Source organism: Amblyraja radiata, chromosome 28, assembly GCF_010909765.2.
Source record: "Amblyraja radiata isolate CabotCenter1 chromosome 28, sAmbRad1.1.pri, whole genome shotgun sequence".
In the NCBI taxonomy this organism is placed as follows: domain Eukaryota; kingdom Metazoa; phylum Chordata; class Chondrichthyes; order Rajiformes; family Rajidae; genus Amblyraja; species Amblyraja radiata.
The window spans coordinates 17,014,049-17,086,137 of record NC_045983.1 but is presented as its reverse complement, the minus strand read 5'-3'; the positions used below and the strand labels follow the sequence as shown (position 1 = coordinate 17,086,137).

General features: G+C 41.2%; 1 protein-coding gene and 1 long non-coding RNA gene across 2 annotated transcripts; one reads left to right on the top strand and one right to left on the bottom strand.

The window, feature by feature from the left end:
• Nucleotides 1-17,645: 17,645 nt before the first annotated feature.
• Nucleotides 17,646-59,811, top strand: ube2g1 (ubiquitin conjugating enzyme E2 G1). Its single transcript, XM_033045939.1, has 6 exons — nucleotides 17,646-17,871; nucleotides 48,299-48,401; nucleotides 50,996-51,093; nucleotides 52,909-53,087; nucleotides 55,918-56,033; nucleotides 58,880-59,811. Exons 1-5 carry the CDS (start codon nucleotides 17,826-17,828, stop codon nucleotides 56,002-56,004), a joined length of 513 nt encoding a protein of 170 aa, XP_032901830.1. The 5' UTR covers nucleotides 17,646-17,825; the 3' UTR covers nucleotides 56,005-56,033; nucleotides 58,880-59,811.
• LOC116988911 lies at nucleotides 51,275-68,020 on the bottom strand. Its single transcript, XR_004416085.1, has 3 exons — nucleotides 67,984-68,020; nucleotides 55,107-55,109; nucleotides 51,275-51,285 (listed from the first exon to the last, which is right to left on the bottom strand). It is a non-coding gene; the product is annotated as an uncharacterized LOC116988911 (long non-coding RNA).
• Between the last annotated feature and the right edge of the window lie 4,069 nt (nucleotides 68,021-72,089).

The following is a 72,089-nucleotide window of genomic DNA, read 5'->3' as shown; positions in this document are numbered from 1 at the left end:
TGGTAACTCTTTGTCTTCAGCTGACAGAGAAAATCAGTCAATTTCAGGATACATTCCAGGTGTATACTTTCCAACACCCTGTACAACTACAACACATACTCCCTATTTTTAAGCTCCAGCCTCCTTGCAGTAAAGGCCAATATGCTGTTTGACACCCTAACTACTTTTTGAACCTGCCTGCTAACAATGGCCTGTCTCCTTTATCATTGTTACTTTTTTGCATATCTTTCATTCATTTGTTCTATATGTCTCTATATCACTGTCTATATATTTTGTTTCCCTTTCCCCTGACTCAGTCTGAAGAAGGGTCTCGACCAGAAACGTCACCTATTCCTTTTCGCCAGAGATGCTGTCTGACCCACTGAGTTACTCCAGCTTTTTGTGCCTATCTTCGTTTTAAACCAGTTCTGTAGTTCTAAACATTTGCTATTTATGCTCTAGAACACCTTGATCCCCTTGAACTTCACTCATATGAAATCTCTCTCCATTTAGATATTATTCCATCTTTGGTTCCTCTTAACAAAGTGTCTTCTTCTTGTGTATGGCATGTACAGCCTAAAGTTGTAGGACAACTTGTTATATTTGATCTTATTTGATTGTGCACACCAGGTTGATTGCATTCGTCGAAACAGGGCGGACCACGTGAAGGTTGCAATCTCCCACCCCAACAAAATGTCTGACCTCACACTTCTCCAAATTAAATTCTATTTGCCAGGTTTTTGCCCAAACACTCAGTCTATCTGCATCTCATTGCAGGATCACAATGTCTTCATCGCAATATGTCCTTCCATATATTTTTGTATCATCAGCAAACTTGCAAACCTTAGACACCAGATACTGGTTTACCAAAGACGACAAAGTGCTGGAGTAATTTAATGGGTCAGGCTGCATCTGTAGAGGCAATAGATAGGTGATATTTCTGGTTGGGACCCTTCTTCAGACTGACCGCAGTGGAGGGGGAAGAGAGATGGTGGTGGGACAAAGCCTGGCAAGGGATAGGTTGATACAGTTGTGGTAGGGAGGGCAATTGATAGGCAGAAGGTTGAACAAAGGCCAGAGATGAAAAGACAAACTGTGTGACATGAGATAAGTAGAGAAAAGGCATAAAATGTGAAACCAAAGGAATATAGGGGGAAGGGGAAAGGGAGAAGTGTCTTTATCCATTTTGTACACATCTTACATTTCAATCTCTCCTCCAGGTCATTAATGTGAATTATAAACAATTTAGGGCCAATAACGTATCCCTGGGCCTGAAATGACCACTTTTATTACAACACTTTGTTTTCTAGGTGACCACCAGTTTTCAACCTATGTTAATACACTTCCTCCGATTATTGAGTTCTTAATTTATGCATCATCCTTCTGTGTGGCACCTTGTCAAATTTATTTTTGAAAAAAAAAAGACTACGTTTGCATTTTCCCTTTTGTCAACATTCTTTGTCACACCCTCAAAAAATCCAAGCAATGTATGTCAAACCTGATTTACCTTTAATTAAAACATGTTGACTTAGTTTGATTATATTCAGCTTCCTTAAATGATTCATTATTTCTTCTTTTATTATCGACTCTCGTATTTTGCCAACAATAGATGTTGAACATCAACTGGCTTATAGTTCTCTGCCTTCTATCTTCCTCCCTTTTTGAACAACGTTAGCTGTTTTCTAATTTACTGGGTCTGAAGAAGGGTCTCGACCCAAAACGTCGCATATTTCTTCTCTCCATAGATGCTGCCTCACCCGCTGAGTTCCTCCAGCATTTTTGTCTACCTTCCTCTTGGAATTTAGTGAGTTTTGAAAAAATGTCAACCAATCTCTGCAGTAATTTCCTTTAAAAACCCTTTGGTGCACGCTGCCCAGTCCCACCTTTAGCGAGTTTATCGAACACTTTATCCCTTGTGATTGGGATTTTTACAAGTTCTTTCCTGTTATTAGCCCATCTGTTATCTTGCGAATATTTACAATTTCCTCCGCAGTGAAAACTGATTCAAAACATTGACTAAATATGTCTGCCATTTCTTTGTTTCTAATTCACCAGCTGCATTTTCTAGAGGTTCTGGGCCTACCATAGCCACCCTCTTCCTTTTGATATATTCATAGAAACATTTACTGTTTGTTTTGATAGCACACCCAAGTTTTCTCACAAGATCAATTTTATCCCTCGTGAGCTTTCTCATAGAAACATAGAAAATAGGTGCAGGAGTAGGCCATTCGGCCCTTCGAGCCTGCACCGCCATTCAATATGATCATGGCTGATCATCCAACTCAGTATCCTGTACCTGCCTTCTCTCCATACCTCCTGATACCTTTAGCCACAAGGGCCACATCTAACTCCGTCTTAAATATAGCCAATGAACTGGCCTCAATTACCTTCTGTGGCAGAGAATTCCAGAGATTCACCACTCTCTGTGTGAAAAATGATTTTCTCATCTCGGTCCTAAAAGATTTCCCCCTTATCCTTAAACTGTGACCCCTTGTTCTGGACTTCCCCAACATCGGGAACAATCTTCCTGCATCTAGCCTGTCCAACCTCTTAAGAATTTTGTAAGTTTCTATAAGATCCCCCCTCAATCTTCTAAATTCTAGCGAGTACAAGCCGAGTCTATCCAGTCTTTCGTCATATGAAAGTCCTGACATCCCAGGAATCAGTCTGGTGAACCTTCTCTGTACTCCCTCTATGGCAAGAATGTCTTTCCTCAGATTAGGAGACCAAAACTGTACGCAATACTCCAGCAGTGGAGTATGATGGATCTCGTCTCGCTGATGGATCTAAAAAACTTTCCAGTCCTTTATACGCCCTGTTTTTAACTTAACATTATCTTTGATGTCATATAAAGCAATCCCACGTTCTTATTCCCCTAATAATTCTCTTTGAAATGCCCATCAATTGATGGAATTTAAAATAGTCAACTAACCTATCAACCACAGATAGACACAAAATGCTGGAGTAACTCAACGGGTCAGGCTGCTGTCTGAACAAGGGTCCTGACCCGAAATGTCACGCATTCCTTTTCTCCAGAGATGCTGCATGACCCGTTGAGTTACTCCAGCATTTTGTATCTATCTTTGGTATAAGCCAGCATCTGTAGTTCTTTTTTTCCACATTTTAACCTATCAACCAGCTTGTATATGGGATATGCGTGGAAACTGGAACATCTGGAGGAAAACCACATGGTCACAGGGAGAATGTGCAAAGTTGACACAGCTCTGGAGGTCAAGATTAAATCTGTGACTCGAGCTGCGAGGTAACTGCATTACCTCCAGTGCCACTGTGCACCATTGAATAACTGACAAATCATTCCCTTGCTGCTGGGAAGTGCAAAGCCTCTGTTTAGTTGAAATAAAACAGCTCAGATTTCCAATGAGAACGGCTGAGCACAGGAACTTGAAATGTGAGCTGATATGTTATCTAAACCCGTTTAAGCCCTAGGTATTGGTAAAAATGATTACTTATCTGAGCACATATAGCTTCCTGATCTACCATCAGGAATTCGAAGGAGCATTTACAATCACTGATTTCCATACTCCATAAATGAAATCAATCTGACTTGATCAACTCAATTTGTATTTCAATATTCCAGCACCTAGCGAAGTAACTGCAAGCTTAGAATGCTGGAATCATGAAAGGAGAGAGTTTTTGTATCTACCAAAGGAAACCTTGAAACTCAGAGTATCAAGTACCAAGAATTACCCAAATCCCATCAGAGATGAAGCGATTTAGATGCTTGGGTTGGATTGGTAATGTAAGCAAGATATCAGAGGTTGCCATTAAAAATTGGATGAGGAAGGTTATAACAGGCAATGCTGGTAATTTTTACTAGTGTGTACTACTGCGGCAATCAATCAATTTGTAAGGAGATACACACAAAGTGCTGGAGTAACTCAGTGGGCCAGGCATCATCTCCAGAGAAAAAGGATGGGTGACATTTTGGGTTGGGTGCCTTCTTCAGACTATCTGAAGAAGGGTCTGAATCAATCTGAATCAAGTTGTAAGTCTTTACTACACCTTGAATAGAACACAAATCAGACCCACCACCCGCATTGCCTGGCACCTCTTGAATTAAAGATTAATCTCCTGGACTCCTTAAGGGTATTAAAAACATATTTTCATTTTGCTTGAATATTTTTGTTTACTGCTTGTTTAAGCACAGGGGATAGGAAAGTATATTCTGTTTGTTTGGTTGGGGGATGCCAGCAAGGAACCGTGTAATGAACCCTCAAAGTATGTCCTGCCACAGTTGACAACTATATTATATTTAGACTGGTGCCAGTGCTTATTTAGGCAAATAAAAAAATAAAAATAAAAACATACCACAATCTTCTTTATTAAAGACAGCCAACTCCCAATTAAGAGTGGTAGCTGATACAACCGAACCATGTATCAAAAGCCATACACTCAGCTCCTAATGGTAGATCAACTCTCATATACATTACAGTGATTCTCATAAAAAATTAAATCCATACTGAGTATCTACAATATACCCACGTAAATTGTATCAAGTATTTATCTATATGAAATTATATAATTAACTAATTATTTACAGATGGGTACATGTTTCCAAGTACATAGACACATTAATCAACTAAGTCACTTATAAAACCAATCAATCCATTGGTCTTCACTTGCACCTTCTCCAACCTCATCTACTATATCCGTTGTTCAAGATGTGGACCCTTATACATCGGTGAGATCAAACGCAGACTGGGCAATCATTTCACGGAACACCTTCGCTCAGCCCACGTGAACCAACCTGATCTCCCGGTTGCTGAACACTAATTCTCCTTCCCATTCCTACATAGACCTTTCTGTCTGCGGTCTCCTCCATTTTCAGAGTGAGGCTAAAAGCAAATTGGAGGAACAGCATCTCATATTTTGCTTGGGCAGCTTACAGCCCAGTGGTATGAATATTGATTTCTCTCACTTCAGGTAGCACCGGCATTCCCTCTCTCTCTATCCCTCCCCCACCCAAGTCACACTAGCTTCTCATTTTCACCCTACAAACAACCTGTTTCCTTTATCATCGTTACTTTTTTGTATATCTTTCATTCGTTGTTCTTTATCTCTCCACAACACCGTCTATATCTCTTGTTTCCTTTATCCCTAACCAGTCTGAAGAAGGGCCTCAACCCGAAACATCACCCATTCCTTCTCTCCAGAGATGCTGCCTGTCCTGTTGAGTTACTCCAGCTTTTTGTCTCTATCTTCGGTCTTCTTACCTTGTATGTTTCATCTGCAAAAATACCTTGTTTTCACGCCAGACACTGTCAACTCTGTGAAACATATTTTTCTGTAGCATGAATCCTCTGTTCTCAGATTAAGGCTCATGTGCTTCGTGATTCCGAAGTTACATCATAAAACCCATTCTTATAATTCAAATCCATACTCATCCTGCATATCATGTTTACCTTCACCATTTTTTGATTGTCGTTGACATGTCCCAATTGACCATGTAAACCGTCTAACTTCAGTTGCCTATCTTTACTATGGAGTTCCTGATATTTCCGTAATCACCGCATGGTTCCATTTTAACAAACCTCCATGTGCCAATAATCAGAGCACTCTCATCATCCCTCCCACAAGGAACCAACTCTCCTGATTTTGTGACTTTTGCCACCCCTTCAACCCACATTGAATCATAGTACAATGTTAATTGTCAGGTTGCTCTGATTCTATGAGTCCAATTCAACTGTGAGAAAAGCAGGGGAGGGGTTGTGATTGTTTAAGCATCATGAACCCTCCAATGCCAAATTGACCCAAAATGTTAATTATTTTATCTTCCATAGATGCTGCCTTACCTGCTCTGTGTGGTTCCAGAATGTTATATTTTTGTTTCATATTGCAAACACCAGCAAAATCATCAGTAGTTCTATTCGTCCCCACATCATTGCACATTAATTAGTCTAATGGCAGTGCCTACTCCTGGGTTTGCACAATCAATGGTTCAATGGTGCATTATTTGTCACATATGCTACCGCACAACAAAATTCTTCTTACATATATAACACATGCAGACGTTGCCATTTTTGGCGCCATTATTCAAAGTCCAAAATCCGGTTGGCCCACATGCTTGATGTACTGGAGCAGTTCCCCTGGATCAACATCCCTCTCACCGTCATGCACATTGACCAACACCCAATTCTGGTGTAAAATTAAGATTTCCTCCTCCTGATGTGCTTGAGGATATAGAACCGGTCTCGGTTTTCAGTTTTTGGCTAGCCTCCCAAACAAACACACAAATGTGGGTACTGTGCCCAACAATGTCACTGTACACGTCAGTCCAAAAATTACCCACATAAAAATTACCCACATATTAGATTCTGCAGGCCCATGCATGCTGTGTCAACTTTGTGGATCACCACACAGTTGAAATTCAGAACCTAGCCCACACTTCAGCCATCCCATGTAATTAGCTATAATCACTTTCATATTCCTCTACTTGACCTTGAACCACAGCACTTGAAATATCCCCAAGAATTACGAGAGCTTACATTGCTCTCAGTAATGCTGCTTACCAATGGAACCTCAGTGAACAACTGCTCACACATATTGAGAGAAATCAATCATAATCTTCATTTGTTGGACAATTTTCATAATGTAGTTCCTGACTTCCATTATCTCTTTGTGGCTCTGAATGCGACCTTGGAATGACCAAAGTGCTGAAAGACTCCTATCTATATAACTACGGAGGTGACTATAATGTTAATTTTTGGGGCTGTTCAATGTGCTTCAGAACTCCAGTCTTGGAGCACCCCTCCATGGCTATTTCCCTTCCCCCTTCCATCAGTCTATCCTGCCTTTTGGGCCTTGTGACCACCGTGAAGAAAGAAGGGGATACCGCCATTAATGCCCTCTGTCCAAACCCAACACATCTACCTAAACAAAATAGCCTCAAGGTGTCCATTTTATAATTTCTCTTGAATTTTATTTTATCTGGATAATGTAACAGAATGCTCTAGTCAACCACACCAAACCCCCCTGAAACACCTGATCAAAAAGTCTTCAAATTGCACCATCTACCCAGCTTTAGCCTGACCCTATGCTTGCCATCTGTTTTCTCTGGAGCCTGTCTGCCCTCATCTCCTTTGTAAGATCTTTGTAGGTGCTGGATTTAAAGGTCTTCAAGGTCATTACCATGTCTTCATTCCTGATCTTGTTCCCAATTTGTGCATGAATAGGCCAACCAATGTCTCGTATGTCTCTGGCCCTTCTCCCAGTAACAATATCGCCTTCCTTTTGCACACTAAGTTCTGTGACCTCCCTCGTTCACTGTCAGGAATATTTCTACTCATTTCAATTCAGTGCAGTAGCTGAGTGACTGTGTAGGCAAGCTCCGCTATGTATCAACTTTAGCCACTTGGAGAAACCTGCTCCTTAATATGTTCACATTTGATTACGACCGGCAATCAAATGTGAACATAATAAGAAGCAGATTTCTCCTTGCAGCAGCAATATAAAAGCAGAAATGGAAGTGGTAGGTCATTTCAGTAAGATCATGGCTGCTCTCTCAACTTTTTTTTAAAAACTTTTTTATTAATTTATTGAACATGTTAAAAATACAAACACAAATAAACTTATAAGCAATAAAAAAAATAAAATAAAACACAAGGGAAAACAAACAAATAAGTAACTCAAATAATACAAATAATATCGTTCATGTTCAAAAGTGTCAACTCAATGACACTTTCCTGTACTAGCCCCGTACTAGTACATGTATTATTTGATTCTCTCAATATTTAAAAAAAATCTCCCTCTTGAATACTTCCAGTGTCTGATTCTCCTTAAGCCTTCTTCACTTGAAGGGTCCAAACGTTATCTGCTTTCATCTCTGTCCTGAATGGAACATTCCTTCCTGATAGCCAATTTAGTCAATAGGTTCCTTGATGCTTAAAAGTTCAAATAACTGAGGTAGCCTTGCCAGCAAAATATTTTTTCTACTTAAGACATAATAAACATCAGTGGCTGGTACAACAATGTATCAAAAACCTCACCACGTGGTACTCCCCGTCCTTAAAGGTATAAACATTCATAGATAGTATAGTAACCTTGAATCATCTGGTAAAAGTATCACTGGAGTTGTGGGAGCTGAAAAGGATTAATATTTTGGAATATGGGAGAAAAGTAGAATATTTAACCCACTGTGCTGTTGAAAAGTGTGGGATTCTGATAGAATCAATGACTTAAATGAATGGGGAGAAAAAAGCATAGATAGAAAATGGTCTAAACATTAAATTCACATTCATATCATATTTTTCACATTCAACCTTAAACATGCAAAATTCACATTCATATCATCTCTGTATGCAAATTAACAATACAAAAATTACAACAGATAGATGTTTGTTGTTATCATGCAGCAAAGTTTAAAGCCTAAAATTCCAGAAAAATAACCAATTAGATGAACACTTTCAATTTCTCACCATTTAGCAAACATCCTGCTTTTCTGTTATGTTTTGCCCTCGTGGATGAATTTAGACTTCCAAATTATTTTCCTGCAGCATTCCTTGCCCTCATTCAGTTCACCCATTTCCGTTGAAGCCTCTTTATATTCTCCTCCCGATTTAAATCCCTCCTAGTTTAGTATCAGCTGCAAACTTTAAAATATAACATAAAATCTCCTCAGCCAAATTATTTATATAAATCGTTAATAGGTGGAGTGCAAACACTGACCACTACAATAACCCATTAGTCACCGCCTAACAAACAGAATTTATTTATTCCCACTTTTTGCTAACCAATTTTAAATCTATCAGTATCTTCAAGGTTTCAAGATCAGTTTATTGTCACATGTACCAATTAAGGTACAGTGAAACTTGAGTTACCATACAGCCATACTAAGTGAAAAGCAACAAGACACACAGCCACATAAAATAAAAGTTAACATAAACATCCACCACAGCGGCTCCCCACATTCCTCACGGTGATGAAAGGTAATAAAGTCCAATCTTCTCCCTCTTTATTCTCCCGCGGTCGGGGCTGTCGAACCATCCGCAGTTGGGGCGTTCAAACCTCCCGTAGCCGGCGAACCGAAGCACTCTCGTCGGGGTGATCGAAACTCCCTCGTCGGGACAGTTGAAACTCACCACGGCTTGGAGCTCCCGAATCAGTCTCGAACCAGGGTCTGCGGGCTCCACAATGTTGAAGTCCACAGGCCCACGGTTGGAGCTCTCCACAGTCGATCTCTGGCAAAGGGATAGCAAGCTCCATGATGGAAAGTCCGCACCACGCCCGCGGTTGAAGCGCTGGGTCGTTCTCCAGGAAAGGCCGCGCCACTCCACAATGTTAGGATGCAGTGGGGACGGAGATACCATACGGGAAAAAATCGCATCTCCGCCAAGGTAAGAGATTGAATAAAGTTTCCCAGCCCCCCCCCCCCCCACATAAAACAAACCAAGGAACATTAAAACATACTCTTTAACACAAATTTATAATAACAAAAACAGAAGAAAGGACAGACAGACAGTTGGCGAGGCAGCCACTTGCTGGCGCCACCCAGTATATTACTCCCAATTCCACATGTCCTAATCTTGTTCACCAACCTCCTGTGTGGAACTTTATCAAAATCCTTACTCTAATCAAAATATACCACCTCCACTGACTTCCCCCCCTATCTTTTCTACCAGACATATCCTCACACCACTCCAGCAGTTTAGTCAAACATGATTTTTCTTTCATAGGTTCTTTCTCCCTCCTTTCTTAAACAGTGGAGTCATATTTATTGCCTCCAATTCACAGGAACAGTTCCATAATTTACAAGAACCTTGGAAGATGATTACCAAGACATCCACTTTCTTTAAAACTACCTTTCAACACTGTGCAATCTAGATTGTCACGTCCCAGTAATTTAGTTGTTTTCAGGTTCACCAATTTTTCTATTATTATATTTTGACCAAAATTGACTTTCTTTATTTTCACATTTTCACCATACCCTGGAGTTGCCTATATATCTGATAGGATTGTGTGTTTTATTTCATGCAGACAGACGTAAAGTAATCATTTATACCTCTGAAATTTCGCTTTTTCTTACAATAGACTCTCCTGACACTGTCCATAAGAGGCCCACATTTGTTCTCATTAATCTTTTCCTATCTACACACCTATAAAAATTCTTGCTGTCTATTGTGTTTCTTTCCAGTCATATCTATCTTGTATTTCATTATCAATTTGTTTATCAATCTTTTGCTTATTACTTGCAATAATTTATTTGTATGTACCTTGTTGTATAGGGAACGTGGTAGGTACAGTGTAACATGAGGAAATGTAATATTATTAATTTTTGGTAAGAATAGAAAAACTAGTTCAGCCTAGAAATCTGATCACAGATATCATTTTTCTCAATAAAATTGATTATTTTCCAGAGTTGATTCCAACCCAGAGTTCTTGGGTCAAATTATGCCTCTCCCAGCTCTTCTGGTCTATCGCTGTGCTGATGATTTTTCTTTTGCTTTGTTAGCAGAACACGTGAATCCTCTACATGAATACAAATATATCCATTGTTGGGCACTCTCAACACACCTCGGTTTTAATGGAAGATAGACACAAAATGCTGGAGTAACTCAGTGGATCAGGCAGCATCTCTGGATAGAAAGAATGCGTGATAGCATTGTTATCTCATCAGTAACACAATTTACAGGGATTGTTCCGAACCATTCTCAACACAGTACAGAGATGTTGATTCAGGAATGTTCCCTTTAATATATCTACTTGTATGTGTAGGCCCTGCCAGGGAAAATTGAGTACAATAGCTTAAATTCTATGGATTTAAAAAATATATATATATGATTTTGAAGGGGTATGTAATGGTGAATGCTGAGAGGTTGCCTCCCTTGGCCAAATAATCCAGAACCTGGCTGCATTGTCTCAGATTAAGAGGCCAGACATTAAGGACTGAGGTCAGGGATATATTTTTTCCCTCAGAGTTGTGAAACTTTTGAATTCTATACCCAGGTGCTGTGTATACCTGATCATTGAATGTATCCAAGGATGTGATTAATATATTTTTTGTAATCAAAGAAATCATGGGGATTGGGTAGGAAAGTGGAATTGAGGGAGAAGGCCATGATCTTATTTAGTAACACAGAAAGCTTGAAGGGCTTTGCTGCCAATTTTTGATATGATGACTCATATTCTTGAATTCACTGGAAGCCTACTCCAGCTACTTTCTGTAATATAGATTGTAACTACCCTACCGATAGCTAGCCAGACACTTAAGTAGGTAAAGCATAGAAGGATATGGATCTAATGTGAGTAAACAGGATTCGTGTAGATGGGCAAAAATGTCAGTATTGTCATGGAGGGCTAAAGGGCCCCTGTCTGTGCTTTACAAATTCAATCCACAGCTGATAATCAGATAATACTGCACTGTATGCTGCCTGTGGTATTCCATAAGTGGTTGTAAGTACATATATAAATCCACTCTTGGATTATTCATTGTCCAGCTTTCTCTTCCCATCTATGATTAGCTGCAGTGTAAGAGTAATTAATCACTGAATGCAGTATTGCAGATCAGGAACTGCTTTACAGCAGCCCTTTGTCGTATTGCAGTGCCAAGCCAAGATGTGTTATTTGTTTAACAAATGGTAAATTAGAAATGACTTGCATTTATTTAGATTCTTCCACAGCCTTGGGGAATCTCAAAATATTCCACAGCTAATTAAATGTGTTTGAAACAAAATCACTGTTGTCATTTAGGGCAAGTGACAGCCAAATTGAGCACAGCACAATTGTACATGGTGCAACGGCCCAGAAATTCCTTAAGATAACTCTTTAAAAAATAGTGTGCAGTTAAAAAATTGTCTTGAGCTGGAGTAGAACACAACCATGAACATTCTGGGGGTCTTAATTAGAAAATATGTCTCTGGACTACCTTGGTAGAACATGTGTGCCTTAACACCTTTATTACCACTGTATAACTTCCCCCATTGACACCAATAGTCTTGCAATGTCCAAAATGTATATCCAGTGGGATTTTAATCTTGACTGGTCTGATTTCCTCTATGCTAAGTACAGTGACCAGTTGCAACCTCAAACACAAGATCCTCGGTGTTTTTATCATGGAGACCAAGGTCACTAAAGACCTAGTTCTCGATCACCCTCAGGACAATTTCAATTGTAACTACTAATATGTATACAAATGCTTCCCATTCCATTGATGAAGTACCAATCACTTCATTGCACAAATATCAAAAACATACCAGAGTGGAAATTTGCAAAATCCATCATAACACTCATACCTCTTTGGGTTGTCAATAATAGTTGGGAACAATCCAGGAGGAATGAACATAGCTCCACCTTCTCCAGTGAGACAAGCCCACCTGCCATGGTCACCTAACATCATTCCTCACATTTTCTGTTGCCATTCAAAAATCAAACTCATCTTGTTTGGCCTTAACAATATATGTTTGGCCTTAACAATTCATAGAGGAAACAAACTAATATTTCTTAATGCCCCTATTTTTTTCTCGTAGGTTGGTGAAAGCAAAGTTTTGAATAAAGAAAGCAAATTCAATGCTAGCATTTATATCAAGAGGGCTTGTATATAAAAATCAGGGATGTAATGCTGAGGCTCTATAAGGCACTGGTAAGGCCACATTTAGAATATTGTGAGCAATTTTGGGCACCATATCTGAGGAAAGATGTGCTGGGTCTGGAGAAGGTCCAGAGGAGGTTTACAAGAATGATCGCAGAAATGAGTAGGTTAACCTATGATGAGCGTTTTTTGGCACTGGGCCTGTCTGTACTGGCTGGAGTTTGGAAGAATGAAGAGGGACCTCAATGAAACATACAGAATAGTGAAAGGCCTGGATAGCGTGGATGTGGAGAGGATGTTTCCACTAGTGGGAGAGTCCTGACTAGAGGTCATAGCCTCAGAATTAAAGGACATTCTTTTAGGCAGGAGACGAGGAGAATTGTATATAGTCAGAGGGTAGTGAATCTGTGGAATTCTTTGCCACAGAAGACTGTGGAGGCCGTCAGTGGATATTTTTAAGGCAGATATAGATAGATTCTTGATTAGTATGGGTGTCAGAGGTTATGGGAAAAAGGCAGGAGAATGGGGTTAGGAGGGAGAGATAGATCAGCCATGATTGAATGGTGGAGTAGACGATGGGCCGAATGGCCTAATTCTACTCCTATCACTTATGATCTTATAATTCTCAAAGGCTTTAGGGTAATTCCAAAGACTTTGCAGCTTTTGTATATGCAACTATGTGGGACAATCCTGCATGATGCACTTGTCCATGTGTATATCAAATTGTGCTTGTGTGCAATCTTAGAACCTTGAATAAACCAGCTACATTTATTAAAGGTTCTCCAGATTTTCCATGTGTAATTCTGCATATTACTCCACTAGAAACTAGGACTCAGGCAGGGATATACATTATACTGGTGGCGAGGATCGAATGGAAAGGAATTAAAGCCACACAAGCGACAAAGTTAAATAGATCCAACAACCGAATGCTCATACTTGCTCAAAGGGCCAAATGGCCTCCTCCTGCATCTATTTTCCATGTTTTCTATGCAGGGTAAGCCTAAAAAATTGAAATCAATCACAGTAACTTCCATGTGCAAATGTGAAGCAACAGGACTCAAAGTCAGATTCAAGCACAGGAGAATGAAAGGATAGTGTATGCAGATCATCAACTATAGTCCTTGTAACCTGGTAAGCAATAATGGTGCACCTAAGAATGGCAGATCAGATCCAATCTGGTTACATAAGGAACTGTGTCATTACCAGACCTGCCACCATTTCAAGCAAATATGTTTTATTCAGTGGGGTTTTAGAGAGACTGCACCTCTAAGGATCAATGAGCGCCACAAATCTGGAACAGAAAACCAAGAGCATGCATGACCATTAGAAATCATATATTTGTGGGAAACATTAAATTTGGTGCCATCTTGAATAAGGCACTGAAGGTCAGTTTCATGTGCCGTTTAATAGAGGAGTAGCTTCAAATAAAATTCTTAAATAAACATACTTTAACATTTGTTTCCATATCAATGGAGATGACAAATGTTTAAGAATGTCGATTAGTGAATATTATCAATGTTAATGATCTTTTAGGGAAAATGTCAGGAGCTTAAAGAGTGTGTAAGAAGGAACTGCAGATGCTGGTTTAAACCGAAGATGGACACAAAAAGCTGGAGCTGTCCCGATGAGCAACAAATTGTTGGTTAAAGCTAATGAAAATCTGGTTTTGCACAGATTATAAGGTCAATCAAACCATAGATGAGAAACAATACTCATTGCCATCACAGACTATATTTGATAATTTGCCAAAAAAAAACAAGGCTGCTACCAAGGTAAATGTTCCATATATATTTGTATAATTACATTTAAACATGTGAATCCAACATTATCTAGCAATCAACATATATAAAGGGTTTTCTTCACACAGCAAGCTACCCGAAGGGGCAAAGTTATCATCCAGATTGCTTAAGGCCACCATAACCAAGATGTTAAAGGAAATTGGAGGAAAATCTCCCAATACTTGTAAAGTTATTCAGGAACCTTCATGAATATAACTTAATAAGAGTTAATTAATTTTTGTGCAGAAGTGGACCAGTGGGTGGATACAAGGATCAACAAATTAGTTCAGGAAAATAGTCCGTTGATTGTCAAGGCTAGAAAGCCTGAATTATAGTGTTTTGCCAGAGAGTTTTTGACTTGAAATCTATATTTTTCTTTCAAGATTACTTCCATCCTGTTGAGCATTACTAGTATTTTATTTATATTACCATTTAGACTATTACTTTCCATGCCCTGCTGGTCATACACCATGGAATAAAGTATTTTTAGAGGCTATACATTAAATAAACCTACACTCTAGGAGTGTACTACTCCTACACCATAAACTCGGATCTAGGAGTGCAGGTGCATGGTTCCTTGAAGGTCGAGTGGCAGGTAGATAAGGTGGTCAAAAAGATTTTTAGCACATTGGCCTTCATCAATCAGAGTATAGAAGTTGGGAGGTCATGTTGCAGTTGTACAAGACGTTGGTGAGACCGCATTTAGAATATTGTATTCAGTTCTGGGCACGTTATAGGACAGATATTGTCAAGCTTGAAAGGGTTCAGAGCAGATTTACAAGGATGTTGCCAGGACTAGAGGGTGTGAGCTATAGGCAGAGGTTGAGTAGGCTGGGTCTCTATTTCTTGGAGCGCAGGAGGATGAGGGGTGATCTTATAGAGGTGTACAAAATCATGAGAGCAATAGATCGGGTAGATGCACAGAGTCTCTTGCTCAGAGTAGGGGAATCTAGGACCAGGAGACATAGGTTGAAGGTGAAGGGGAAAAGATTTAATAGGATCTGAGGGGTACATTTTTCACAAAAAGGGTAGTCGGTGTATGCAACAGGCTGCCAGGTGAGGTAGTTGAGGCTTGGACAAAACAAACGTTTGAGAAACAGTTAGACAGGTATATGGATAGGACAGGTTTGGAGGGATATGGACCAAACGCAGGCAGGTAGGTCTAGTGTAGCTGGGACATGTTGGTCGGTGTGGGCAAGTTGGGCCGAAGGGCCTGTTTCCACACTGTTTCACTCTATGACTCAGTTTATTGTTAATTTTCCAGCAGAAATAATAAACATTATAGACAATAGACAACAGGTGCAGGAGTAGGCCATTTGGCCCTTCGAGCCAGCACCAGCATTCAATGTGATCATGGCTGATCATCCACAATCAGTACCCCGTTCCTGCCTTCTGCCCATATCAATAGACAATAGACAATAGGTGCAGGAGTAGGCTATTCAGCCCTTCGAGCCAGCACTGACATTCAATGTGATTATGGCTGATCATCCCCAACCAGTACCCCGTTCCTGCCTTCTCCCCATATCCCCTGACTCCGCTATCTTTAAGAGCCCTATCTAGCTCTCTCTTGAAAGTATCCAGGGAACCGGCCTCCACCATTCTCTGAGGCAGAGAAATCCACAGACTCACAACTCTCTGTGAGAAAAAGCGTTTTGTTGTCTCTGTTCTAAATGACTTACCCCTTATTCTTAAACCGTGGCCCCTGGTTCTGGACTCCCCCAACATCGGGAACATATTTCCTGCCTCTAGCGTGTCCAAACCCTTAATAATCTTATATGTTTCAATAAGATACCCTCTCATCCTTCTAAACTCCAGAGTTACAAGCCCAGCCGCTCCATTCTCTCAGCATTAGACAGTCCCGCCATTCCAGGAATTAACCTTGTAAATCTATGCTGCACTCCCTCAATAGCAAGAATGTCCTTCCTCAAATTAAGGGACCAAAACTGCACACAATACTCCAGGTGCGATCTCACTGGGGCTCTGTACAACTGCAGAAGGACCTCTTTGCTCCAACTCTTGTTACAAAGGCCAACATGCCATTTGCTTTCTTCACTGCCTGCTGTACCTGCATGCTTACTTTCATTGACTGATGAACAATGACCCCCCAGATCCCGTTGTACTTCCCCTTTTCCCAACTTGACACCGTTTAGATAGAAATCTGCCGTCCTGTTTTTGCTACCAAAGTGGATAACCTCACATTTATCCACATTAAACTGCATCTGCCATGCATCTGCTCACTCACCCAATCTGTCCTAGTCACCCTGCATTCTCATAGCATCCTCCTCACAGTTCACACTGCCACCCACCTTTGTGTCATCTGCAAATTTGCTGATGTTACTTTGAATCCCTTCATCTAAATCATTGATGTATATTGTAAATAGCTGCGGTCCCAGCACCGAGCCATGCGGTACCCCACTAGTCACTGCCTGCCATTCTGAAAGGGACCCGTTAATCCCTACTCTTTGTTTCGTGTCTGCCAACCAATTTTCTATCCATGTCAGCACTCTTCCCCCAATACTATGCACCCTAATTTTGCCCATTAATCTCCTATGTGGGAACTTATCAAATGCTTTCTGAAAGTCCAGGTACACTACATCCAAGGCCAACATGCCATTCGCTTCCATCAATGCCATTATTCACATTATGGGAGAGTCAATTTCAACTATTTTTTAACTTTTGGCCTAGATCGGTTCCTCCACGGGACAAGATGCCCACTTCAATCAACCTTCTCCAATCCTTATCCGATTTGAAAAGAAAAGATAACGCATGGGATTAAGAGAGTAAAAACCCAGTTCGGTTTCAGACCCAAAACGTCACCTGTCCATGTTCTCCCGAGATGCTGTCTGACCCACTGAGTTACTCCAGCACTCTGTAGCCTTTTGTGTATTTACTAGCATCGTCAGTTCTTTGTTTCCACATAAAATGGATACATCATTCCATCAGCCTGCTCATCCAAATGATTTCGCTGCTTTATATTGAAGATACAAAGTACATTTTCCAGTTTAATTTTGTACCTATAGTGGTATAGCGCCAGGTTTAACAACTAAGTGTGCTCCAATAAATATCAACCGCAACGATCTGGCACTTCATCAGCAGCGGTGCAAAAGTGAAACCTGGACAATTAATGTAGGAAACAAGTCGCGCTACCAATCTGCACGGCGCTATGCATTTCCTACCAAATTTGGGGAAGAGGGGGAGGAGATGCACGACATGTGACCGCGCACATTTGACGAAACCACTCCGGGGGAACACGTCCGCGAGCCCGTGACAACAGAACCACCCAATCGGGTGGCGGGGAGCCGCCGTTGCTGGGTGAAACAGACCAATCCTGAGGGGAGCAGGGCGGGCCGACCCGCCAATCGCGTCACGCGCCCGCCCACTCACCGGGGAGGAGACGGGCGGGCGGCGCGCATGCGCGTAGCGGGGCCGGAGGAACATAAAAGTTGTCGAGGCGAGAGCGGGAGCTGGTGCGCGTCGGCGCGGATCGCAGGCATCGCCTTTGTGCGCTTCACGGGCCTGCTAACATGACAGAGCCGCAGTCGGTCCTCCTACTCCGCAGGCAACTGGCAGGTAAGATGTTGGCGGCGCCCTTTCCCTGTGTACGCTCACGCTCCTCTTCTTAAGATTGTGGCGATGGTCGTTGCACAACATCGGCCATCGCGCCAACTACCCCCACCCCACCCCCACCCCCAGCCTGCAGCTGCAGTAAAGGCCTTGTGTGGAATCGCCGCCCGCCTCGGAGGCCCTGCCTGGGGAGATGTTGGTCCGCAACTTCTGTTGAAGCCAGAGGCCTGGTCCTTTGTGCGTTCGCCGGTTTTCCCTTCCGCGGCTGATCGTCTTCTGCGTCCAGCCCTCCCCCCCCCCCCCCCCCCCCCCCTCGCACCTTCCCCCTTCCTCCCCTCCCTCCCCCGGCACACATGGACCAGCTCTGCCGCCCGCTCATGCGCACGGCGCCAAGCGTGTCAGGTAGCAGCAAGACTGAGAGACTGCGCCTCGACTCTTGGCTTGTGTTAAAGGAACAGCGTTGCTTCCAATACCCAAAATGAATCGCACATGTACAGTAATGTATCAGGTATTTTGGCATTCAAGCCATATTGTGATCACTTGTTCTTGCGAAAGAGTGTACTTTTTGTACTTTTCTGAAGAAGGGTTTCGGCCCGAAACGTTGCCTATAGGGTGATTTCACGAAAGGTCACTGGAGCGTAGATCCGCACCCACGTGACCGAAAATTTTAACTGGGGGACAAGCGTCACTTCCGGTACATGTTAGTGAATGGGAAAACACGCACTTTCACACCCGTTAAAAACATCGAAAACGGCCCGGTTTTGAGCTGCAATTTACTGAGCCAGTCGGGGTGACCGTGAGGCACAGCGACCTAAATTTACAGTTTAAAAAAAAAGATAGAAACTAAGGTAAATACAAGAGGGAGCTGAAGGGGCAAAATAAGCGGAAGTTGATAGCGGACATTTTTCGTGGAGATTTAAAGATCCAAAATATCGGGAATTATCGCGTTTGCTCGCTGCATTTCATCAAAAGTGGCATTATTGGCTTTGTTATCTTTATTCATTTGTTAGATGAAAAGTATTAAAAGTTAGAAATCCTTCAGTAAAATTGCAAAATCGCCCATTGTTCTCGGGTGGGTTTTAACATGCAAAATGAACACGCTTCTGAAGCTACATTCATCATTTAAATATCCGTGAATCATAAATGCGTCTTGAAATAAATTTTACTTAGATGCAAGCTAAGGAATGGTATAATTGTCAGCTGTTCATTTGACAAAATCAGGACATTTTATTATTAGCCAAAAAATGTCCTGATTTTGTCAAATTAACAGCTGAGAATTATACCATTCCTTAGCTTGCATCTAAGTAAAATTTATTTCAAGACGCATTTATGATTCACGGATATTTAAATGGTGAATGTAGCTTCAGAAATATTTAACAAAGCTAAAAGTGGACATGCAAAAGAAAACCACCAGTTGGAAATCTGATGTAAAATGCTGGAACTATTTTATTTCTTTTTCCCTGACCTGCTCTGAGTGTTTCCAGTAGTTTCTGATTTTTGTTTCATTAGTTGAATTGTTGTGGTGACAGATTTGTTTGGTGTTTATGGAAGGGATATCTCCATTGAGAGAGTATGGGTGGGTAAGTGGGGGGGAGAGAATAATACGACCGCTTGATGTTTTCTATCCAGGATGAGTTGCATTAGACATAGACAAAGAAAATAGGTGCAGGAGAAGGCCGTTCGGCCCATTGAGCCAGCACCGCCGATCATGGCTGATCGTCCCCAATCAATAACCCGTGCCTGCCTTCTCCACATATCCCATGATTCCACTAGCCCCTAGAGCTCTATCTAACTCTTAAATCCATCCAGTGATTTGGCCTCCACTGCCCTCTGTGGCAGGGAGTTCCACAAATTCACAACTCTGGGTGAAAATTTTTTCTCACCTCAGTCTTAAATGGCCTCCCCTTTATTCTAAGACTGTGGCCCCTGGTTCTGGACTCGCCCAACATTGGGAAGGTTTTTCCTGCATCTAGCTTGCCCAGTCCTTTTATATGTCTCTATAAGATCCCCCCTCATCATTCTAACTCCATTCTGTTACTTTATATAGTGTTCTGGTGTAACATGTTAGTAGAGCATTGGCAGGTCTCCTTTATTAGTGTCATTAAAAAGATGACTTGGTTTAAAGTTTCAGATGTGTATGGTGGTTTAACATTTTGTCCAGCATTGTACTCTGGTCTTGGAGAGTTAGAAATCAAATGAGGGGAGGGTTTATTAGAAAATTGATAGGATTTTATTTAATAGAGGACATGGCTGAGATACTAGATCGCAATCAAAAACTGTTGGATGTGCTTCATAAAAACTTCATACAATAACAATATTCTGCCAGTGCCACAGTAAGAGAAGGCATTAATATTTTTGGACAAGATACAAGCAAGCATTATTTTAAATTTCTTACAATGTGCACTGCCTTTGTTATGAGAAGCTAATATGGATGTTGATGAAGCTCGTGTTAAAGAAGCAAAAGGAATTACAAAATGCAATTGTTGTAGTCTGATTTGTGTGGTGTGCACAGTTGTCAAACCAACCAAGACTTCCCAATGCTTCCATTTATGTTCTCCTTGAAGCAAAACTAAGCTGTTAAGCAGTTTTGCTGCAATGACAAAAGGACCAGCAGGTTAAGACTCTTAAGACTGGGATGAAGAACTTGAGGAATTCTCTACCTCAAAGTGCTGTGGAGGTCAAGTTGCTGAATATCTACGCAAGAAGGAATAGGTAAATTAGGAGATGTGAAAGATGTGAGGGGATGTAGAATAGTGAAAGGTTGTATGCTTAAATGGCCCAATCATGCATTTTTTCTGAAAGCCTATGGGCTACGGGATGTCAAAAGAGCTGGGGTAATAATCCTGAAAGAGAGAAAAACTTAATGAATATTGCGAGTTTGTTTAAAACCTCTCTAAACCAAGCCTAATGAGGCACAACTGTCATGTGGCAAAAAGGAATTGTTTTTTAAATGAAAAATAGGACATTGATAACAAGTATATACCAAAGTAGAAGAAATTTCCCCCAAGGAATTGTATTGGGGAACCTAATGGTTTGGTTGGAAGATTGTATCCATGTTTATTAATAATGTACTTGGGTGGCATTGTATGTAATATAGTAGTGAACCAATAAAAACATTAGAAGTAGGTGTTGGTTAACCTACCTGCTGCAAATCTGATTGACTCTGATTCAATCTTCGCCTCAACACCACTTTCTTTCTCTTTCCATACTGCAATGGTCTAGTACCATATGTCTGAATGGATTAAGTGACCCCACACTCAGATCTCGGGGTTGGAGAATTGCCCTTGGATGTGAAATTTGTCTTTAATGGGTACCCCAAGTTCAGGAAATCTCAACTAGGGGAAGCAGTCTGTCACCATATAACATTTTTCTATCTGCTGTATTGAAAAGTTACTTAACCAGTCATAATCTCTTTGCTGGCTCCATGCTGTGCGCTAATATATTTTCCTTTTGTAGATGTGCATTTGGCAACAGTACACATAGCCCCTTAATCTTGGTTATTAATAGATCAGAAGTCATCCAGTTTTGGAATCTCGCTAGTTTGCTAAACCAAAAGTTGCCCATTTATCATCACCCTGTTTTAGCTACCCATTTCAGCACATGCCAATAAATTAATCATAACCCTGAGTGTTCTTGCCTTGTATTTCAAAGGAGCATTAATGAATTCAATGTTTCAGCAAAATTTGCCAGATGGCCTTGTATCCAAATGTGTTTGGTTGCAAGGAAGACTGGAAACTGCAGGTACATAAATTAAAGATTGTGGATTTGTTTAAATAAAAATAACAAAGAGCTAATATTGAAAAGGGCAGCAGGTCACCTGTAGATTGAGGTTTGGTTTGTCTTTCTGTTTTGCAAGAACAATGGAGATTATGCATTGACGTGGAATGGGCAAAGTATGGCTGATTGCTTATTTATCCAATAGTGATGAACTAAAACAGTTAAAGCTTCAATTCATGCTCACAATTTAACTTGCTTGGTTAAAAGACTGAGATGTTTAAGGTCATGGGGATTTCTGCTGGAGGCAGTGGTGGGAGAAGTGGTGAAGAGTGTATAACAGTAACAGCAAAAAAAATACACCAGGACTTGTCAAAGATTGTCAAAAAAACATAGCCTAGGGGGCCAATAGAAAAGAGAGAACTTTCCCCCTAAAAAGTAGCTTTGTAATGGTAAATTTATACTATGAAAAACGTGGTGAAATTGACATCTAATTGAATTGGGCTCCAAGGGTTTAGTACTCACTAGACTAAGTGGGACCCGTTGGGTCCCAGCATCACACGGGAGGGCTGGTTACCAACGCAATATTTCACCTCTCCACCAATTCCAATACTGCTCGCCACTGGGGGGGGGGGGCCCTGTCTGTTGCGCTAGTATGGGTGTTGCGGGCTGAAGGTACTGGTTTCCAGAGGGCTAGTATAGACATTGTGGGCCGTATGGATGCTTGGGCGAGGCAAACAATTGGGCTTCAGACACCCGACAACCAAAATTCATTTTGTGAACACAAATTGTTTAAAAAAAAGAAGGCGAGGCAAATAATTGGGCTGCAGACACCCGACAACCAAAATTCATTTTGTGAACACAAACTTTAAAAAAAGGGCTGCAGCCGCATCGAGGGGACTCACCGTGGAGTAGACGTGCATTCAGTGTTATTCGCAGCTCATAGAGCCATGACCCTCTCGCTTCCTTGTCTGGCAGAGACTGAGTGAAGCACGACACTTCCTTGTTTTATAGTCCCTCCCCCTGCCGCCAGCGGGGGCGGCAGAGAGAATGGGGAATTTTGTAAAAACATTAATATCTCTCATTTTTCATCGACGGAAAAAATCCTCCGCACTCATACGGCGGAGGGGGGCTCTGAGTGAGGTGGCCAAAAATGACGGACGTAGGTGGTGGCGTTCTCTCGGAAATCGCAGCACAGTCGGCCAAAAGCGGTCAAGATCAGAGATTTAGTAATATAGATTTTGTTCCAGGCTGGTCAAAGGTGAAACTTTCAGCCCAGTAGTGACCTTGATTTTCATCCACTGCAAGGATACTACATTAACATTTTTGGTACAAGAGGAATTTTGCCGGTTAATTTGTTGTCTGCTAGAAGTTTTGTGAATCATAAATTATGACCAGTCAAATTTCCTGTCGCTGCTGTAGGTAGTCCAGAGCAGATCTGGCATAATATGAATTGTGAGATCAGCTTGAATGGCCATGAGACCTTTTTTGTTAATGTGTTGAGGTCAGTCCATGATTATTTAATCATACAGGCTGTCCCTAGGTTCAAATGTCTGACTTATTGACACCCCTGCATACGAACATAATATTACATTCATAATTCTGGTGTGTGCATACAGTGTCCTCCATAATATTTGGAACAAAGACCCATCATTTAGTTATTTGCCTCTGTACACCATAATTTGAGATTGGCAATAGAAGAAAAAAAATCCCGTGTGGTAAAAGTGCGCATTGTCAGATTTTAATAAAGGCCATTTTTATACATTTTGGTTTCACCATGTAGAAATTACAGCAGTGTTTATACATAGTCTCTCACCCCCCCCCCCATTTCAGCATAATGTTTGGGACACATGGCTTCACAGGTGTTTGTAATTGCTCAGGTATGTTTAATTACCTCCTTAATGCAGGTATCAGCACCTGGTCTTTCCTCTAGTCTTTCCATCACCTTTGGAAACTTTTATTGCTGTTTATCAACATGAGGACCAAAGTTGTGCCAATGAAAGTCAAAGAAGCCATTATGAGACTGAGAAACAAGAAGAAAACTGTTAAAGACATCAGACATACCTTAGGCTTACCAAAATCAACTGTTTGGAACATAATTAAGAAGAAAGAGAGCACTGGTGAGCTTACTAATCGCAAAGGGACTGGCAGGCAAAGGAAGACCTCCACAGCTGATGACAGAAGAATTCTCTATAATAAAGAAAAATCCCCAAACACCTGTCCAACAGATCAGAAACACTCTTCAGGAGTCAGGTGTGGATTTGTCTTTGACCACTGTCTGCAGAAGACTTCATAAACAGAAATACAGAGGCTACACTGCAAGATGCAAACTACTGGTTAGCCTCAAAAATTGGATGGCCAGGTTCCAGTTTGCCAAGAAGTACTTAAAGAGCAACCATAGTTCTGGAAAAAGGTCTTGAAATGAGGATTAATTTATATCAGACTGATGGTAAGAGCAAAGTATGGAGGAGAGAAGGAACTGCCCAAGATCCAAAGCATTCTTCATTGATGATACAACTGTTGATGGTGGTAGCATAATGAATTCTGAAGTGCATAGACACATCCTATCTGCTCAAGTTCAAACAAATGCCTCAAAACTCATTGGCCGGCGGTTCATTCTACAGCAAGACAATGATCCCAAACATACTGCTAAAGCAACAAAGGAGTTTTTTAAAGCTAAAAAAAGTCCATTCTTGAGTGGGGAAAGTCAGTCACCTGATCTGAGACCAATTGAGCATGCCTTTTATATGCTGAAGAGAAAACTGAAGGGGACTAGCCCCCAAAACAAGCATAAACTAAAGAAGGGTTTCGGCCCGAAACGTCGCCTATTTCCTTCGCTCCATAGATGCTGCTGCACCCGCTGAGTTTCCCCAGCAATTTTGTGTACCAAGCATAAACTAAAGACGGCTACAATACAGGCCTGGCAGAACTGAGTTTTAAGGCATTTGATCGAACTTGAGCAGGTAGGATGTGTCCATACACTTCAGAATTCATATGCTACTACCATCAGCAGTTCTATCATCAATGAAGATAGGCGAGCCAGTACCTTCAGCAACCATGCGTGCCCAGGCCATAACACCCTGACCACAGTGTTTCACAGATGAGGTAGTATGCTTTGGATCTTGGGCAGTTCCTTCTCTCATCCATACTTTGCTCCTGTCATCACTCTGATACAAGTTCATCTTCATCTCATCTGTCCACAAGAACTTTTTTCCAGATCTGTGGTTGCTCTTTTAAGTACTTCTTGGCAAACTGGAACCTGGCCATCCTATTTTTGCGGCTAACCAGTGGTTTGCATCTTGCAGTGTAGCCTCTGTATTTCTGTTCATGAAGTCTTCAGCGGACAGTGGTCATTGACAAATCCACACCTGAAGAGTGTTTATGATGTGTCGGACAGGTGTTTGGGGATTTTTCCTTATTATAGAGAGAATTCCATCATCAGCTGTGATGGCCTGCCAGTCCCTTTGCTCACAAGTGCTCTCTTTCTTCTTAATGATGTTCCAAACAGTTTGGCTGATGTCTCTAACAGTTGTATTCTTGTTTCCCAGTCTCATAATGGTTTCTTTGACTTTCATTGGCACAACTTAGGTCCTCTTGTTGATAAACAGCAATAAAAGTTTCCAAAGGTGTTGGAAAGTCTGGAGGAACGACTAGGTGCTGAGAGCTCTTATACCTGCATTAAGGAGGCAATTTTACTTCGGAGTCATGTGAGTGACTACGTGAAGAACCCCGCCAGGACGCATGCGTGTCATATCGCTACACGCATTGCGAAACGTCAGACGCGGTGGAAGGACGTTCCCCCGCGGCGGCAGTTTAAAAGCCGCTAATTGCAGGTAAGCGTTTACTCTGTGGTCTTTTTTGTTTCCATTTCCAACTACAGGTAGGAAAATGGAGAAAACAAAGAAGACAAGGGCTGCGACAAAGCTGGTGAGGGAGGACCGCGGAGTAGCGGGCAGCCAGCAACAGCAGCTGACGGCACTTGGATCACCCGTAGTGGGATCAGCTGTGCCCGATGTCGCCTCCGCACCGGCCAAATCCACGCGGCAGGGCGGCAAGGCTAGACACAAAACTAACAAGGCCGTGGACTCAGAGGAGTCTGACTTTGAACCACCGCGGGCGGCCAGCGACCGAGAGCGCTGGAGCCGAATGGAGCGGTGTATGGAGCATTTGCTCCAACGTGACAGACTCCGGGAGATGGAGTCGGGTCACTGTGGGCCCTATGATAAACCCACAGCAGTACCTTTTCAAGGGCTGCACAGTGCTTCTACCTCATCGGAGGGGAGCACTGCGGGTCAGTTCTGGGCTGACCTGGAAGAGGGGTCCGCAGAAGAAAAGACAAGTGTGCATGGGGTGCGGGGAAAAAGAGAACTTACTGGATATGGTGGCCAATTTTATACAGCCGGAACAGACTGGACAAAATCTGGAGCCAAAGCTTGCTGCCAGTATAGACTACATGTCTCTAAACCAGTTACAAGAGCAGGCTGTACTGGACACCACCGGAAGACACCTGGCACCGGGCAATTGCATATCTCTGAACGTTCCAACAGTTAACAACTGTATATGGAAACACATTGGAACAGGAGTCAGCAGTATGGATGTAAAATTGCAAAAAGTACTGAAATTACTGACCGCAGGGATAACAGCATTTGCCCGTACAGTGGACGACAAGGACATGTCCCAGGACCAACAAGATGCACTGGCACTATTCTGCAACACCCAGCATGAAATAAATAACATCAGGAAAAGTGCCATTCAACCCACACTGAACCCAAAATTCGCGGGACTGTGCAAACCTGGGACCACGAAACCACCCATACTCTTGTTCGGAGGCAACCTATCGAAGCAGGTAAAAGAGCTCGATGAGGAAGCCAAAACCTTGGGATTAATAAAAGGAACACCAACAAAAACCCACTACAGCCAAAGACAGCATCCCTATGCACCCACCAGCAGAACTGGTGAAAGCTCGAAGGCACGGTATTTCAAACATGAGTCTTTTTTAGGCCATGGCCCAGGCCGGCCTTCTTGGAAGATGCGGGGAACCCCAACGCCAACCAAACCGAAAAACCAGACACCAGCGCAACAACAACAGCGAAAAAACAACAAAAAGAAGTAAACCTGCCACTGGTAACAATGGAGGTAGGTGGGTCTGGTTCCCTAAAAAATATGGAGGTTGGGGGGAGACTACACTGGTTTTTGAATGCATGGAGCATATGAACAACCGATACTTACATCTTAAGCAGTATCCAGGGATATACAATAGAGTTTATACACAAGTACATCCCTCCAGTTCAACATATACCGAACCGAGTGTTTGTGCTCTCTGATAAAGAAAAATCAGAGGCACAAGCTGAACTGGAGCGGCTTTACATAAAAGGTGTAATTGAGATAACTCAACACGAACCATTAGAATTCGTGTCCAATATTTTTACCAAAATCAAAAAAGATTGTGGTTGTCGCATCATCATCGATCTGACAAAATTGAATACATTTGTACAATATATTCACTTTAAAATGGAAACCTTTGTTACTGCTAAACAATTAATTTCCAAAGGTTACTTCATGGCCAGCATCGATTTAAAAGATGCTTACTATACAGTGCCTATACGAGGTGACCACAGATGTTACTTAAAATTCAACTGGATGGGACAACACTGGCAGTATAAAGCACTGCCAAATGGACTATCATCAGCCCCCAGGCTGTTCACGAAAATTTTAAAACCAGCCCTAGCATTTCTACGGCAACGTAAACACATGGTTATGGCATATTTAGATGACATACTCATTGTGGGCAAAACTTTGGAATTGGCCATACAAACTGTAACAGCCACAAAACAGCTATTTGAAAAACTGAGATTTATCATCCATCCAGTTATATCTAAACTAACGCCGTCCACCACTATGGACTATTTGGGGTTCACCATTGACTCAGTTCACATGACGGTGACACTACCTAAGGGAAAGGCTAGTGATTTAATAGAGGCTTGCAATAACCTCATTGACATCAGAAAACCATCCATCAGATTGGTAGCAAAAGTAATTGGTAAAATGGTGGCTGCTTTCCCAGCCACACAATTTGGACCTCTACATCACCAAAACATACAGAGAGCAAAAATACAAACGCTCAAAATTAATGCAGGTCACTTTGACAGACCTATGAGACTACCAATCCAAGCCAAAACGGAACTAATATGGTGGATAGACAACATCTGGCTTTGTTCAAACCCAATCATTGTCAGTAACCCTTCCATGGTACTACAAACTGATGCCAGTGCACTTGGGTGAGGAGCCACCAATACCATCACCAGTTGTGGAGGGAGATGGACTGCACAGGAGGCATCTTTCTTACTCACACTGGGCATAAACTACTTGGAAATGTTGGGTGCATTCCATGGCCTAAAGTCATATTGTACTGGGTCATATCACCAGCATGTTCGACTACAAATAGACAATACCACCGTGGTAGCATACATTAACCACATGGGTGGAAACAAATCGATATCATGTGACAATCTGGCTAATTCAATTTGGCAATGGTGCATCCAAAGAGATATTTGGATATCAGCCACTTACCTACCAGGGAGACTAAATTTAGTGGCAGACACCAGGTCACGCAAATTTAATGAAAACACCGAATGGATGTTGAACAAAATAGTATTTGCTGATATTACAGCAAAATATGGAACACCAGATATCGATCTATTTGCATCCGGACTAAACAACCAGATACCAAACTATGTTTCATGGGAACCAGAACATGGGGCAGCAGCGACAGATGCATTTTCGCTGCATTGGGGGAAATTGTTTATTTACGCATTCCCTCCTTTCTGCCTCATCAGTCGGGTATTAAGGAAAATACAACAAGACTCTGCGTCTGGTATTTTGGTAGTACCCGATTGGCCTACACAACCATGGTTCCCAGTGGTACAAAACATGGTGTTAGAACCATGTATTACCATCCCACATAGACCAGACTTATTGCTACATCCCGTAACAGGGGATAGCCACCCATGCCATAAATATTTGAACCTATTAATATGTAGAGTTTAAAAACACCACTTCTACAACTTGGACTAACGGACTGAACAGCGAACATGATCTCGGCGGCCCAAAGACAATCGATTAAAAAACAGTATCTGGTCTACATCAGGAAGTGGGAAATGTACTGCCATAAAAACAACATCACGAACAGAAACATGAACATCCCGTCTGTTCTGGAATATCTGGCAGGCCTCCACTATGACAAGGGGCTCAGTTACAGTGCCATCAACAGCGCCAGAAGTGCCCTGTCGACTTACCTATGGCAAGGGACAGAGCGTTACTCTGTAGGGACTCACCCACTGGTAACAAAGCTCATGAGGGGAATTTTTCATACTAATCCCCCAAAAACCAGGTACTCCCAAATTTGGGATGTAAGCATTGTCCTGAAGACGCTCAGAAACTGGTCTCCAGCATCAGCTCTGTCCCTACACAGACTGACTTTAAAAACAGTCATGTTAATGGCATTGGTCACGGCACAGAGGGTACAGTCACTGCATAAACTTAGACTGGACAACATGACTTCCTCACCTGACAATATTACGTTCCACATCTACGAGCTAGTAAAGCAGAACAGACAGGGATCAGCAGGCCTCGATATACTATTTAGGTCAAACCCTACAGATGACCGTCTCTGTATAGTTAGACACCTGTCATTATGCATAGAGAAAACAAAAATCTTAAGAGGCAATGAGAAGGGACTTCTGATCAGCCACAAGCAACCTCACAAAAGAGTGACGGTCCAGACCATCTCGAGATGGCTGAAACAGGTGCTTACACAGGCTGGGGTGGATACTAACATTTTTAAATCTCATTCCACCAGGGCTGCAGCTACATCGGCAGCAATACAATTGGACGTGCCCATGGACCAAGTCCTCGAAGCAGCAGGATGGTCAGAATCGAACATTCCAATTATTTTACAATAAACCAGTAATGAAATCTGGAACATTTGCAGAAATTTTTTTAAATTCTGTAAATTAATTCAAACCCATAAAAGGGTTATAATTTGTGTTAATAAATTTTATGATTTCAATGTCGAATTCATGTCCAAATTATGTTAACACTATTCCTCCTACAGTCAAGGCAGACGTGATGCATGTAATCGTTTCCACGGCATGAAATCACAGAGCTTTAAAATCTTCACGTAGTCACTCACGTGACTCCGAAGTAAAATAGTAAGATTAAACGAGAACTTACCAGTTTGAAGTTTGATCTGTATTTTATGAGGTATGAGGAGTTACGATGAGGGATTACGTGCCCTCCGCTCCCACCCTTGATCATATACTTAACTGGTATCTCTTCTCTAATCTTACTATGTTTAGTCATTACAGTTGTCTGTGATTTCATACCGCTGCTTTGAAGAATGACACGCATGCGTCCTGGCGGGGTTCTTCACGTAATCCCTCATCGTAACTCCTCATAAAATACAGATCAAACTTCAAACTGGTAAGTTCTCGTTTAATCTTACTATTAAACACCTGAGCAATAAGCCAGATCGGTATTCGAAAAACACAAGGAATCATGGAATTTGGCAAAGGTCATTCGAGAATTAAAAAAGCGAACGGGGTGCCTGGTAGCGGGGGAGAGCGGGGTGTAACAGCGAGTGGGAAACAGGTGAGGGGTGGGGGAAGGGAGGTTTCAGTCACAGACAACCACTGGTAAAGCCATGGCTTGTTGCTTCTAGTAGATTCGAGAAAATGCCCTCAATCGAGAGAATGCAACCAGAACTCCCTTGTCTCGGCCGCTCTGGAAATTTCCACAGGCGCAAGGAACAAAGGACCTAAAGATTGCATTGAGTGAACTGAGTGTTCTTACCGTCCTCGACGTACACTGGCGTTTAGTGAGAGTGGTTGGATCCCGGGATCGAGGAGTCAGCGCCCAACAGGTGAACGGGTCGTGGTATCTGGTGCCTCTCCACCCGCTGCTGGACGAACTGACACCTCTACTCCCCGAGTCGGGAGCTGCCTCCTCTGTCCCGCTGCTCGGCAGTGGCCGACTAGGATTCCAGAGCATCACTGATGTCTCGCATCAGCTCGTGATCTACCGCTGCCTGTCTGGATAATGTGACCGACGTTGGTTGAGCTGAAGCTGGGATCGAACCACTCTCACAAAACGCTTGTGTACGACAAGGATGTTAAGAACACTCAGTTCACTCAACGCAAACTTCAGGTCATTTGTTCCTTGTGCCCGTGGAAATCCCCGCTGCCATCCATCCGAGCCACGGCACAAAAGTCTAATGTATAGGAAGTCTGAAGGAGGGTCTTCTATCCAGAGGTCCGCGGAAGAGAGTGTCGGCACAGGCCCGCAGCCAGTGAGGAGGGAAGTGCCGGCTCCAGCTCGTCTCTGCCTGTCCCGCTGGCGGGATGGGCGGGGTTGAGCTGGAGTTGGTGCTTTTCTGGGCCGCCGCTGTGACGGGAGGGGATGGCCCAGCGGCGACTGGATAGGGACGAGACGCAGGTCTGCACCCATGCAGCGGCACGTCTGCCACGACTGTTTAGCCCGAGTGACCTATGACCTGTCGCTTATTACAAATGCCTGGCTTATTACAAACGCCTGTGAGCCATGTGTCCTGAAATGGGGGGATTATGTATAAACAGCTGTAATTTCTACACGGTGAAACCAAAATGTATTAAAAAAACATTTATTAAAATCTGACAATCAATGTGCACTTTAACCACATGTGATTTTTTTCTTTTTCTATTACTAATCTCAAATTGTGGAGTACAGAGGCATATAAATAAATGATAGATCTTTGTCCCAAACATTATGGAGGGCACTATATGTTCGCTCTCCAAAGGGAAAAACAGGTTTTGTCTCTTAATTTTTCATAATTGTTCTTTCTCATCAATCATGTTCCGTTCAGGCCATTCATTACACTATTATTGTGGTCTGCTTATCGGATATGGATGTACTGTCTGACTAACTGACAAAGTCGTCTAATGGGCATCTGTAAAAATGAAGCCTGTTTGCTACCCAGGGACAGCCTTCAAATCCACTTGACTGGGATTTTACTGGTGTTCAGCAAACGCATCTTTTAAAACAATTTTTGTGTGATTTGTGATTTTTGTTTTGATAATCGTACAAGATGGGCTAATGGGATTTTGTGAAGCTTCCAGCCATTTTCTCCTTTCAGTGAAATTGGTTGGCATGTCAATTTATTTATTTTTTGAACAAGGATATTTGTCTTTGCTCCTTTGTTCGAATTGGGTTGTGGTGGATAAGAAGCACAATTGACATTGGATGTGCTGGATATATTGAGGCATTGATTAAAGTTCCTGTTCTGCTGTTCCCTGTCCCCACAATTGAATAGCCTGCCAATATTTTGTCTAGGCTCAGATTGAAGGCCAGCCACGTGGGTGTGTTATTGGATGGCAGTTGGAACTTGTTCAAAAATATGTGTTCATACACATTGTACAGGAATAGCACAGTGTAGAAATTTACCACTATTACATATATAATCATGGAAAGCAATAAATGCTTAGTTTATACATTCCACATATAAAACAAAGGCAATAATATATGGTCGTTGTTTTAGCAAATGTATTTTGCCTTGCTGAATATTTGGTTCGCTGTGTAACTTGGTGCAGGAATCCAGCACTCTTGAAAATTGTCCAGAACTCACTTTGTTTCAAAAGTGCTGTGACTGCAAACTGCATTTAGTATTGCTTGTCTTCTAAATACTAGTCAAGCTGTTGGACTGGATGAATTTTAAATCTCTAGTTTTCCCCTTGTGAAGTATAGATAAGCAAGCAAATCTTTAATGAAATGTTAGCTAGTGGTAAGCTAAGACTAAATGTCGTCTGATCCTGTGTACTTGCTTAATTGTCACCTGCATTTAGATTAGAGTTTTCCGGAATGTTCTCTGCATTGTTTATTACGAGCCACACAGAGATAATTAAAAATTGCCACACACAGGCTCCACCCTTTGGAGTAATTGAAGCTGTCTTTGCCCACAAATTTACTGCTTTAAAAAAAGAAGAAAAAAGTTGCTTTGTTCAAAGGCCCAAGGGATGGGGCCAAATTACCTGGTCTTTGTAGACACAAAATGATGTTGTAATTGGCCTGTCCCACTTGGGCGACTGCAGGAAACTATGCAGTCGCCACATGTTCACGGGTGGTTGCCGGGGAGTCGCCTTCATGGTCATGAGGAGTTCCTGCATTCTGGGAACTAGTCGCGGCCTCATTATGGTCGCCGTAAATTTTTCAACATGTTGAAAAATTAGCGGCGACTGGAATGAAGCCGCCAGGAGAGTAGTGAGATTTCTCGAGCCGTAGGTGGGTCGGCAGGAGGCCCAAGTGGGTTGCCAGGAGGTCGGCGGTTCTCGTAGGTTGGAGCCGGTGCTGACCGGTGAATTTCATTGGCACATTGGGGGGAAAAAAGGTCAGCAGTAGTTTTCAAAACCAAGGATAACCGACCGGTAATGTTAAATATCCGCCGAGCTTCACAGCCATGTATCTCTGGCTTCTTAAAAGTTGTCTCCACTCCTTTCCCTCCCCCCACTCTTTTAAAGGACATACCGTACACTGTGCTTTAGCTGTCTTTTTACAGCGCCAAAAGCCTGTTCACCGCGGTGTGTCTGTCACCTTGGTGTTGCACCATGTGAATTTTTTTAGGTGGCAAATGGGGGGAGAGCTGTCTAAAATATTCACACGGGCTGGTGAAGGAAGCGATGTGTGTGTGTGTTCCACTCTGACAGTCGCCGTTCCAGTTCCTGGTTTTTCAGGCGACTGCCGGCAACTTGACAGTCGCCGGCAGTCCGCTGAAAAATCGCCTAAGTGGGACAGGCCCATTACTCAGGCAGCATCTCTGGAGAGAAGGAATGGTTGACGTTTTGAGTCGAGGCCTTTCTTCAGACCCGAAACGTCACCCATTCCTTCTCTCCAGACAAGCTGCGTGTCCTGCTGGGTTCCTCCAGCTTTTTGTGTCTATCTTGAGCAGACAGCTGTTGGATCTATTCAACTTTGTTGCTTGGGTGCCTTTAATTCCTTTCCATTCCATCCTCTCCACCAGTGTAATGTATATCCCTGCCCGAGTCCTATTTTCTAGTGGACTTGTTGAGTTACTCCAGCATTTTGTGTCTATCTTCGGTACAATTCAGCATCTATTCCTTCCTACACATGTCTTTGTATCCTGTATGGAGAAAAATTGAGCAGATATCTGTCTTTGTGTTGCAATATAACTTTTGCTAGCCATGCAATGCAAGGCCCACACTGAGAGAGCTTGGATCAAAATTGACCACTCTTCTCACAAGTAACGATTGTAAGGCAAAAAAAAAACTGTTTATTCAACTGCCCTTTATTGTCATTCAAACATTTGAACGCAATTTCGTTCCTGCAGTCATAACAGCAAAAAAAGACCAAAACGCCAAATTCCACATAAACATCCATCACAGTGAATCTCCAAACACCTCCTCACTGTGATGGAAGGCAAAAGTCTTATCTCTTCCCTGTCCTTTGTTCTTCTCCTGGGGTCAGGCAGCCAAACTGCAATGTCGAGGTGATCGATGTTAAAGCCCCTGGCGGGCGATGGTAAGTCCCACAACCATTAAAGCCGTGCCGGGCGTTGTAAGGCCCTGCCCCGGGCCGATTCAAACCTTTGATTCGGGCGGGAGAAGTTGCCATTGCTCCCGACTCCACCGTCCACAGGGCCCGCGGCCGAAGCTCCGAAGTCGGGTTGCAACCGCAGCGTCGCCACAGCTCTGAAGTCAGTCAGATGGTGAGTCCAATGGCTTTACGGCTGGAGCCCTCGGGTCGATCCCGGTTGGAGGCCGCCAGCTCCGCGATGTTAGGCCCAATGATAAACGGAGACACGACAAGGGAAAAGTCGCGTCCCCCGTTCAGGGAAGAGATTAAAAGGTTTCCCCCACCTGCCCCCCCCACATATACACAGCTAAAATAAAACCAAAAACATACTCCCAACAAGAAAGAAAAAAAGACAGACAGACTGCAGGTTGCCGGTGCCACCAGGCGCTGCCACTCCTACTCATACGCTATAATTGCTTGGATGGTGTTGAAAATGTAAATTTTGAGATTAAGCTTTGCAAAAATGCATATTTTAAAAATCTTGTCTGACCTACTTTCACATGCAATCTGCAACGATTGATAGTTTTGCAATGGATTGTCTGTGACGCATTACTGAATTGATATGTTTGGCAGCTGTTAGTTCTTGATATAGTTTGTCTGCAGTTTAGCCTCAAATGTCTGTATAGCATGACCAGTTAAGACCTAGTGGATACTGAATAATGGATTTTAACGTTCATAGACGCCCCTCAATTTGAATGTATAAACTGCTATGCATTTTAATCTTTTAATCTGCCAGAATTGTTTTGGTTGATCCTTAATTTCTTGGTAACTGGTAATTTCTTAGTTGGTCGTAGATGTCCCGGGGGAGCAAATGTGGCTGTGGTATCGGGTCTTATGTCCCGAGGAATTTCTTAGTTGGTTTCTACTCTCCAATTTGTGCACAATGATGGAGTTAAACACAAAAAGCTAAGTTGATCGTAATGTCTGAAGAAGGGTCACGACCCAAAACGACACCCATTCCTGTCCCGCTGAGTTACACCAGCATTTTGTCTACCTTCGTAATGAAATTATACTTTGTTTTCTTCCTAAACATGGGCTGTGACAAAATGCTTAATAGAGAAATAATTGAAATGCAATGAAGATTACTCTAAAAAAACATATCATTAGTCAATTTATGCACAAAAAACTCTCAACTACCTTGGAAACAACATCAATGTGTTAACAAAGATGTAGATTGAGGATAAATATTAACCAGGTCTCTGGGAATAACTCCCTGATCCTCTTAATGTTGCATTTATATTTTGTATTTACATAACAATAGGCATTCTCATTTTAGCATTGTGTGGTGAACATCGAGCCTAATTTGATCACAAAAAGACATAGTGCTGGAGTCAATCAATGGGCCTGGCAAAATATCTGGAGAACATGGGTGATGTTTCGGGTTGGGGCCCTTCAGGCTAAAATCCCAACCTGAAACATCCATCATCTGTCCATGTTTTCCAGAAATACTGCTCGACCACTCCAGCACTTTTTTTCTGTAAACTAGCATCTGCAAGTCATGTGTCTCCTAGTTGAATCATATTCTTGATCCTGGATCAAGGCCACATGAGTAAATCCTTAGATGCTGCTAATTTGCAAAAAAAATAACATTCCTAAGCATTGCAAATGGCAGGGAGGACTAAAACTCATAGTAATCGCACTTGCATTGATTCAGTTTGCAGAGCTGCCAAGTAGTAGGGATTTTCCTTATTTTGTACGAAAATGCGATAAGAATACGGATGTACGGATTTGCTTTGTAAAATACGGATTTTAAAAAAAAATCGGCCAGACTTCCTGTTTCATATTGCTGCTTAAAAAATGTAAGGATATAAAAAGTCGTACTGTAACTAATTATAGCAGATTAAATCTATTAGTATTTTAAATTTCAAGATCTGGATGATTGTTTTTGTAAGCTTTGATCTGCCTGTCCCGCTACAGGTTTATACAGCGCTGTCAGTTTAGCGCGTGGGAATTTAAACGAATAGCGCTACCAGCTGGAGCTCTATTGCCTTTACACATAGAGCTATGGCCACAGCGCTATGGGTTACAGACTGTTCGGGGAGGGAGAACGAGAGAGAGTGAGAGGAAGGGAACGAATAAGAGGGAGGGAGAACAAAAGGAAAGGGAGGGAGGGAAAGAGGAAGGAGGAGAGAGCAAGGGAGGGAGGCTTCTAAAATGGCTTCTACATCTGATCAGGGCTTGAAATTAGCGGTTGCCAATGGCAACCCACGGGGCAACCTAAAAGCCATGCCATTTTGCCCGGCTTGCCAAGCACCCAGGACACCCCTCGTTTAATTCTGAGCGGATCTCTCTCGCTCTCTCTCTCTCTGTCTCTGTCTCTCTCTCTCTCTCTCTCTCTCTGTCTCTCTCTCTCTCTCTCTCTCTCTGTCTGTCTCTCTCTGTCTGTCTCTCTCTCTCTGTCTCTCTCTCTCTGTCTCTGTTTCTCTCGCTGTCACTCTCTCTCTGTCACTCTCTCTCTGTCACTCTCTCTCACTCTCTCTGTCACTCTCTCTCTGTCTTGTCTCTCTGTCTCTCTCTGTCTCTCTGTCTCTGTCACTCTCTCTGTCTCTGTCACTCTCCGTCTCCGCCCGCTGTCCATGTGTCGAGTCTCTGCCCGCTGCCCTTGTCCCGGGTCTCCGCCTGCTCCTCGTCCGCCGGCACGGTCGGCCGCCTAACACATGCGCACAACCACGGCCAGCACCAAAGATCCTATAGCGAGGATCTTTGGCCAGCACATCATCGGCCGTGGTTGTGCGCATGTGCCGCCCTGCACATGCGCACTGCCACTGCAACTGGTTGCCGTCGGCCACTTTCTCCCTCCCTTTGCATGGTGGGAGATCTGGCTGCCATTGCTGTCCACTCGCCGCGGCCACTGAAAACCAACGCAGACTCACTAGCTGGAGCTGGAGTAACTCCCTGGAGTAACTCTTGCTGCTTGGTTTTCTGGTCCTCCCAAAATATTCGAAATAGAATTTAAACACCACCACCAAACTTTGAAAAATAACAGCCTATTGCATTTTATCTTTTTATTTATTGTGTGTATATATGTGTGTGTATATATATATATAGTCTATGGTATATAGACACAGTGAACTTTTATCTCCATTTCTGTATTATGTTTATATATTCTGTTGTGCTGCTGAAAGCAAGAATTTCATTGTCCTCTCTGGGACACATAACAATAAAACTCTCTTGACTTGGACTTAAACAAAAAAGGGTTCTTGGGGGAAAAAAGAGCTACCTTAAGTTTAATTGCTTGTGGTTGGGTAACTATAGTAGTGTGAAGACTATTCCATGCTTTAATTGTGTGGCGGAACTCCATGGAGCAGCCAGCATCTCTGGATAGAAGAAATCGGGTGACGTTTCGGGTAGAGACTATTCTTTAGATTTCCGCTGGTTTTAGTGTTTTAGTTCAATTTAAAGATACAGCGTGGAAACAGGCCCTTCGGCCCACCGAATCCAATCTGATCACCCGTACACTAGTTCTATCCCACACATTAACGATGTAAGTCAAGAGTCAAGATTGTTTTATTCTCTCATGTCCCAATGAAATCCTTGCATGCAGCAGCACAACAGAATATGTAGACATAGTACTCTGTAAAAAATGTATCGATTTTTTCTTTTTTCTTTTTTTCCTCCCCATGGCGATCTTTACTCGCGGGCATTTTTTAACATATTGGAAAAAACGCCATGACCTAGCTGAGGCCTCGAGAACGCGGAGACCACTCACGAGCATGAAGGAGAGTTACGAAGACCTCCTACGACCATGATGTCGACCATGCTGCGAGTACGAGTTGGGCAAACTCGCCAGAACTCGCGGATTAGGTCGCCCAAGTGGGACAGGCCCTTTAGTTTTTACTGCAATTGGATGTGATGTGTTTTTTGCTGACTATACTTGGAGCATTTGTTCCTGATTTTGAAGCTTACGGTTCTGATCCTTGAGCATTTGTGATTTAAACATTGTTTCTCACTTAATCTGCCGAATTCCTGCAAGGAATTGATTTTTGAGCATTGTTTTGTATTGGGAATATGAATGAGAATGACACCACGGCATTTTATCGCCACCATTCCACTGCTGCTGGGTGGCCAAGGGCCAGTTAAAATTAACAGTTAAATTTCACAGCTGACACTGAATCCACTGGATTGGGGCACTTGTTATTTAAAAAAATAAAACATTGCTTTATATATAACTCTTCAAAACGTTTTAATAGTTGGTCGAAGTGGTGTTCATTGGTTTTGTTCTAAAATTTGCCCTTCAGTATGTTCTAATGCTTGCAAACGAATCTTTGTTTTCTACAGAACAACCAATTGCAGAGCAATATTTCGTTGTTCAATGAACAAGGGAATTGTCAACTGCAGTTAATTATGGGAAAGGATAAAAATGTGTATGTGGTACCTCCAAAACAAAAGATGGGTTTATATGTGGTAAAATAAACCTGCTTTTATTTTGCCACAAATTTGGTGGTATAATCTTATGGTATTTAAAAAAATCACAATTTTTTTAATTTATGAGTTTTCTATCTGCTATCTATGGCACTTTGGGAAATACTTTGCAGTTCCAAACATTTTTTTTAATGGACAAACCAAATGCAAGACATTAAGTCCATACAATGGTAACCATCTTGGATGAATGCATGCTGTCAGTACTAGAACTCCCACATAAATCACATGAAATGACAATGGAGCAATTAAATCGGCTGTTTCCACCTTGGATGCAGAATTTTGGGAATTGTGCATGAATCAACCAGCTGCTTTTAGCATTCCCTAGGTCTGAGATCTTTATCTGCTTAAAGATTTTTATGTGCCACATTATTTTACATTGTTACAATTATATTTTACAGGATTGCTTTTGAAGCTCATGGCAGAGTCATAACATAGATTATAGTCCATAAAAAAACAAATGTTGGAGAGACTTGGCAAGCCAGAGAGCATATATGGAGAGAACTAGAGTTTATTTTAATGACATTCAATTTCCAATGTAACAAAGAGCCACATCTGTAGCTTTACCTTTTTTGATTACATTATACCAGCGGTCGGCAACCTACGGCCCATGGGCCGGATCTGGCCCGTAACCGAAATCATCTGCCCCGCAGGCTTTTTTTCTGAAGGCTTCCGAAATCTAGAATCCTAGAACAAGTGCAGACAGTGAGCATGGCAAAACTACAATTAGCTGTGGTGGAAAGTGACTCTCAAGACCCTCCCTCCCTTCCACTTAACAGCTATTCACAGTGCAGTTTACAGTCGAGATATAGGGTAGTGAATGAAGCGCTAGGAAGGGCATGAAAAGACGATAGATCGAGTCCAGAAATATTATGAGGCGACCCCAATGGCTACAAAACGCAGGAAGATGGATGCTGAGTGCCGAGTCTTCCAAGACACTTGGTCAGAAAAGTACTTCTTAATACAGCACTTTGGCACGCCCACATGCCTTACCTGCCACGCAAGTGTTAATGTGAACAAGGAGTTCAACATTAGACGGCACTATGAAACAAAACACTCGAAATTCAGTGACATTAGTGGGCAAGCTAGGAAGCATGAAGTTCATAACCTTAAATGGGTCCTGGCAAATCAAACTCTGATGTTCAAGAAACAAAATAAAGAATCAGAAAGGAACACGCGTGCTAGCTAAGTTTCCAAGTTGATAGCAGGATGTTTGATGGCAGTTATGGACATTCTGTGTCCCGAGGAAAAGATTTCAAGTGTCAGTCTCTGCAAGAACAGTTGCACGACGAGTAGAAGAATAGCAGATGTTTAAAGGGCTATTGCAAAAAAAATCCAGTTCTTCTCAATAGAGCTCGATGAGAGTACAGATACCAAAGACACCGCTCAGCTTGCAGTGTTTGTACATGGAGTAAATTCAGCTTTCTACACTGAGGAGTTTGTTCAACGTACCTATGAAGGGTACTACCAAAGGGGCAGACATTCTTCAAGCATTGCTAAAGTGTACTACTGACATGGAGCTGGATCTATCTAAGTTAGTATGCGTAGTAACTGATGGAATGTCAGCAATGGTTGGAGAAAAGAAAGGTGTTGTGTCTCTGCTTCAAAACCACATGGAAAGCCTTGGAATTAAGCACAAAAAAAAAATGCACTGCCTAATCCACAAAGAAGCTTTGTGTGCCAAATCTTCAAATTTGAAGGATGTGATGGACGTAGTGGTAAGAGCAGTAAACCTGATATTGTCTCGGGTACTGAACCATCGTCAATTTCAACAACGTTTGTTGGAAGTAGAGGCCTAGTATGGAGAACTGCTCTACTACTGTGACGTTTGTGGCTCGGTTGAGGTACAATGTTAGAAAGAGTATATGCTCTGCGGGAAGAAATAGCAGAATTTCTCAAAGGTAAAAATGAATGCCTCAGAATTTCACAATCCTAAATGGCTTTCGAGTCTAGCATTCTCAAATAATGAATGGAAAATATACAAAAATCCCTCAATACGGTAACCATACCTGTGCCGATGGATGACATCAAAAGTGCATTGGTCCACTAAAGAATTTCTATACTTGTAACATAATGAAGCACGTTCTGCCTTTCATAGGATATAGAAACATAAAAAATAGGTGCAGGAGTAGGCCATTTGGCCCTTTGAACCAGCACTGCCATTCAATATAATCATGGCTGATCATCCAAAATCAGTACCCCGTTCTGGCTTTTTTTCCCCCATATCCATTGATTCCCTTAGCCCCATGAGCTAAATCTAACACTCTCTTGAAAACATCCAGTGAATTGGCCTCCACTGCCTTGTGTGGCAGAGAATTCCACAGATTCACAACTCTGGTTGAAAGTTTTTCCTCATCTCAGTCCTAAATGGCCTACCCTTTATTCTTAAATTGTGACTTCTGGTTCTGGACTCCCCCAACATCGGGAACTTTTTTCCTGCATCTAATCCAGGAATAAGAATTTTATGTTTCTATAAGATCCCCACTCATCGTTCTAAATTCCAGCAAATACTAGCCCAGTTGACCCATTCTTTCATCATGTGTCAGTCCCGCCATCCAGGGAATGAACCTGGTGAACCTACACTGCACTCCCTCAATAGCAATAATGTCCTTCCTCAAATTAGGTGACCAAAATTGCAATACTCCAGGTGCGGTCTCACGAGGGCCCTGTACAGCTGCAGGAGGACCTCCTTGCTCCTATACTCAAATTTGCATTTGTATTTAATAACATGGGACCTCACTCGTATGGTGTTGCTCATAAGTTGGGCATTTGTAACCTGGGCCTGCAGTGAGAAAATACCATTTGCCTTTTTGCTGTGGTATTTCAACTTTTTCCCCCTAGGAGTCATCTAGTGGGAAAGAAAAATTGGACATTGTTATTTAAGGACGAGGTGTGAAAAACCAGTGGAAATATTAAATGCTTAACCTCTCACCTGTATAATCGCCTAAAATTTTTTGTAACATGGATTTGGGCATCCTTGCAAATCTGAACTTATGGAAAGGTATTTGAAGGAGAGGACAAGGGAATTTAATGTAGACAAAAGTGTTGAAGAGACTCAGCGGGTGAAAGGCAGCATCTATGGAGCGAAGGAAATAGGCAACGTTTCGGACCGAAAACCTTCTTCAGACTGATGTGAGGGGGGCGGGGGGGAAGAAGAAAGGAAGAGGTGGAGCCACTGGGCTGAGAAGGGGAGGAGAAAGTAAGGAGTACCTGAATTAGAGAAGTTAATGTTCATACTGCTGGGGTGCAAACTGCCCAAGCGAAGAATGAGGTGCTGCTCCTCCAATTTACGGTGGTCCTCACTCTGGACATGGAGGAGGCAGAGGACAGAAAGGTTGGATTCAGAATGGGAGGGGCAGTTGAAGTGCTGAGCCATCGGGAGATCAGGTTTGTTATTGTGTAACCGAGCGGAGGTGTTCGGCGAAGTAGATGTAGAGCAGCTGACATCTAGAGCAATGGAGGCACTATATGAGGTTGGAGGAGGTGCAGGTGAACCTCTGCCGCACCTGGAAAGACTGCTTGGGTCCTTGAATGGAGTCAACGGGTGAGGTAAAGCGACAAGTGTAGCATTTCTTGCGGTTGCAAGGGAGAGTGCCCGGAGAGGGGATGGTTCGGGTGGGAAGGGACGAATTGACCGGGGAGTTACGGAGGGAGCGATATCTGCGGAAAGCAGATGGGAGAGGAGATGGGAAGATGTGGCAAGTTGTGGGGTCACGTTGGAGGTGGCAAAAAAATGACGGAGGATTATTTGTTGTACGTGACGGCTGGTAGGGTGGAAGGTGAGGGCAAGGGGGACTCTGCCCTTGTTACGAGTGGTGGGGGGGTTGGGGAGTGAGAGTAGAATCACGGGGTATAGAAGAGACCCTGGTGAGAGCCTCATCTATGGTAGAGGAGGGGAACCCCCGTTCCCTGAAGAATGAGGACATCTCCGATGCCCTGGTGTGGAACACCTCATCCGGGGTGCAGATGCAGCGTAGACGGAGGAATTGGGAGATGGGGATGGAGTCCTTCCAGGAAGCAGGGTGTAGTCGAGATAGCCATGGGAGTCAGTGAGTTTATAGTGGATGTCAGTCAGGAGTCTATCCCCTGCGATGGAGATAGTGAGGTCAAGAAATGGTTGGGAAATGTCAGAAATGGTCCAGGTGTATTTGAGTGCCTAATTTAATGTTGTTTATAGGGTCTGCTAGAAGGCATTTGATGGCATTGTTCCTAACTTAAGTTGAACCTTGTGAAGTGCACTAAACTAGGAAACTAGTTTAGTGCACGCAGGTGTGAAAATATTGATGGATCAGACTTGTGTCTGTTTTATAAATGACTTTGATAATGGCTAAGAAAATCATATCCAAAGTTGCTAATTATGCCAAGAGCGACTTTACCAAAACTGATCCAAAAGTAACATGGAGTAAACTGGGAATTGGTGCACATTCTCGTTAAATGTCATGGATAAATACAGAAAATGGCCAAATAAAAGCTAGTGACATAATGTACTAAGGATTTGAAGTATAAGGTAATCTAGAAAGTATCACTAATATTCCAGGCTTCGCACTTTGAAATGTAAATTGTCCTTGGGTGAGTGCATAAAAAAACTTGTAGAATGCTATCTGGATTCTTCTGTTGGCATTGTAATGAGAAATTAATGAGCTATATTCCTTGGAATTTGAGTAATTGTCAATTGGTAGCTTCAAGATATTAGAGGCCGACAGAATGTCTCTCTACTAGCCCACTTCTGGTGATTGGAGCAAAGGGTGTACAGATGTAGATCTGTGGGCCTTTTCAACTGGATTTAGAAATATTATTAGTCTATTGGTAGACATTCTGATTCTTGCAAATCAGCAAATTTTAAATCTAAAACTTTTCTGTTGACTTGAAACTGGTTGGAGATTACGGCAAAGAAACAGATGTATGGTTACACATGATTTCCTGGAATTTCAGAGCAGGCTCTGGGCTGCTTATGTAACTTTTGTGACATTTCCATTTTGAAGTGAAAATAACACTGGTGTAAATGCATTTAGGTGTAATGATTTCTGCCATGTTCTAAAGTTTATTTTTGCATGCTTTGTTCTGTATCTTGATTACACAAAAGTAGTTTGATTGGTATGTGGATAAATACTTCTTAGCGAATGGTGGTGGGTTGTAGAATATCATATGCAGTTTGAAAAACCGATCAGCTGGAAACTAGAGCATGAAACCTGTAGGTAAATTAGATCAAAGCGTTGCCAGTAGGTAAACAATGAGAAGCAGTCTTTAAACTGTTTTCAGCAAATATGCACTCCATTCTGCAATAAATAATTTCATAGCTAAATGGGGATTGAATCATTCATTTGTTTATGTAGCTGAACGGGAAGCCTTAGTAGTTTTGCAATTGATAATTCTAAATTTTAGTTTAATGTAGACAGCACGGAAACAGGCCCTTCGGACCACAGAGTCCGCATCGACCAGCGATCCCCGCACTTTAAAGCTATCCTACACACACTAGGGACAATTAACGATTTACCAAGCCAATTAACCTACAAACCTGTATGTCTTTGGAGTGTGTGAAGAAACCGAAGATCTTTGAGAAAACCCACGAGTTCATCAGGAGAACGTGCAAACTCCGTCCAGACAACACCCGCAGTCAGGATCGAACCCCGGTCTCCGGAGCTGCAAGACCTGTAAGGCAGCAACTCTACAGCTGCGTCACCGTGCCACACCTATCTTGGACGACAATTTCTAAAACTTCTAAAATTACAGTTACGATAGAGGGAAGAGTGCCTTAGAGGAAATTGGAATAAAGTGGTCAGAAAGGAAATTTCTAAAATTCATTGAATATAAATGAACCCCTAAGCCCTAGAATTGCCCCAGCAGATTGGAACATAGCAAATGTAAGAAAATTAAAAGCTATTTCATTAAAATAATTACTACTTAAAGAGGTGAGGAGAGGATACAACTATAAACCAATTTTCCTGGAACCTGTTGTCAAAAGATTGCAGGAATCCAAAGATGGTAACACATTTGGAAAATCATTGAGTTTTCCCTTCCTGTTGACTAAGCAATAGAAAGCAGTGGTAGGGAGAAGTGGGGAAAATGTGTTTGAGCAGGTTGGTTGATACTGCTTAAATGTAATATTTAGAAATTTGCAAATTAATAATTAGCATACAAGCTTTGCAGAAAATAATGTCCAGAGTTGCAAGGAATGCAGTGGCATTGATAATGGAAGGTGACAACCAGTAGAACGGGTTTATTTCTAAGATCTGAAGCTTGATATTGGAGTAACTGCAGTGAATAGACATTTAACTATTTGCAGTTTGTGTTCGTTGCTTCAATCCATGCATTTATCAGCAACCTTTGATGAAATGGCAGAATGGCACTTTGGGTGGGTGAAGGAGTGTAGCTTGTGAGCAAGAAAATGGCATAGAAATAATTTTATGGTCCTTCCTGCAAATTGCGCAACTGCTGTTTTAATCATCGAGAACGTCATAAATGTTGGCATACATAAAGCTCCTAGTGTGCTGCTTCATCTCAAGCAGGATGAAATCATACAGGTACCAACAGGAAATTGTGACTGTCTGCTCTGTATAAAAAAAGAAAACCAGACCCAAGCTTGAAGACGTCACTTTGACACCTGACCGTAACCAACCATGGTCAGGTAGCCAGACTATATTGGGAAAGGCTGGTTGAGGTTCCATCAGATTGGTGGCAGTGGGCATTATGCCAGTGGTAGGGTTGTGTCAATTTTCTGCTTCCTTTGAATTTATTGCCTGGTTAAGTGTTCTACTGGCCTCGTCCTGACTAGCCAGTGTACAATGCTCCCTGGTCTGTGTATAGCATAAATACCCAAAAGCAATAGGAAAATCTTTTTTGATTTAGAAAGATAACTGCTGAAGATTTTGTTTGAATCTCAATTCTCAATTAGACTCCCATTTGTTTAACTGGGAGTTAAACCCAGTTTAACTGGAAACCAGACCTGTGGAACCCATGTAGCTGAAGTGAATTGCAGTTTTGGTCATGTACATGGAGATGAAAGATTTAGAAGCATATGGGCCAAACTCAGGCAGGTAGGTCTAGTGTATATGGGGCATGTTGGTCGGCATGGGCAAGTTGGGCCAAAGGGCCTGTTTTCACGCTATGTGACTCTTGCTCTATAGATGCATTCTCCTCATTTTCCTGGAATGAAAGGTAGAGCTGAAGGATTGTCTTCAAAAAGTAATATTATTGTGTACAAGATTGAAATGGCGGGGACATTTCCCAGTACAAGAGTTCTGGGGATTTATTTTGGTGTTGTGAATCTTTGGAGTTCACCACTTCTAGAGATCAATGAATACTGAATTAATGAACATGCATTTCAAGCTGAGATGATTCAACACTAACAGTTACAGAATATGGGGAATGGACGGGAAGTGAGTTTAAGGCATGAAAAAGTCGATCATGAATGGTGAAACTGGCTCAGTTTGGCCTTCTATTTGTGTAATGTTCCTAACTGCAAGCTAGACACAGGAAATTGTTAGTTGTGCATATTTCAAGGCTGGTTAAAATTGTAGCCTAATGACGGTTGGCACTTAAACATGACATGCAGGGTGATGCATTTTAGAAAGTTAAATGAGGGTAGGGCATGCACAGTGAATTGTAGGGCCCTAGGCAGTGTTCAACAAATGTAGTCTGGAAGTACAAGTCCATAGATCGTTAAGTTGCACTGCAGGTAGATTGGGTTGTGAAAAAGGCATGTAAGAATTTGTTCTAAAACGAGTAAACAATGCATCAGCTGGGGCATGTTACAACAGTAGGATGCACCTGAATTAATGTGTGCAGTAATGGTCACTATACTATAGAAAGTATGCAATTGTGCTAGAGAGGGTGCAGAGAAGATTTGCCAGGTGTTATTTGGATTGGAGGAATTTGTAAGGAGAAAATTGATACCCTGGGTTTGTTTTTCTCTTGGACAGAGGAGGCTGAGGAGTGATTTGATATAGGTATACAAAACTGAGGGGCATAAATCAGGTGGTCTTTCTCTCATGGCGAACATGTCTAAAGTACAAGCATATTGGTATAAGCAGAGTGGTGGAAGATTTCGAAGGGTTCTGAACGAGAATGGAGACTGGTGTTGGAGTAACTCGGCAGGTCAGGCAGCGTCTCTGGAGAACATAGACGGTATTGTTTTGGGTCTAGATAGGGGGATGGGAAAAAAGCTGGAAGAGGGGCAAAACAAAGCCTGACAGATGGGTTGATACAGGTGAGGAGGGTTTTTGATAGGCAAATGGTTGGACAAAGGCTAGAGATGAAAAGGCTAGCCAGAAAGTGAGACCAGAGGATTGAAGAGTTGAAGATTGTGCAGCTAGAAGAATGGAGGGGTTCAGTGGTGGAATATGAAATGTGCTGCCTGTGGAAATGGTAGACAGGTACACCAAATTTAAGAAGCACCAAGATGGTATGTGTATCATCAAAACATAAATCTACAGATCTAATGTGGATTAGTATGGGCATGTTGGGCTGAAGGGTATGTTTCTGAGCTGCATGACACTCTGAATTGGATTGTTCTGGCAGGTATATGCAGGAACCAATAAACCAATACCAGTCCTGCCATGCATGGTTTTGGTATACTTGCACCTGTACCGTATACTGTCAACATGTGAAGGCTACTTGATGTAGAGGTGTGACAAGAATTATGTTCCAGTGCAATATATTGAGGCAAATGGAGAATCATGGGTTAGAAATTTATATATTCATTTTGGGAATTGTTTGGATACAGTATGGCTGGATAAGATTATTCAGAACTGCACGGTCAATGCTGAATGTCCTCGCGAGGAAATCTACAAGCTGAATCTGCACTACCTGTAGATTATAATCTTTTTAAAGATTATTTGTCAGGACCTGTAACCAGTCCCTCAATCTTTTTCAAAATTGTTCTAAATTTAGCATTGTAAATTTGCCTCTTATAACAAATCACAGGTAGTTTTGTTATAGCATGTTTCCCACACAGTTTATTGCACATAATATGATTGAAATGGTTTCTATTGACACTTGTGCAATGATACTGCATTGATATACAGCTTTTTTTTTGTTATTGCAAGCTGAAAATAATCAACTTAAACTAGTCAAAACTAATTTAAAAAAAAGCTTCTTGGTTGTGTGGGGGGAGACTTTGTTCTAGCAATTCTGAAGTTCTCTAGCCCTTTTTGAAACGATTGTTTTTCAAATGAACAGATTTTTAGGTGCGTGACTATTGTGTTATAGCAGAACTCACCGTGCTGACGCACTGAAATTGATCGTTGAGTATCATCAGGGCATTGGCACATTGAATACGAATGCTTGATTAACTCATTGGCCTCTGAGGTGTTTATTCATGGTGTCACGAATTTGAGATTTCTCCTGACTTGTTTTTGGTGGTGGGGTTGTGTGCACAAGGCATGACTGGACAGGGTTGAATGGTAGAGAAAAATCTAGAAGCTTGATAGTTCGCATGCAGTATTTAAAATTAAGGCAAGTATGAAGAAACAACATTCTTCAAGCTTGCTTCTTCCAACTCAAAGTATAATCAACTTTCAAAAAATGTAGTGCACATTTTCATTAATCTTGTGCATGTTTGGAATATATTGGGTTAATGCTTCAGTGGCTATATGTTTTATCCGGTTCTAATAATGCTCTGATGCTTTTTGTGAAATATTGTAAACTGTGTAAATGTAACCTTTATCCATTTTTATCATTTTAGAGCTGAACAAGAATCCTGTTGATGGTTTTTCAGCAGGGTTGATTGATGACAATGACCTGTACAGATGGGAAGTACTTATCATAGGTCCACCTGACACTTTGTAGTAAGTATTGCACTGATGACCTGTAAAGAGAGGTCATTATGCTATATTTTGTAGGTCCTACTACACCGGGATTTCTAAAATGGATATGTTGGGAATGTTTCACCAGTGTGATGAGAGGAGAAAGCTAATGCTGCTTAAAAGGTTAAAAGTTACATTGGCAATTGACAAATAGAAAAAGCTGGCTTGGAACTTAGCAGTCAGTATTAGGATGGAGAGGAATCATGTTTTCATGTAACCTCTTGCAGCAATCTGACACCATTGTCTCTTAGTAACTCAACTGTTACTTTAACTGTGAGCAACCATTGAAATAATCAAGCAATCGCTTCTATTAACACTTGTGCAATAATACTGTTTAACAATGTAGCATCAAGGTTTTAGTATTTTTAGCTTGCAGTACCAAAATAAACGTTTCTATGGAAAATATCTTTATTTTTGAAAATTCTGTAGCTGTTCTGAATGCTCTCGCCCCGAAACCGTTTTTTAACCCCCCATTGACACAATTGTCATTACAGTGTGATTTTTATTCTATAACAAAAGGTCGCTTAGGAACATAACTATCATGTTATAGCAGAGCCACTTGTAATTAGAATATAATACATCTCTAGACAGAGACAACCTGATTTGATATGTGCATTGGGTTAATGTAATTAACATTGTAGATAAAGGGACACCAGTGTATGTAATGTATTGATTTCCCAAAAGGTTTTGCACAAGAGAAGGCTTGTGGTTTTGATGGTGATATATCAACATGGTTAGAGGTTTGTCTGGCAGAATTAAAGTAATTTTTATGGTGAAATACAGATTAATCTCAGCTTGTCTGTTTACAATGTAATAATCACAGGTCATAATACAGTAAACTGTTCAGACTTGATAGGAAGATGGAAGGGAAACTAGGAAAGAGGATCTTGGTTAAGTAAGATGAGTTGATGTAGGGTGTATGTTGTTGGAAAATATGGTTACTTATTTTAGATTTTTTTTTTTTTAATGGATTGAGTCTCAGTATCGGTATAAAGTGAGCAGGATGTCCTTGCAGAAGAATTGTAAAAATGCTGGACTAGCAAGTAAGGCTAGTGTACCGTCAGACTTTATTGCAAAACGAGCGGAGTGCATATGCAGAGACTATTTTCAATAGCTGCGCATGGCTTTGAAGCAATATTTAATTTTTTATAATGGTCATCTACCAACTTTCATTTGGTAGCCTAGTCTACTTGGTTAATATGCTAATTGTACAAATATCAATGTCTGTATGGTGTTTGGCATGTTGCTTCGCATTCTCTCAATATTGATAGTTTGTGAAATATGTAACTAGAGTATGTTTTAATTAACTGTTTATAATATACCAAACGTTGGATACGCAAAATCCGTTGATTCCCGCATTTTAGATATTTAGTTTTTAAAATATTGCCAAAATGAGCTGTATTTTGCTATGTACGTACCTGTGGCTTTTTACTGTTGAAATGTATTGTGAAATATAGGAGGTAAACAAAAGCGCTGGTAGTCATTTTCAGTTCTCTAGCTTGTACTCTGAGTTAATCCCCACAGTGACATTTAAAAATACTAATTTGTTTGTACTTTGGGTCCTAAAATGGCAGAAGAGTTGATCATGATGGTACAAATTCTGCAACATTTAGTATTCCCATCTTTATGGTCTAAGTTCAAGAGGAACTTTATTTTATAGGCCCTCTTTACAATCTTAAACTACCTTACAACTCATATTTTGAAGTTTAAGCATTTTGTATTGTACAAAATGCTGTGTGGAAGCTCACCTCCCCATGTTATACAATAAACATGGGATAACAATGTGATGTTAGTTGACTGGGACTTGGTAGGACATTCCCTGCTTATTTAGTGTAGTAGGGTTTTCTCCTCGTATCCTTCTGAGGTCAAATCTGTTCTGCATCCTCAGCAGATGTAGCAGCTCCAACAATGCAGCATTCTTCAGTGCTTCACTTTGTCAGCCTGGATTGCACTTCAGAAGTAAAGCCTTTACATGTAATACGTAGATTTAATGCTCCCTTTTCACTGACTGTCTGATTTGTTATCTAAACTACTCTTATTTACATCAAAAAACTTTAACTTGGAGGATAATCAAGGCCATGGAAAATTAAGATGCCCATATTCTCATAGAAACATTGACTGAGCAAGATTTTTTTTTACCCCTTCATAGATCTTTTTTGATTCCCACATCCTTTCCCAGATGGAGAACATTTGAATAATACCTTCACCTCTTTGATTAGCATATAGTGGGATACAGCTCTTTGGTTGACAATGCTGCCCCTAAATCAGTTTCACGAATAACAGTTCTAAAAGGCACAACATTTGAGGTACAAATTTCCGCTTGAGTTGAGTGTAGGGATTGGGGAAGTTGTTGGAGTATTGAGATGTTTCACAAAGATGGTGAGTGAAAGAAACGTGTCTAAATTGCCTACATCAAATCCATAATAGTGACATGGTGTAAGAGAGATATATTTCACTTTGCTCAATATAGACTGCCATCCGCAGAATTATGCAATGTGTTTTTCATATTCCAGAATTGAATTTGATCTCCATAAATCTGTGTCACAGAAACTAATTATTGCACTTTTTCTCCACAGTGAAGGTGGTGTGTTCAAAGCTCATCTCACCTTTCCTAAAGACTATCCCCTCAGGCCGCCAAAGATGAAATTCATCACAGAAATCTGGCATCCAAATGGTGAGAGCAAAGTCAACAGTGGGAAGCACAATCAGGGGAAGCACAATTTTGCAGTTCAGAAAAATCTTTTCTTGTAAAGCTCCAATAATTTATTTTTGCAGTTGGTACAATCATAATGTCCCATTAAATTCCAGATCATTTGTACCTGCTTGAATTGGGCATCTTGTTTTCAATTTGTACCTTGAGTTTGAGCTGAGCATTAGTATTTGAACCAAACGTACTTGTTTTCTACTTGAAATTACTTCCACAGTGTAAAGGCCAAATACTTGTCAATGCCCAAAGTGAAAATGCCAAAAGACTTGAAACTAATTTGGGTCGGTTGGAAATTGGAGAAATCTGAGACTGCCTTAAAATGTCAAATGAAATAATGAAATAAATTGGTTTAAATGAAAAATCCTAACTATAAAGCTGCAGAGCTATTGGGCTTGTAAAATAAGAAGGTCATGTTAAGACTCAAAGTAAGCACAGGATTTGTGAATAGCTATAGTGGTAAGGTGGATAGGAATAATAAAGAAAGAAATTGGAGAAACTGCTGCTGTTGTTGCTGACCATGTGCCATGTCATCTGATTTCTAATGGCCAAACCCCAAGTACAGTGCCCTCCATAATGTTTGGGACAAAGACCCATAATTTATTTATTTGCCTCTGTACTCCACAATTTGAGATTTGTAATAGAAAAAAAATCACATGTGGTTAAAGTGCCATTGTCAGATTTAAATAAAGGCCATTTTTATACATTTCATTTCACCATGTAGAAATTACAGCTGTGTTTATGTATAGTCTTACCCCCCCCCCCCCCCCCCCCCCCCCTCATTTCAGGGCACCATAATGTTTGAGACACATGACTTCACGGGCGTTTGTAATTGCTCAGGTGTGTTTAATTGCCTCATTAATGCAGGTATAAGAGAGCTCTCAGCACATAGTCTTTCCTCCAGTCTTTCCATCACCTTTGGTAACTTTTATTGCTGTTTATCAACATGAGGACCAAAGTTGTGCCAATGAAAGTCAAAGAACTCGCCAAGATTCAACACGTGTTACCTCATCTGTGAAACACGGTGGTGGCGGTGTTATGGCTTGGGCCTGTATGGCTGCTGAAGGGCAGCCATACATGAGCCCATACATGCTGCTGCATGTATGGGCTCATCTATCTTCATTGATGATACAACTGCTGCTGGTAGTAACCTAATGAATTCTGAAGCGTATGCACACATCCTATCTGCACAAGTTCAAACAAATGCCTCAAAACTCATTGGCCAGCGGTTCATTCTACAGCAAGACAATGATCCCAAACATACTGCTAAAGCAACAAAGGAGTTTTTCAAAGCTAAAAAATTGTCAATTCTTGAGTGGCCTAGTCAGTCACCCAAGTGAGCATGCCTTTTATATGCTGAAAAGAAAACTGAAGGGGACTAGCCTCCAAAACAAGGGTAAACTAAAGATGGCTGCAATACAGGCCTGGCTGAGCATCACCAGAGAACTGGTGATGTCCATGAATCGCAAACTTCAAGCAGTCATTGCATGCAAAGGGTATGCCACAATTCTAAACATTATTTTCATTCACATGACATTTCTGTGTCCCAAACATTATGGTGCCCTGAAATGGGGGGACTATGTATAAACACTGCTGTAATTTCTACATGGTGAAACCAAAATGTATTAAAATGGTCTTTATTAAAATCTGACAAAGTGCACTTTAACCACGTGTTTTTTTTTCGTTTCAAAAAATGAGTTTTCAGTGTCAATATATTGAAATATGAAAAGAACACGTAAGATTTTGTAACTACTCTTTTTTTTTTTTTTTTTTGCTCTGTTAAAGTTGATAAGAATGGCGAGGTATGCATCTCTATTCTACACGAGCCTGGTGAGGATAAGTATGGGTATGAAAAGCCTGAAGAACGCTGGCTGCCAATCCACACTGTGGAGACTATTCTTATCAGCGTGATTTCAATGTTGGCAGATCCAAATGGAGACTCACCGGCTAATGTGGATGCAGCGGTAAGAGCTTTTATTGATCAGAATTTTGGCTCCAACCTGATTGCTTTCAACTTCATTATTCTCTATTTCAAGGTTCCAGTAAGATTTTCCACCACCATAATGAGCAGTAATGTCAAAGCTTTAGAAAACTCGTTCATGAGTTTGAATCCAAAGTACTAAATTCCACACACATTTGTTAAATCAAAATGCTAAATTATACATACGATTAAGTGCTCAATTGGTTTTCACGTGTTAGAGCACCTAGGTGAAATTATTTTAATATTTTGGCTGTGATATATTGGAATACAGATTTTTATAAAGGACATGAGCAGTTGAAATATATTAAGAATTACATGTTCATTCTTTCCCTCTTTTGCCCCCTCTGATCCAAACTCCACTCTACTCTCAAATGTCCAATCCTATACTGTAAAAATGGACATTAGCGAATTTATTGACAGCATGGAGATCTATCTAGCCTTGGACATTACAGATGTCCAATATATGCTGTTCATCCCTCTTGCCTTCCATTGCTGCATCTGTAACTTGATGCTACCAGCCTTATAGAATTCAGTGGTATTTCTGCATTAAACTGGCAGATAACTTCAATTTTGTGTATTTTAACACTTTTTGGGCTTCTCAGGCTCATCTTGCCATTTAACTAGGAGATGGGGAAATAGTTTTAAAAGATGGCATGGCACTAATGATTCCCACTGAGATCGTTTAATTTATAAATGCTGCCCGGGATCAATATAATGCGCGTCTCCATTGGAAGCTATTTGTAATTATTGGCCTTTACACCAGTGGTTTCATGTGATCTTGAATGAAGCACTACCGTGCTTTCATTTTGATGATAATGACCTTCATTCATCCAGCATTTGGGCAAATCGCTATATAACATTTTGCATGCAAAACTAATTTGTTGCCAAGGTTTTGTCGACTTGCTTCAAATATTGTAGCCTGCATTTTCTGGAATTTGGCTGACTGAGTAGAATATATATTTCAGCTTCTGATATACTGAAGGGCAAGGTGGCCAGATAAGCGCTTGTTCATTTTATGGATCATTGCTGCTCATGCAGACATAATGACAGAAGTTAAAGCATTGATTTTTCTTTCTTTCCCTCCAACCATGATGGATCAATGTTTAACTGTTTCTGCCCCCTTGTCAATACATGTCTAAGCTAGATCTGCACAATTAGAATATAGCTTGATTGAATGTTTGTGCTTTATACTTTTGTATAACAGTAATTATGATTTTACTAAAATAACTTGTACTGATACAGATTCTGGCATTTGCTCATTTGGTCTTTGCTCTAACTTGCCATTACCTATGCATTGCATTGTGACTTGGTTCTGAGCAAGATTAAGTTCTTCATATTCTTACTACATTATTCTATCTGATGTTTTTTTAAACAATTTATCCTCGGATTCGGATTCAATTTCACACGTTGTAGCCTACATTCTTTTGTTTTCGATATATGTAATGTTCATTTCTGGTCAATCTTTCTGCAACATCAGTGGGTACAGTAAATGTTTTTTTTAATATTGTGAGCAGAGGTGGACAGTTGTAAAGTATTGCAGTTCTTTACTGAGATGTGTCAAAATGTCTAATTGAAGGTTGCATCCTACAGTGACTGAATTACACAAACTTGGCTTTGACTTAACAGAATCAGAATCACACTTTATTTGCCAAGTATGTTTTGCAACATACGAGGAATTTCATTGGCCAGGTCAGTCGTACAATTAAAAGCAACAGATCACTCAAACACATTTTAACATGAACATCCACCACAGTGACTCCTACACATTCCTCACTGTGATGGAAGGTGAAATAAAGTTCAAGTCTCTTCCTTTTGTTCTTCCTTGGTCGTGGGCCTCGAGCCCCTGTTGACGGGATGATCTTGACTCCCGTAGTTCGGGCCCTCCACGTCGCGGTGATCAAGCTCCCGCATCGGGGGGGGGTGGGGGGGGGTCAGCACCCCCGCTCCGGGCGATCGAACCTCGTGTCGGGGCTGGTCGAACCTTCCGTGACATTGGAGCTACGGACTTGGCCTCACCCGAGACTGCGAGCCCTTGATGTTGATTTCGCGGTGGGAGCAATCCCAGGCAAGGGATCGGCTCCGATGTTAAGTCCATGAGATGTAAAACTATTTTATTCTTTCTACCTCAGTGATACCATTTGCATCCACCTCTTGAGCACCATTTGCTTTGCAACAACCTGCTCTAAGCTCCATTTGTGTTCTGCCAAGATCGCTCTGATCCTGACCTTGTTACGGCTTTGGTCCAAATATGGACAAAAGAACTAATCTCCAAGGTGAGATGAGAGTAACTACTCTTAACATTGAGGCAGTATTTGATCAAGTATGGCTTGGCTGAACTGGAGTTGGTGAGAATCAGGAAACCCCTTTTGAATGATGAAACTAAGATGTTGCTGTGTGATTTGCTTTTTCCATACGGCCAGTCATCAGCTTCAATTTTGGGCACTGGTTCTTGGAGTTATTAATATACAGTACTGAAACAGACCCTTTGGCCTGACAATACTGGCCAAGATTCTACATCTAAGTTTGTCCCATTTGGCCTCTATTGCTCTAAATCATTCTTATCCATGTGCCTTTTAAATGTAGTTTTTGTACGTACCCTAAGTACTTCCTCTGGCAGCATCTTCCTGCTTAATGGCATCTTTCTAAAGCAGGGTGACTGAGCACAATACTCCAAGTGCAGCCTCATCAATGTCTTGTGCCACTGTAATATAATGTCCCAACTTATGTATTCAATTTAATGACTGAAGGCTAGCATGCCAAAGCCTTTATATGCTGACTTGATTTATTAGTTTGTTTTGAATTGCTATTTGCAGAAAGAGTGGAGGGAAGACCGCATTGGCGAATTCAAAAGGAAAGTTGCACGCTGTGTAAGAAAAAGTCAGGAGACGGCATTCGAGTGAATTTATTCGGCAGAAAGCCTCATTTCAAGGTAAGGAAAAGTCAACGGTAGAAATATTTCTTCAAATTTACCTGCCATTAGCAAACTACTTTGGTTCAGTGCCCTCCATAATGATACAGATACAGTACCCTCCATAATGTTTGGGACAAAGACCCATCTTTATTTATTTGCCTCTGTACTCCACAATTTGAGATTTGTAATAGAAAAAAAACACATGTGTTTAAAATGCACATTGTCAGATTTTAATAAAGGTTTTTTTTAATACATTTTGTAGTTCTACATGTAGAAATTACAGCAGTGTTTCTCATTTCAGGGCACCATAATGTTTGTCATGTAAATGAAAGTAGTTATGTTTAGTATTTTGTTGCATATCCTTTGCATGCAATGACTGCTTGAAGTCTGCGATTCATGGACATCACCAGTTGCTGGGTGTATTCGCTGGTGATGCTCTGCCAGGCCTGTATTGCAGCCATCTTTAGCTAATGCTTGTTTTGGGGTCTAGTGCCCTTCAGTTTTCTCTTCCGCATATAAAAGGCAGGCTCAATTGGGTTCAGATCGGGTGATTGGTTGGCCACTCAAGAAATTAACATTTTTTAACTTAAAAAAACTCCTTTGTTGCTTCAGCAGTATGTTTGGGATTATTGTATTGCTGTAGAATGAGCCACTGGTCAATGAGTTTTGAGGCATTTGTTTGAATTTGAGCAGACTAGATGTGTCTATACACCTCAGAATTCATTATGCTACTACCATCAGCAGTTGTATCATCAATGAAGATAAGTAAGCTAGCACCTTTAGCAGCCATACATGCCCAGGCCATAACACCCCCACCACTGTTTCACAGATGAGGTAGTATGCTTTGGATCTTGGGCAGTTCCTTCTACTCCATACTTTGCTCTTGCCATCACTCTGATATAAGTTAATCTTCGTCTCATCTCTCCACAAGACCTTTTTCCAGAACTGTGGTTGCCTTTTTAAGTACTTCTTGGCAAACTAACCTGGCCGTCCTATTTTTGTGTAGCCACATCTTGCAGTGTAGCCTCTGTATTTCTGTTCATGAAGTCTTCTGCGGACTATGGTCATTGACAAATCCACACCTGACTCCCGAGGAGTGTTTCTGATCTGTCGGACAGGTGTTTGGGGATTTTTCTTTATTATGTAGAGAGAATTCTTCTATCAGCTGTGGCGATCTTCCTTGGCTTGCCAGTCCGTTTGCGATTAGTAAGCTCACCAGTGCTCTCTTTCTTCTTAATGATGTCCAAATAGTTGATTTTGGTACGCCTAAGGTTTGGTTGATGTCTTATTCTTGTTTATTATTGTTTCTGTGTCTCATAATGGCTTCTTTGACATTCATTGGCACAACGTTGGTCCTCGTGTTGATAAACAGCAATAAATGATTCCAAAGATAGAAAGACTGGAGGAAAGACTAGTGCTGAGAGCTCTTATACCTGCATTACGGAGGCATTTAAACACACTTGAGCAATTACAAACACCTGTAAAGCCATGTGTCCCAAACATTATGGTGCCCTGAAATGGGGGGACAATGCATAAATACAGCTGTAACCTACATGGTGAAACCAAAATGTATAAAAATACCCTTTAATAAAATCTGACAATGTGCACTTTAACCATATGTGATTTTTTTTCTATTACAAATCTCAATTTGTAGAGTACAGATGCATATAAAGAAATGATGGGTCTTTGTCCCAAACATTATGGAGAGCACTGTGTGTCTAAACGGTAGTAAAGCAGTACGGTTTTTTATGCTTGGACACCAATGTTACTTGAGATCCCTTTACCTGAATTTTTATAGGAAGCATTGTGTAAATCTATGTTCGTCATTACTGTTATCAGTATCTCAAAATCGTGCTGCAGAAGACACGATTGGGTCTTGATCTGAAATGTCAACCATTCCTTTGTATCCAGAGAGCAGATTTGTTTTTGCTTCCATATAGTGCATTTGCTGAGCCTCTTCTTTAATCAAATATGGAAGGTTTGGTCATATAATTGCATCGATTTTTTTAAATGCAGTTGAATTAACATTTTTGGTGATATACTGTATACTTTCACAGATGTCTGTAACACGTTTGAAACTTTTTTCGTTAAAAGGGTTAAGCGACAGCAAAGGAACTCCTTTTTGTCCAAAATAACAAGTTATTAAAAAATAATGCTGTCCATTCTACTTAATTTCTTGTGGAACACAATGAAACAGTAATTGAAGTCTGCAGAAAATCTCTTTGAGAAGTATTTAGCGGCAGGACAGATGAGCAATGGTGTCATTTTGTGTAGACGCCCTGCTCTTTCAGCAAAGTGCCTTGGGGTGTTTAACAAGATTAATGTTTAATGCAGGAGGTCAAACAACAAAGGGCTGGAGATCATCTACAATTTATTGGCTATTAGGAATTTGAGTTATATGTATCAATTATCCAATAATGATTTGTGATAACATTCTGTTGGATAACCTTGCTATTCTATTAGGAATTTGAGTTATATGTATCAATTATCCAATAATGATTTGTGATAACATTCTGTTGGATAACCTTGCCATTCTGGAATTTTAGCAAATTGATCTTGTGTCTTGAGCCAAAAGCTTTTTTTATAATACCATGACTTCAGACTTCACTTGATTCTGTGTAAGTCAGCAAACTTGTTTTTGTATAGGAAAAGACGTGTTGTATAAAGCAATACTCATGGCTCTAGTCTGGAAGTTGTCTTTTTAATGGTAATGTTTCACAGTAGCCAATAACCTAATTATTGTATATGTTTGTCCTATCTGTCCATTGGAATTAGGAAGGACTTATTTTAATTACATACTCTGTACTTGTTTCTAGGATGGTTTATGAAGCTGCAATAAACTAACGGGAAATTTTGGGTTGCAGGTCTCCAATTAAAAACTAACATGGCACTGTTGACTTTCTGCACTCAAGCCACCAACTGTTGGACTTCAAGCTAGTAAAAGTTGCTAATCCTGGATTGGCATTCTGGAGCAATGAGTGAAATTTGCCATCGTTGTGGAGTCAAGCTATTGTGCCAACTTCAGGGGTGGGGGAGGGAGTGAAAACAATGATGCATCAGGATTCCTGTGAACTGCTTTGATCTTCAGGAGTAATTGTAAAGACCTGTACATAGCTTTATCTGGAGATTCTATATACAGTACTTAGATGCCCACGATATGCATTGTACCAAATTATAGCTTAGCTAGAAAATCGTGTAAATTCTAAAAAAAAAATTAGCAACGGGGCTTTGTGCATTCATTTTTCTTAAGTTCACTATTAAATAAACTTGTTTAAAAAAGGGTCCTGTACTGTTTAAAAAAAAAAAGTTGCATTTCTCAGTTTTTAAAATGGATTCAATAGTAAAAATGTTTTACCAGCTATTCTGGCACTGCACTTAGGTGCCCTCCAGTATTTTGACCATGAATATATATTACAGATCTTCACATATTTAAGATGCCAATACTTGTGGTTTTACAGTGATGGGTTAAAGTTTATACCTGAACTTGTAATTAGGCAGGTGAATTCATTAGTCTTCACTGCCTAACTGATGAACCAATTTTTTCTGAAGCTTGGTCTCTTGAAGAGTGTCTGGAGTAGGTTGTGCATGTTTAGGTGTAGACTTTTCCCCTTCTAGGTGGGCAATCGGAGGATTTTTGGTATTAAAAATGCTGTTGTGTTTTTCTTTCTAGCTATACTGCAGATTTTCTGCCTGATGTACAAAGACAAATGGTGATGTATATTTTCATGTAATTTGGTTTTTGGAATTCTGTCACATGTAGTGAAAGCTCTTCCAAAATACAATTGTTTTCCAATAAGAGTTGTCAGTTTCAATTATCTAAAGGCTCTCAATTGCACCTGGTTTAATTACATATACAGTGCCCTCCATAATGCTTGGGACAGACCCAACATTTATTTATTTGCCTCTACTCCACAATTTGAGATTTGTAATAGAAAAAAATCACGCGGTTAAAGTGCACATTGTCAGATTTTATTAAAGGATATTTTTATACATTTTGGTTTCACCATGTAGAAATTACAGCTGTGTTTATACATATTCTCCCAATTTCAGGGCACCATAATGCTGCTGTACAAAAGGAAGCAACTGACAGAAAGGAGTTTTCTTGTAAATGAGGAAAACGTGTTTTTCTTTCAGCTCTCTGTGATGGAATTTCTTACTTTGGTATATATATTTTCCAATTGTACTCGGAGAATGACATGTTGTTCACCATTGTGTAGGGCATATCTCAAATACCCTAAAACAAGCAATCTCAATTTTGACAAAATTGTCAGTTGCTTCCTTTTGTCAAAGTAGGGCAGAATGTTTGGGACATGGCTTTACAGGTGTTTGTAATTGCCTAGGTGTGTTTACATGCCTCCTTAATGCAGGTGTAAAAAAGCTCTCAGCACCTAGTCTTTCTATGTTTGGAAACTTTTATTGCCGTTTGCCAAATTTGTGCCAATTAAAGTCAAAAAGACATGAGACTGAGAAACAAGAATAAAACTCATAGAGACATCAGACAAACCTTAGGCTTACCAAAATCAACTGTTTGGAACATCATTAAGAATAGAGCACTGGTGAACTTACTAATCGCAAAGGGACTGGCATCCAAGGAAGACCTCCACAACTGATGACAGAAGAATTCACTCTATAATAAAGAAAAATCCCCAAACACCTGTCCAACAGATCAGAAACACTCTTCAGGAATCGGGTGTGGATTTGTCAATGACCACTGGCCGCAGAAGACGTCATGAATGGAAATACAGAGGCTACACTGCAAGATACAAACCACTGGTTAGCCGCAAAAATAGGATGGCCAGGTTACAGTTTGCCAAAAAGTACTTTAAAGAGCAACCACAGTTCTGGAAAAAGGTCTTGTGAACAGATGAGATGAAGATTAACTAATATCAAAGTGATGATAAGAGCAAAGTATGGAGGAAAGAAGGAAATGCCCAAGATCCAAAGCATACCACCTCATCTGTGAAACACGGTGGCGGGGGTGTTATGCCTGGGCATGTATGGCTGCTGGAGGTACTGGCTCATTTATCTTCATTGATGATACAACTGCTGATGGTAGTAGCATAATAAATTCTGAAGTGCATAGACACATCCTATCTGCTCAAGTTCAAACAAATGCGTCAAATCTCATTGGCCAGCAGTTTTCTCAGAGATCTTCGGTTTCCTTCCACACTCAAGACGTACAGGTTTGTAGGTTAATTGGCTTGGTAAATGTAAAAATTATCCCTAGTAAATGTAGGATAGTGTTAATGTGTGTGGGGATCGCTGGTTGGCACGGACCTGGTGGGCCGACGAGCCTGTTTCCGCGCTGTATCGCTAAACTAAATGAAAAACTGAAGGGGACTAGCCCCCGAAACAAGCATAAGCTAAAGATGGGGGGGGGGGGGGGGGGGGAGGACTATGTGTAAACACTGCTGTAATTTCTGCATGGTGAAATGTATAAAAATGGCCTTCATTAAAATCTGACTGCACTTGAACCACGTGTGATTTTTTTTTTCTTTTCTTTTTTTTTTCTATTACAGATCTCAAATTGTGGAGTACAGAGACAAATAAATAAATGATGGGTCTTTGTCCCAAACATTATGGAGGGCACTGTACAGGTTGCTATTACATTGAAAATCAGGTTGCAAACTGGTGAATGCTAACCGGACCACTATTTTTATGCAATAGGCTTGTACTTTTCTCTTTCTTTCCCCCCCCCCATGGGCTTGAACACAACTTGAAGACATTGACTGAAATGTGGAATTCGATGTTTGATTTTGAATCTCGTGCAAGATATTAAATTTGTTGCAAGATATCTGGTATAGGCAGGTGTGCAGTTGCACGACTGCACACCTCATCCTCATGCAGTTTTCTTGGTCGTCCTTGTGATTATTGTACTTAAAAATGAAACATGCACTGTGACATCATGATCTGGCTTGCCTTTTGGCTGTCAATTGGCCAATATAAATTTAGAAATTTGAAAAGTTTAATATTTGATTCCAAAGTGAGCACTGCATATTTTAATTCTGATCTGGCATGAAACGTTTTGTTATGGAATCTGGTGTAATTTCATATTGAGGTGCACTGGGTCATTAAATCAGAACAGAGGACAATATTTGACTTTGTTTACATCATGGCATTTTTGGGCTAATGCTGCCTGAAACTGGAAGATAGATACAGAAGATATATGGTAGAATTGGAGGAAAGAGAAGTATGCTTTGGGGATTTAGAGCTATGGGTGAATGAGATTTAGTTTAGAGATACAAAGCGGAAACAGGCCTCTCTGACCACCCACCCAGCGATCCCCGCACATTAACACTATCCTAAACACACTGGGGACAATTTACAATTTTTACCAAGCCAATTAACCTGCAAACCTGTACATCTTTGGAGTGTGGGAAGAAGCCAGAGCTCCCGGGGAAACCCCACACAGACCACATGGAGAAGCCAAGCACCCTTAGTCGGGACAGAACCTGAGTCGCAGAAGGCAGCAACTCTGCTGCTGTGCTGCCCACGATGGATAAGATCTTTTTTGGATAAGATCCAATTTATCAAAGATAAGAAACAAGCTGCATTTAAGTTTTTTTTTAATTGCATTTTATTTCCCATCATGCCATGTTGATATCGGCTTGCAACTGTGGCAATATTAGGGAATTTTTACTCTGGGGTAATCCAAACAAGAGTATATCCTGGGCAATTTGTGCCATGCTGTTTATCTAGGAAACGTGCTTTGATTTTGAATCAATGGATATTTAATTCTGTGATCTGTGTCAGATCTGTGCCTTTTGAGCCACTTTATTCAATGGCTCACGAGACATGATCACGTCATTCAGACCAAGGTTCTGCATGTGACCTAAGAAACCAACACCCCCTTCTGACAGAAATATCTCTGTGCAATATGCCATTGCTATGTCAAGCTATTCATCATTCATTAATAAGCGAGTTCGGTATTCCGAAAAATGCAAGGAATCATGGATCTGTCCAAGGTCAACCGGCGTGGGGGGGGGGGGGCATTTTGAATTCTTGCCAAGCATTGCTGAGCTAACATTAATATCATTAGCAGTTTATGGATTGATGGCCATTGAGCAATTGAGGGTGAAATAAGAGGGAACATAAATGTAAGATTATTTTTTTCACTAGCAGGTAAGCATGCTCTTGAACAGGAAATGCAACAAAAAGAGACTCCCTCCATCTGCTCTACTATTCAGTCTGATCAGAGGTGATACCATTTCTTAAGTTGTGGATAAATATAAAGGTACTTCTGATGGCCAGACTCCAAGCTGTCAGATGTGCTTCAGGTAATTGAGGAGTACATGCCTAGGAATGTCTTAATACAAGGAAGAGTGCATCGGATTCTACTGTTGAAAAAAAAAATTGTTACAGAAGTTTTGGAACATTGAGTGTTTCTAGGCTGCATTGAGGAGATTTCCCTGCTAAATTACTACTTAATCAGCCTGTTTAAGAAGGAACTGCAGATGCTGGAAAATCAAAGGTAGACAAAAGTGCTGGAGTTACTCAGCGGGTGAGGCAGCATCTATGGAGCGAAGGAAATAGGCAACGCTTCGGGTCGAGACCCTTCGAACTGATCAGCAGGTGAAATGCCCTCGTGTAATCGGAGTTGCTGTGCTTTTCTATTTTAACAGTCCTGTTCATATCCTATGAAATTACAAAGAGTTTGTGTTCAGGAGTTGGTACATTTCTAAGATCTCAGTGGAAAGACATTGGGAGCAATGGTTGTATGATGGGTTTAGATGTCTAATGAGGGCAAGTAGCAATCAGAAATAATTTGTTAGCGTTGAGAAAACTTCAATGGTGTGAGCAGCAAATCTGGCAATTACAAATCTGGCATATTAATGGGAGCCTGAGTCTTGGAAGAATTTTAAGTATTAAGATAAAGAGTAACAAAGTGATCTTTGTGAAGTGGTACTGAGTATTTTGGCACTAACTAACTGCATCCTGAGAAGGACCGTAGCAATTCGAGATTTGATTGCCATCACCTTACGCATTACAACGAATGTGAACTAATTCTGAGTCCATTGTGTCACTGTTTCTCCTTGTGAATTAAGATGTATTATGACTCGTGGATAAGAATGAATGAACTGAAATAGGTGAATATTCATATTGCACTAAAGTAGGCAAAGGACAGAATCATCCCTGTGAGCATTTGCTACTCCCAACTAAAGGAGGGGGAAAGAAATGAAGGAAAGCAGTTCAAAATCAGCAAGTAAGAATAAAAAAATTGTATAACCTGACAATGTGAAATTAAGAGAATGCTGAAAATATTCAGTAGGTTAGAATGCATCATTAAAACAAACATCTATAGTAGAGGATTTAAGGGGAAATGTTTGATTTAGTAAACTGCTCAACTGAGGCAATAAATTGTTCGAGACACTGGAGTGCAATTCCATGTTTGGCCAAATGTAGTCACCATTTTATCAATAAGTCTTTGGGGACACAACATAGAAAGAGGCTCTTCAGCTCAGCACTGATCACCTATTTGCGTTTGTTCTATATTATCCCACTTTTACATCCACTCCCCACACAACCTACAACCCCTCATGGCTTTGGTGTGGGAGGAAACCCATGTGGTGGCTGGGAGAACAGACAAACTCCACACAGGCAGCACCTGAGTTCAGGATCAAACTTGGATCTCTGGTGCTGAGGCAGCAGCTCCACCATGCTGCCTTTCATATCTTTGCAGCAAGTTATGTTCTGCCCATTCCTGTTGGAATTCTTGATTTATAAAGTGGCTACTTATGGCTTGACAAGAAGCTCATTCCTTGCTAGTAACTTGGAACAAAAGCTGACACACGGGATAAAAGCTTATTTAATTAAGTCATGGAGAGGTGCAGCATACAAAAGGGTTATTTGGCTCGCAGTCGTATTGGCAGGCAAATATTTACTCATCCTATTTTATTCACCCCACACTCTCAACTCTTCTGCTTACTCAGTGGGGGCAATTTATAATGGCCAATTAATCTACTGCCCTGCACATCCATTTAGATCTGGGAAGAAGCTCAAGAACCTCAAACTCTCACAATCATGAGGCGACATGCAAACTCCATAAATAACCCCCAAGGTCAAGATTGTACCCAGGTCTCTGGTGCTGTGATGCAGCAGATCTACCTCAGCCTTGTACACTGCTAATCTGACCATTCACTGCATTATATTCATTGACTTCCAGTACAACATAAAGTTTCCACAACTTGTAAACTTGACTGTTACTCTGTGGTCTGTCTCCAATGTGTAAGAAATGTTACCAGCTGCATCGGGTTACAATCAACCGAAGAAAAATGAGAAATCCTGTACTTCGGAGCTGGTGGAGTTTGTCTGGCTTGAGTGGAGCATTTGAAGCTAATAAAAACAAGGTGGCACCTAATTTGTCTTGCATTAAGTTGGTCATTCTCAGCACAGTTGACCATGATGGGGGCAAGGCTGTCTAGGTGAGAACAGCAGGCAAACGAGTGAGGTTTTGAAATGACTAACTGCATGAAATGATCCACTAACTGCATTGGTGGTCATGAGTTTCAAATGTACAATGCACATAAGAAATTGTAGGAAGGAGTAGGCCATTTTGCTGCTCCTGCTTCATCATTCATTAAGATCATTGCTGTCCTACCTCAATCCCATTTTCCTGTTCTGTTCCAATATACTTTTGGGTTTTAATCCATTGTTTTCTGAAAGCTATCCACTTTGATTTTAATGCAGATAGTGACTGGGCCGCCTTTGAGTGAATACATTTCTCCTAATTTCAGTCTCACATAGCCTTACACCTGTGATGCCTAGTTCTAAAGTCCAGGGAGAGACATCAAATCAGTTGACACTTCTGGGAACATCTTTTCGGTGAGATTTCTTCGCATTCTAAAGGAGTGGCCTAGCCTACTCAATTCTCTGTGTAACCTCCCTGACATCCTAGGATCCAGGCTGATGAATCTTCAGGTTCTCTCAGATTTTTGCCTTTTCCACCCAATAAGGTGCAAAGAATTAGAATTTAGTTGTGGTATATCTCTGCGTGTAATTAATAGCAGGTGGTGTTTTCGTTCGAGAGGGAAGTATGACTTCTAACATTGAACGTAGGCACAAAATGGGGAACTGCGGTTCTTGAAGCGGCCTGAGCTGTTCCATGGAATGGTTGAATGTGTTTCATCCTTGTGTGCTTCTGTACAAGTGTAATTATCAAAAGCAGTAAAGTGATTTCATTAGAAAATTAACTTTTGAATAAAATGATTTGAAAAATTTGACTCCATTTATTTTGCACGTTAAAGCTGAGCAAATCGTTCTTTTGTCGGGGTTTGTTTTACGTGGGAATAAGTGCATTCCTCCAGTCGTCTGCTGCCATCTGACTTAGTGGAGTACATCCTCCAATTATTTAATTTACATCCCTGGAGCTGCTGATTTCCCATCCTCAGCTCTGAATCTGTGGAAATTGAGGAGCTGCTGTGACAGGGCCACTGTGCTGCACTCTTGTCCGATTTATAAACGTGCACTAGGCTGAACTAACTACCTCAGCAAATGATTTTGTTTCCTTTAGAACGTTATTGTTGGTTTATTATTGTCACATGAACCAAGATGCAATGGAAAAACTGTACTGTGCTATCCAGGAAAATCATACCATACACAAGCACAATCAAATCATACTTGGGCACAACAGGCAGCGCAAAAAGAAAGGAAACTGGAATAGTGTTACACCTACAGAAGTGCTTTTTTTAAAAGTGTAAGGTAGATTAGGAGTGAATTGTAGATAGATGTTGTTGTGGGTGGAGGTAAAGGAGTTGTGGCTGGTTTGTATGATGGACTGGGCTGCAATTTCTTGTCCTGGGAAGAGTAGTTGCCAAATCGTGTTTGAAGGGAAAATCAAATAACTAGTTCAACATCAAAGGTTAGCCAAAGTTATAATTAAATATCCAAAGTAATTCAACACCAGTGTTGCCAGATTTTTTTCTATCTAGTGCAGAATTTCACCTAACCTTTTCTGCTTGTTATTGCCTTAATGGGTACTAATTTTAGCCCCTCTTCAAATGTTGCCTGTGTGTCTGCTAATGCACTACTGGAATTAACAATGAATCAAATGCTAACTAGCATCACTGAAAATTGTGGGGCTATTTTGTAATGTTCCAAATGAATTTGTTTAGTGAGAACAGAATATTGGGCTGGAGCCTGATTTAACACTTCTGTAGAATTAGTATTTGGCTTGCCGGGTGTGTTGTTTGTGCTTGGATTGAAACCCCTTTCCCCCAGGAGCAAAGGTTTGTATTTTCATCATGAGTATAAAGAAGACGAGTATGTAACCATCTGAACAGATAAATAAAGTTTTGTTCTGTGATGCCTCCTGAATGCAGCTATTGTCCTGCATTCATCTTTGGACTCTACAACTTCAAAGGAAGTAATACTCCAGGTATTTAAATTGTGACGCAGTTGCCAAAATGAGGATTGTATTATGTTACAGTCATTAAAAGTCTGGACCAGTAATGTTATGAGTCAAATCTTTGACATTACTAATTCAAGCTGTTCTTTAACTTGGTGGTCGTGATTTTCAGGCTGCTCTACCACCTTCCCGATGATAGTAGCAAAATGAGAATATGGTCAGGGCAGTGTGGGTTTTTGAAATTGCCTCTCAAATATGTGGGTTTTTTTAAGTAACCAGGAAGGTTGAGGGCAGGATCCTATTCATAGCCTGTATGGATTTCAGTAAGGCCTTTATGGTCCCATGTGGTAGGCTGCTCTGGAAGGTTAGATTGCATGTGATCCAAAGAGCTAGTAAACTGGATACAGCGTCGGCTTCATGATAGCAGAGGGTGGGGGTGGAGAGTTGTTTTTCAGACTGGAGGCCTGTGATTCATGGTGTGTCTGGGGGTCAATGTTAGGTCCATTGTTATTTGCCAGATGTGGCTGAGAATGTACAAGGCGTGGTAAGTTTACAGAAGACACTAAGATGGGTGGTATTGTAAACAATGAAAATAATTATCACATTTAGTGATATCGTAATCACGTGGGCTGATGAATGGATAATGAAGTTTAATTTGGATAAGAGGTGTATTTCGAGTGAAGATTTCCAAGGATGTTGGCAGGACTTGAGGGCCTGAGATACAGTGAGTGCTTGGACTTTACTCTTTGGAGAGCAGATGGCAGAGGTGTTGCCTAAAAGGGGGGTATAGATAGGGTGAATGCACAGTCTTATTCCAAGGGCTGTGGAATCAAGAACTAGAGGTTGTTGTTTTAAGGTGTGATGAGAAAGATTTAATAGGAATCCTGAGGGGCAACATTTTAACAGAGGGTAGTGGGTTTATAGAATGAGCTGTCAGAAGTAGTAGTTGAGACAGGTACAATAACAACATTTAAAATACATTTGAACAAGCAAATGGATCGGAAAGGTTATAGGCCAAATGCAGGAATATGGGACTAAATAGATGAGACATGGATGACGGGCCAAAGGGCCTGGTCACTTGGTGTATGATTCTGACTTTGACCTTGCTGCCATTGTCATGAGAAAAATCTGACCATCCAATGATCCTGAAAAATCAAAGAATTAAACAATTTCAAAATGAAAAAAAAACACCACCAATTCAGTTGCATGCATCAGTGAGCGATACAGCAATTTGCTTTTAAGTTTTAATAATTGATGCAGCCATATAGATACCACAAGGTAGACTATCTAGTTCTGCATAAATTGCTTCTCTAGAAGCTTGCCTTATTAAGAAAAAGATGGACCCATTAAACTCTCACAAGCTGGAAATAAAATTTTAAAGTTTTAAATTAAATTTGTCTTGTTATAAAATGACCTTCAGTGCTCTCCATAATGTTTGGGACAAATACCCATCATTTATATATTTGCCTACTCCAGAATTTGAGATTTGTAATTGGAAAAAAATCATGTGGTTAAAGTGCACATTGTCAGATTTTATTAAAGGCCATTTTTATATATTCTGGTGGTGGGGGTGTTATGGCTTGGGCATGAATGGCTGCTGAAGGTACTGGCTCACTTATCTTCATTGATACAACTGCTGATGGTAGTAGCATAAGGAATTCTGAAGTGTACAGACATATCTTATCTACTCCAATTGAAACACATGCCTCAAACTCATTGGCCGACAGTTCATTCTACAGCAAGACGATCAAAAACAAAGCAACAAAGGAGTTTTTTCCAATGCTAAAAAATGGTAAATTCTTGAGTGGCCAAGTCAATCACCCGATCTGAACCCAACTGAGCATGGCTTTTATATGCTGAAGAGAGAACTGAAGCGGACTAGCCCCCAAAACAAGCATAAGCTAAAGATGGCTGCAATACAGGCCTGGCATAGCATCACCAGAGAAGACACCCAGCAACTGGTGATGCCCATGAATCGCAGGCTTCAAGCAGTCATTGCATGCAAAGGATATGCAACAAAATACTAAACATGATTATTTTCATTTACATGACATAGCTGTGTCCCAGACACTAAGGAGCCCTGAAATGGGGGGACTATGTATAAACACTTGTAATTTCTACATGGTGAAACCAAAAGGTATAAAAATGGTTTATATTAAAATCAGTCGCTTTGACCACGTGATTTTTTGCTATTACAGATCTCATTTGTTTCCAACTTTCCTGTACTGATGAAAGCTTTTTGACCTGAAATACTAATCACGTTTCCTTGCACAGATACTGCCTGACCTGTGAGCTTCCACCATTTTTATTTCAGATTTGCAGCTGCTGTATTTTTCATTGTCATTTAATGTAATACTGTCAGCCGTAGTTTTGTTTGGTGTTTTTGAGTGTGACTCAGGCTGCGCGTTTAAATCCAACTCAAACAAATAAGACCTGTACAAACACTGAGTTTTTGTTGATGTTAATTATGTGGATTTGGCTTGGTACTAGATGCAAAAAGTCCTTCAGAGCAGGATATTGTCCCTGCTTGTCTGTTTAGATGTTTTCCTATCACCCAATGGCACTCAAACATAGGAACTAATTATTTGCCTGCATGATATTTGTGGGACGTTAGCAAAATAGGACACCTGCCATATTACATCAGTGACTGCAATTTTTTTTCAGATTGTCCTAAGAATCCAAAAGGTTATGTTTTTCCTTGTCTGAAGGGAGATCTGATTTGGGTTATTGCTTTTGCACAAACAAATGAAGAGTGCCAACAAACAAGCATTGGGTGCCGCAGTACTGGAAGTGGCAGAATCTCTGTAGCTCCGTCCAATAGTCATAATCAACACAACGCAGCTTGTAGAGGGTCCGACCCAAAATGTCACCTATCATTTTTCTCCAGAGATGCTGTCTGGCCCACTGAGTTACTCTAGCACCTTCTATTTACAACAGCTTGCGATCTATTATCACAACAGCATGAGGTTGAGGTTTCTGTGTGGACCAGCACCACTATATTACTTCGGAATGAGTGACAGGCACTCCTGGCGGTAATGCAGGAGGCGACCCAGGATCATGTTGCATTTAAAAATAACTTAGATTGGGGAAAAGGTGTCTAGATAAACCTCGTGTAACAGTCCTTTGCACTAGTGTGGTTGGCTGTACATTGAGCACCGTTGGGCTGAAGCTGTCTGTGGTAAAGCATTGCTAGTGAAACGGCAATGTGTAAATGCGTCAAAAGTCTGGTTGTGCACACACCCGTTTATAACAACAGTTCTATATTATCTGTCATTATCGTTTTTATGCAGTGGCTCATTAAAAAGACAATTTCTGGACAACAAATTAAGAATCTGAAAATATTCAGGGATGCTTTCAAATGGGTGGGTATTTTGGTTACTGAGACGGTGTCCTCCACAACAATTCTCAAACATTGGTGCCCTTCTCAGTGCCCTGCTATACTCAGCATTGACAGAAACCAGCTACATAAATACCATGGAATTAAGAGCATGGTGCTCACATCTTGACATCCCAAACATTAATCAGGACCACGTTGGAACAAAATCTGCCCGAATCTGTGCAGCTTCACTAACTTTCAACCCGTCTGCTTGATTGGTCACTGTACTGATAGTTCTGCTTTCCACAACACAAATTAGGCAACGCTATTAGTATTGCACAGTTGGGATTAGTTTAACGTGATTAGGACTATAAACTAAAGCACCACTGAAAGTTACTTTGTCTTGGGCCTCCCCCCAGTAATCGGACACCGCCCTCTCTTAAGAACACAGCTGCTACTTTAACCGCAGGAGGCCATTGAAACTGACAAGCAATCGCTGTTATTGACGCTTAGTCATAGAGAGTTTAAGCCCTGTCTCACGGGAGGAGCTGACCCACGAGGTACCCCGAGTGAAAGACTCGTGGTTGTGTACGGGATACCAAGTGAAAGATCAAGAGTTTCACCGAGTTCCCACGTGCAGACGGAAGTTATCCGTTTACTTGTCATTTCTGCGATCTTCCAAGTTCGACTCCCGAGTTAACAAGTTCCTGTCCCGTTAATCTTGAGCAAACATTGTCTACCGACGTGTTGTAAAATCATCACATGGTAAAAATGATGTCATGTTTTTTTTTACACACTATAAAAACCCTCCCTTGTTTAAATTGGCTCATTTGGAGACATGTCTGCAAGAAGGCTTCTGGAGTCCAGGATGGTGATGTTTTTTATTCAAGTGCTGTATGCAGCAGCCCTTTATGTGATGCGAGGACGCTTGTGTAATTAAGGCAGAAGGGAGAGCGTAAAGAGGAGAATTAAGAGGAGGTCTCACTGGGTGAAGCCCATCTTTCAAAGGAGATCTCACTTTGGACAGTATGAAAAGCTGATTAATATGCTGTGCGAAGAGGATAAATCAGCATTTTAAAATTTCGTCAGAATTTCACCTGAGCTCTTTAATGAGCTGAAGACTAACTTGGGACCTCTGCTGATGAAGCGTGACACGGTTATGAGAAAGGCACTGGAACCAGGGTTGCGCCTAGCCATCACCCTCCGCTACTTGGCTTCAGGTGATTCTTACAAAAGTCTCTCGTACAACTTTCTGGTTGCTCACAACACCATCAGCGGGATTGTCCGAGAGACCTGTGAGGCGATTATCGATTTTTATGCAGCTGATGTGATGGACTGCCCCAGTACACAAGATGTGTGGAAGAGAGTGGCGCTGGGGTTTGAAAGCAGATGGAACATTACACACACATGTGGG

Coding starts and splice junctions, on each gene's coding strand:
- ube2g1 (XM_033045939.1), top strand. CDS start 17,826: ATGACAGAGCCGCAGTCGGTCCTCCTACTCCGCAGGCAACTGGCAG. Junction 51,094..52,908: donor AGAAATCTGGCATCCAAATG/GTGAGAGCAAAG, acceptor GCTCTGTTAAAG/TTGATAAGAATGGCGAGGTA. Junction 53,088..55,917: donor CGGCTAATGTGGATGCAGCG/GTAAGAGCTTTT, acceptor TGCTATTTGCAG/AAAGAGTGGAGGGAAGACCG.